The sequence below is a fragment of the Triticum aestivum genome, chromosome 4A (assembly GCF_018294505.1).
Source record: "Triticum aestivum cultivar Chinese Spring chromosome 4A, IWGSC CS RefSeq v2.1, whole genome shotgun sequence".
Lineage (NCBI taxonomy): Eukaryota > Viridiplantae > Streptophyta > Magnoliopsida > Poales > Poaceae > Triticum > Triticum aestivum.
Window position 1 is genome coordinate 701,768,229 of NC_057803.1, and position 72,089 is coordinate 701,840,317.

The following is a 72,089-nucleotide window of genomic DNA, read 5'->3' on the forward strand; positions in this document are numbered from 1 at the left end:
AGGATGGTTGATGATGATGAGCTTGTGGGAGACTCTCTTCTTTGATTTGCACGAAGATATATATTTCCCGCAAGGCAGCTTGTTTCTTATGAGCGGGGAAATATTTAGCAGAGAAGTAATAAATCATATCCTGGGGACCACGCACACAACCAGGAGCAAGAGAATTATACCAAGTCTTAGCATCACTCTTTAATGAGAACAAAAATATCTTAAGGATATAATAATAACGAGACTTCTCATCATTAGTAAACAGGGTAGCTATATCATTCAACTTGGTAAGATGTGCCACAACAGTTTCAGATTCAAGGTCATAAAAAGGATCAGATTCAACTAAAGTAATAATCTCAGGATCAACAAAGAATTCATAATCCTTATTAGTAACACAGATAGGTGAAGTAGCAAAAGCGGGGTCAGGTTTCATTCTAGCATTAAGATACTGCTGCTTCCATTTAGCTAATAATTTCTTAAGATCATATCTATCATTGCAAGCAAAGATTTCCCTAGCAGCTTCTTCATTCATAACATAACCCTCAGGAACAACATGAAATACATAATCATTGGGAGAACTTTCATCATCACTCTCATCAATAATAGCATCTTCAATAATTTCATTCCCCCTAACTCTAGGAAGTTTTTCATCAAGAAATTCACCTAATGGCAAAGCAGTATCACGCACAGAAGTAGTTTCATCATGCATAGCAGAAGTGGCATCATCAATAACATGCGACATATCAGAATTCATAGCAGTAGCAGGTTTGGGTGTCGCAAGCTTACTCATAACGGAAGGAGAATCTAGTGCAGAGCTAGATGACAGTTCCTTACCTCCCCTCGTAGTTGAGGGCAAAATCTTGGTTTTAGCGTCTTTTAAGTTCTTCATAGTGATCAACAAATATAAATCCCAAGTGACTCAGAGAAATAGAGCTATGCTCCCTGGCAACGGCGCCAGAAGTTAGTCTTGATAACCCACAAGTGTAGGGGATCGCAACAGCTTTCGAGGGTAAAATATTCGACCCAAATTTATTGATTCGACACAAGTGCAGCCAAAGAATATTCTTGAGTATTAGCAGTTGAGTTGTCAATTCAACCACACATGGATAACTTAGTATCTGCAGCAAAGTATTTAGTACCAAAGTAGTATGATAATAAAGGTAACGGTGGCAAAAGTAAAGATAATAGTTTTTGGGTATTTGTAGTTGTTGTAACAGTAGCAACGGAAAAGTAAATAAGCGAAGAACAATATATGAAAAGCTCATAGGCAATGGATCAGTGATGGATAATTATGCCGGATGCGATTCCTCATGTAATAGCTATAACATAGGGTGACACAGAACTAGATCCAGTTCATCAATGTAATGTAGGCATGTATTCCGTAAAAAGTCATACCTGCTTATGAAAAAGAACTTGCATGACATATTTTGTCCTACCCTCACGTGGCAGCGGGGTCCTAGCGGAAACTAAGGGATATTAAGGTCTCCTTTTAATAGAGAACCGGAACAAAGCATTATCACATAGTGAATACATGAACTCCTCAAACTACGGTCATCACCGAGAAGTATCCCGATTATTGTCACTCCGGAGTTGTCGGATCATAACACATAATAGGTGACTATAGACTTGCAAGATAGGATCAAGAAAGCACATATATTCATGAAAACATAATAGGTTCAGATCTGAAATCATGGCACTCGGGCCCTGGTGACAAGCATTAAGCATAGCAAAGTCATAGCAACATCAATCTCAGAACATAGTGGATACTAGGGCTCAAACCCTAACAAAACTAACTTGATTACATGGTAAATCTCATCCAACCCATTACCGTCCAGCAAGCCTACGATGGAATTACTCACGCACGGCGGTGAGCATCATGAAATTGGTGATGGAGGATGGTTGAGGATGACGACGGCGACGAATCCCCCTCTCCGGAGCCCCGAACGGACCCCAGATCAGCCCTCTCTAGAGAGATTAGGGCTTGGCGGTGGCTCCGTGTCATAAAACGCGATGAAACTTTCTCTCTGATTTTTTCTCCCCGAATGTGAATATATGGAGTTGGAGTTGAGGTCGGTGGAGGTCCAGGGGGCCCACGAGATAGGGGGCGCGCCCTATAGGGGGGCGCCCCCTGTCTCGTGGACAGGGTGTGGGCCCCCTGGTGTATTTCTTTCGCCCAGAAATTCTTATTAATTCCAAAAAGTGCCTCCGTGGATTTTCAGGACATTCCGAGAACTTCTCTTTTCTACACATAAAACAACATCATGGCAGTTCTGCTGAAAACTGCATCAGTCCGGGTTAGTTTCATTCAAATCATGCAAGTTAGAGTCCAAAATAAGGGCAAAAGTGTTTGGAAAAGTAGATACGTTGGAGACGTATCAATGGCGCACGCGACGCGCCTTGCCCGGATCTCCTACTCGATCTGGTACCGACGCTCCGGCGTGAACTTAGCGTAGGTAGGAAGAGCGACGCGCCTTGCCGGACCATGGCGAAGCCGCAGAGCGTGGGAAGAGCGGAGCGGCAGAGAGGAGGTGGGTAGGCTCGGGCTGGTGGCGCGAAGGGGGTGGAGGTGGATGGGCTAGGGTTGGGGACGCCGACCAGCTTAAACAGCCGAATTTGGCCTCGAGCGGCGAGCCGGAGCGGTGCCACGGGGCATTCACACCCCACACTGGAGGTGACGTCCATTGGACCGTCAGGTTTGCGAGCAATTCCGTGTGGGACCTCGTCATCAGTCCGCTGTGGCGGACGCGTCTGGACGCCCTCATATCCACCTCATATTTGGGCTAAGGTGCCGGTCATCCCGGGCGTTTTAGACCCATTTGAGGTGCCCATCTGGGTCAACTTTTTCATCACCAGACCATCCACCCGGGCGTTTGAGTCGGTTTGGGGTGCCCAGCTGTAGATGCTCTAATAGATACTCGCTTCGTCCCATACTATAAGCACATTTGTCAACCTAAAACAGTTTGAAAAATGTTCTTATATATTATGGGTGTAGATAGACACAGAATAGATGAGATCAACGCAAAACTAAAATGAGATGAGTTTGAGCTCTTTACGTAGCTTATCAAGACAAGCTGATCTTTGACACCTCCATGGCTAACATAGTATAAAAGTTATGTATAACTAGTCATCTACCCGTGCACCTGCACGGCCTAGAAATTATAGGTATACATTTTATAAATAAATTTATATTTATATGTAAAATGGAAGTGTTGATATCATACAACTGGAAAGATGCTAATTTATTCAACCTCTTGCACAAATAGGAATAACATTCGTTCAGTTGATATTTATTAAGATGATAATATTCATATTTTCTTATGCATGAAAATTTACGTGCCAGTTTTATTTTACTCGGCACGGTCTTCTTTTTGTACGATGTGATTAAATTATTACTTTTTCAACTGGGCATTTCTTAGTTGGGGGCGTGAATATTTTTTAGTTTTTTCATATAACGAACTTTTAGTTTTACATACGTGCTTTTTCTTTTAAATGAGAAGGCACATTTCTTTTTCAATGTGGCACGTGCTTTTTCTAGGAACTTAGACATGGGCGTCGAGTATATTTTTTTAGACGTGCGAGTTTTATTTATGTACATGGTAAGAAGTTTTATTCCTGACGTACATGGTGATTCTTTTAATAAGACAGGATTCTCTTTTGTTTGTACGGATGGATTTCATCCCTTACGTGCATGGTGTTTCCCTGCATGGCCTTGTAGTAGATCTTAACCATAAAAGTGTGGTCTTTTCTTAGATCAAGGTCTGAAGATTTTTTTAAGTTGCATGTACGTGTCTTTTTTTTGCATGGAGATCTCGCGTGCTTTTTTTCCCGGGAAGTTGGATGTGGGTGTGGTTGACTATTTTTTTTGCTTTTTTTTTCCTGGGAGCTTAGATGTGGGCGTGGAGGATTCTTTTTTTGGACATTGTGGATCGTATACCAATGGGACTCTAACCACAATCACTCTAACCACAATCACTTATTTAATCTCAATCGTCGATTTAGAATCTAAAGGTTAAATTTATATGTTTTCTGAAAATTAACGTGAAGGCTTCGTTGGTGCTTCCAATTAGTAAATATATAAGATAAGATGATCTTGTTATATATACGAAAAGGAGCCAGACATCATGTGAGTATATTTAATACACCTACATTGTAGGTTGTGTATGTATATTTCCTCTCCCTTTTTATCAGAGATCAAACATGAAAAGTGAATTAAATGTAGAGAAAATTAGGCGTCAATACGGTTTGTGGTTAGGCCATGTGCTAAATATCATGTTGTGGTCTATCAAATATAGAAAATTACGTTGCAGAATGTACATCGTCTAATTTGAATTGAAACTAGCTCGAGATCGACTCAAAATGGGTTATGGTCATCCTGCAAAACCACTTGTTAAATGTTGTTCTGGGAAAACATTGCAAACAAACAAGAATGTTCATTGTTTCTATTTTTGATTTATTTTTGATTTATTTGGTAATGGCTAAAACACTGCTTTTTTCTTAATATATAATTTCTACAATCAATTTTCTTGATCACGGTGCCAGACAACATGTCAGACCCGACAAAAAGTGAAATAGAATGGTAAAATTTGCATGTGTCTATAAGAAACCAGGCTGCCACCTCTTCCCGGTGTATTTTATTAATTTTGCCAACTACCTTCACAGGCATGCAACATCACTTTGCCTCTCCTATATATTTCACCTCATTTTCGCGTGAACACGCAGGCAGAGCCATCATCTCATTAACTCACGCTTTACACTTTCGCACAACTCTGTCTTGGTTATTTTCGTATAATCGGTACATTTCAATACACATAGGTAAGGGAAACAATCGACACAAAACCCTGACTATCAATAAACACATATGACTAGGACTAGGAGGCGTAGGGAAAGAAACAAATACATGTGTGATCCCCTTGAGAACCAAGAGCACTCTTGTTGGCATGAGCGAGAAACACACTCCTGCGTTTATGGTTGGATTGCGAACCTCGTCGGCTATGCTTAGAGCTGGATGAGCCGAGCGGGCTTTTGGGCTCAGAGCAAGCAAGAATTAGCTTGGTGTGGGCTTGACTCTTCGTGAGAGATATGAAGGCCGAGCCGAGTCATCTTGTTTGACTTGTTCCTGCCACGTTCCAAGCGCAGTTCAACCCGAGTTAGCTAATCAGCTTTTAGCCCGAGTGCAGCCGAACATGCAAAGGCCCAAAAACTTGTAGCTTATGTCTTCAAAACCTTGTAGGCTACATTATTATACACTTCTGCTTTGCATTGTTATGCATCACAAATGGCGTGTTGTGTCGTGTTTTGGTAAAAGCCTGATTACAATGGATTTGTGGTTGGTTCATTTGCTGGTTTGTGCAATTTGGATCTGGCGTAGCAATGAGTTGTTGTCATCTCAGTGTGAAGAATGTGCAAGCAAGTTGCTTCTTAATATCTTAATGTTTAGTTCATGTATGTGAGCTCTGATGAGTGATCCTGTACTTGGATGGTCTCCTTATACTTCTTGTTCAATACAAGGATGGATCGATAAGTACAGTTCTATTTGTTACTGTTCTGAAATTATATTTCTTTTATTAAGAAAGCTCCTTGATGAGTCGCGACATGAACGGATCATTGTATTTTTCATATAACCAAACTCATGTTTTTGTACTTGTTTACAATTTCTATCGCCCGGAGGCAATGAAATAGCCAGAGGCACAAAGTTTGATGTCCCCGTCAGTGTACGACATCATCACAAACCCAATGGACAAACCCTCCTGTTTGCCCAGGCAACCTGCCATGGCACCCTGGTCTATCCCTTAAGTAAAGAGAATAGCAGGATGATTAGAACACTTACTATAAGAGGACAAGAGCTATGTACATGGCCATGGCTGAAATGGATTAGGTGGCTAAACAAACGGGAGGATACCAAGTAGCTCATTCACTCTATTATATTGGTCTTATTAGCCAGTGTTGCCTATGTATTTTGCCTCTTATTGATGTGTGTATGTTGTCTTGCCTGTGTATATAGTGTTGGAAATATGCCCTAGAGGCAATAATAAAAGTATTATTATTATATTTCCTTGTTCATGATAATTGTCTTTTATTCATGCTATAACTGTATTATCCGGAAATCGTAATACACGTGTGAATACATAGACCACAATATGTCCCTAGTGAGCCTCTAGTTGACTAGCTCGTTGTGATCAACAGATAGTCATGGTTTCCTGGCTATGGACATTGGATGTCGTTGATAACGGGATCACATCATTAGGAGAATGATGTGATGGACAAGACCCAATCCTAAGACTAGCACAAAAGATCGTGTAGTTCATTTGCTAGAGCTTTGCCAATGTCAAGTATCTCTTCCTTCGACCATGAGAGCGTGTAACTCCTGGATACCGTAGGAGTGCTTTGGGTGTATCAAACGTCACAACGTAACTGGGTGACTATAAAGGTGCACTACAGGTATCTCCGAAAGTATCTATTGTTTTATGCGGATCGAGACTGGGATTTGTCACTCCGTGTAAACGGAGAGGTATCTCTGGGCCCACTCGGTAGGACATCATCATATGCGCAATGTGACCAAGGAGTTGATCACGGGATGATGTGTTACGGAACGAGTAAAGTGACTTGCCGGTAACGAGATTGAACAAGGTATTGGATACCGACGATCGAATCTCGGGCAAGTAACATACCGATAGACAAAGGGAATTGAATACGGGATTGATTAAGTCCTTGACATCGTGGTTCATCCGATGAGATCATCGTGGAACATGTGGGAGCCATCATGGGTATCCAGATCCCGCTGTTGGTTATTGACCGGAGAACGTCTCGGTCATGTCTACATGTCTCCCGAACCCGTAGGGTCTACACACTTAAGGTTCGATGACGCTAGGGTTATAAAGGAAGTTTGTATGTGGTTACCGAATGTTGTTCGGAGTCCCGGATGAGATCCCGGACGTCACGAGGAGTTCCGGAATGGTCCGGAGGTAAAGATTTATATATGGGAAGTCCTATTTTGGCCACCGGAAAATGTTCGGGATTTTTCGGTATTGTACCGGGAAGGTTCTAGAAGGTTCCGGAGTGGGGCCCACCTGCATGGGGGACCCACATGGACGTGGGTAGTGGGGGCAAGGCCCCACACCCCTGGTCAAGGCGCACCAAGATCCCCCCTTAGAAGGAATAAGATCATATCCCGAAGGGATAAGATCAAGATCCCTAAAAAGGGGGGATAACAATCGGTGGGGAAGGAAATAATGAGATTTCTTTCCTCCCACCTTGGCCAACGCCCCAATGGACTTGGAGGGCAAGAAACCAGCCCCTCCACCCCTATATATAGTGGGGAGGCGCATGGGAGCTATACACGAAGTTCTGGCACAGCCCTACCTCTCTCCCTACTCCTCCTCTCCCATGGTGCTTGGCGAAGCCCTGCTGGATTGCCACGCTCCTCCACCACCACCACGCCGTTGTGCTGCTGTTGGATGGAGTCTTCCTCAACCTCTCCCTCTCTCCTTGCTGGATCAAGGCGTGGGAGACGTCACCGGGCTGTACGTGTGTTGAACGCGGAGGTGCCGTCCGTTCGGCACTAGGATCATCGGTGATTTGAATCACGACGAGTACGACTCCATCAACCCCGTTCACTTGAACGCTTCCGCTTAGCGATCTACAAGGGTATGTAGATGCACTCTCTTTCTACTCGTTGCTGGTCTCTCCATAGATAGATCTTGGTGACACGTAGGAAAATTTTGAATTTCTGCTACGTTCCCCAACAGTGGCATCATGAGCTAGGTCTATTGCGTAGATTCTTTGCACGAGTAGAACACAAAGTAGTTGTGGGCGTTGATGTTGTTCAATATGCTTACCGTTACTAGTCCAATCTTGTTTCGACGGTATTGTGGGATGAAGCGGCCCGGACCGACCTTACACGTACTCTTACGTGAGACAGGTTCCACCGATTGACATGCACTTGGTGCATAAGGTGGCTAGCGGGTGCCAGTCTCTCCCACTTTAGTCGGAACGGATTCGATGAAAAGGGTCCTTATGAAGGGTAAATAGCAATTGGCATATCACGTTGTGGTCTTGCGTAGGTAAGAAACGTTCTTGCTAGAAACCCATAGCAGCCACGTAAAACATGCAACAACAATTAGAGGACGTCTAACTTGTTTTTGCAGGGTATGCTATGTGATGTGATATGGCCAAGAAGAATGTGATGAATGATATGTGATGTATGAGATTGATCATGTTCTTGTAATAGGATTCACGACTTGCATGTCGATGAGTATGACAACCGGCAGGAGCCATAGGAGTTGTCTTTATTTATTGTATGACCTGCGTGTCATTGAAGAACGCCATGTAAACTACTTTACTTTATTGCTAAACGCGTTAGTCATAGAAGTAGAAGTAGTCGTTGGCGTGACAACTTCATGAAGACACGATGATGGAGATCATGATGATGGAGATCATGGTGTCGTGCCGGTGACGATGATGATCATGGAGCCCCGAAGATGAAGATCAAAAGGAGCAAAATGATATTGGCCATATCATGTCACTATTTGATTGCATGTGATGTTTATCATGTTTATGCATCTTGTTTGCTTAGGACGACGGTAGTAAATAAGATGATCCCTTACAAAATTTCAAGAAGTGTTCTCCCCTAACTGTGCACCGTTGCTACAGTTCGTCGCTTCTAAGCACCACGTGATGATCGGGTGTGATGGATTCTTACGTTCACATACAACGGGTGTAAGACAGTTTTACACAGCGAAAACACTTAGGGTTAACTTGACGAGCCTAGCATGTGCAGACATGGCCTCGGAACACGGAGACCGAAAGGTCGAGCATGAGTCGTATGGTAGATACGATCAACATGAAGATGTTCACCGATGATGACTAGTCCGTCTCACGTGATGATCGGACACGGCCTAGTTGACTCGGATCATGTGATCACTTAGATGACCAGAGGGATGTCTATCTAAGTGGGAGTTCATAAGATGAACTTAATTATCCTGAACATAGTCAAAAGACCTTTTGCAAATTATGTCGTAAGCTCGCGCTTTAGTTCCACTGTTTAGATATGTTCCTAGAGAAAATATAGTTGAAAGTTGATAGTAGCGATTATGCGATCAGTAGAAAGCTTATGTCCTTAATGCACCGCTCAGTGTGCTGAACCCCAACGTCGTTTGTCGATGTTGCGAACATCGGACATACACGTTTTGATAACTACGTGATAGTTCAATTAAATGGTTTAAGTAGAGGCACCAAAGACGTTTTCGAAACGTCGCGGAACATATGAGATGTTTCGAGGGCTGAAATTGGGATTTCAGGCTCGTGCCCACGTCAAGAGGTATAAGACCTCCGACGATTTTCTTAGCCTGCAAACTAAGGGAGAAAAGCTCAATCGTTGAGCTTGTGCTCAGATTGTCTGAGCACAACAATCACTTGAATCGAGTGGGAGTTGATCCTCCAGATGAGATAGTGATGTTTCCCCAAAGTCATTGCCACCAAGCTGCTAGAGCTTCGTGATTAACTATAACATATCAGGGATAGATATGATGATCCTTGAAATATTCATGATGTTTGACACCGCGAAAGTAGAAATCAAGAAGGAGCATCAATTGTTGATGGTTGGTGAAACCACTAGTTTCAAGAAGGGCAAGGGAACAAAGGGATACTTCATGAAACGGCAATTCAGCTGCTGCTCTAGTGAAGAAACCCAAGGTTGAACCCAAACCCGAGACTAAGTGCTTCTGTAATAAGGGGAACAACCACTGGAGCAGCATTACCCTAGATACTTGGTAGATGAGAAGGCTGGCAAGGTCGATAGAAGTATATTGGATATACATTATGTTAATGTGTACTTTACTAGTACTCCTAGTAGCACCAGGGTATTGGATACCGGTTCGGTTGCTAAGTGTTAGTAACTCGAAATAAAAGCTACGGAATAAACGGAGACTAGCTAAAGGTGAGCTGACGATATATGTTGGAAGTGTTTCCAAGGTTGATATGATCAAGCATCGCACGCTCCCTCTACCACCGAGATTGGTGTTTGCGTTGAGCATAGACATGATTGGATTATGTCTATCGCAATACGGTTATTCATTTAAGGAGAATAATGGTTACTCTATTTTTGAATAATACCTTCAATGGTCTTGCACCTAAAGGAATGGTTTATTGAATCTCGGTCGTAGTGATACACATTTTCATGCCAAAAGATATAAGATAGTAATGATAGTACCACTTACTTGTGGCACTGCCATGTAAGTCATAATGGTATAAAACGCATGAAGAAGCTCCATGTTGATGGATCTTTGGACTCACTCGTTTTTGAAAAGTTTGAGACATGCGAACCATGTCTATTGGTGTATATGCATGAAGAAACTCCATGCAAATGGATCGTTCGGACTCACTTGATTTTGAATCACTTGAGATATGCAAATCATACCACATGGGCAAGATGACTGAAAAGCCTCATTTTCAGTAAGATGGAACAAGATAGCAACTTGTTGGAAGTAACACATTTTGATGTGTGCAGTCGAATGAGTGCTGAGGCATGCAGTGAATATCATTATGTTCTTACTTCACAGATGATTCGAGTAAATGTTGAGTATATTTACTTGATGAAACACAAGTCTGAATTATTGAATGGTTCAAGTAATTTCAGAGTGAAGTAGCAGATCATTGTGACAAGAGGATAAAATGTCTATGATATGATCATAGAGATGAATATCTGAGTTACGAGTTTTGGCACACAATTAAGACATTGTGGAAATTGTTTCGCAATTAATACCGCCTGGAACACCATAATGTGATGGTGTGTCCGAACATCATAGTTGCACCCTATTGGATATGGTGCGTACCATGATGTCTCTTATCGAATTACCACTATCGTTCATGGGTTAGGCATTAGAGACAACCACATTCACTTTAAATAGGGCACCACGTAATTCCGATGAGATGACACCGTATGAATTATGGTTTAGAGAAACCTAAGTTGTCGTTTCTTAAAAGTTTGGGGCTGCGACGCTTATATGAAAAAGTTTCAGGTTGATAAGCTCGAACCCAAAGCGGATAAAATGCATCTTCATAGGAAACCCAAAACAGTTGGGTATACCTCCTAATTCAGATCCGAAAGCAATATGGATTGTTTCTAGAATCGGGTCCTTTCTCGAGGAAAAGTTTCTCTCGAAAGAATTGAGTGGGAGGATGGTGGAGACTTGATGAGGTTATTGAACCGTCTCTTCAACTAGTGTGTGACAGGGCACAGGGAGTTGTTCCTGTGGCACCTACACCAATTGAAGTGGAAGCTTATGATATTGATCATGAAACTTCGGATCAAGTCACTCCCAAACCTCGTAGGATGACAAGGATGCGTACTACTTCAGAGTGGTACGTAATCCTGTCTTGAAGGTCATGTTGCTAGACAACAATGAACCTACGAGCTATGGAGAAGCGATGGTGGGCCCGGATTCCGATAAATGGCTTGAGGCCATAAAATCCGAGAGAGGATCCATGTATGAAAACAAAGTGTAGACTTTGGCAGAACGGCTCGATGGTCGTAAGGCTAATGAGTACAGATGGATTTCAAAAGGAAGACGGACAATGATGGTAAATGTCACCATTAAGAAAGCTCGACTTGTCGTTAAGATGTTTTCCGACAAGTTCAAGGAGTTGACTACGATGAGATTTTCTCACTCGTAGCGATGCTAAGAGTCTGTTGGAATTATATTAGCGATTACTGCATTATTTATGAAATCTTGCAGATAGGATGTCAAAACATTGTTTCCTCGACGATTTTAATGAGGAAAGGTTGTATGTGATACAACCGGAAGGTTTTGTCAATCCCGAAAGATGCTAATAAGTATGCAAAGCTCCAGCAATCCTTCTAAGGACTGGAGTGAGCATCTCGGAGTTGGAATGTATGCTTTGATGATGATCAAAAATTTTGGGTTTGTACAAAGTTTATGAGAAACTTGTATTTCCAAAGAAGTGAGTGGGAGCACTATAGAATTTCTGATGAGTATATGTTGTTGACATATTGTTGATCAGAAATGACGTAGAATTTCTGGAAAGCATATAGGGTTATTTTGAAAGTGTTTTTCAATGGAAAGCCTGGATTAAGCTACTTGAACATTGAGCATCAAGATCTATAAGGATAGATCAAAATGCTTAATAATACTTTCAAATGAGCACATACCTTGACATGATCTTGAAGGTGTTCAAGATGGACCAGTCAAAGAAGGAGTTCTTGCCTGAGTTGTAAGGTACGAAGTTAAGACTTAAAGCTCGACCACGGCAGAATAGAGAGAAAGGACGAAGGTCGTCCCCTATGCTTAAGACGTAGGCTCTTCAGTATGCTATGCTGTGTACCGCACCTGAAGTGTGCCTTGCCATGAGTCAGTCAAGGGGTACAAGAGTGATCCAAGAATGGCTCACAGGACAGCGGTCAAAGTTATCCTTAGTAACTAGTGGACTAAGGAATTTTCTCGATTATGGAGGTGGTAAAAGAGTTCGTCGTAAAGGTTACGACGATGCAAGCTTGACACCTATCCGGATAGCTCTGAGTAGAGAGACCGGATACATATAATGGAGCAATAATTTAGAATAGCTCCAAGTAGAACAGTTGTTTGGAATAGCTCCAAATAGAGCGTGGTAGCTGCATCTAGGAGATGACATAGAGATTTGTAAAGCACACACGGATCTGAAAGGTTCAGACCCGTTGACTAAAACCTCTCTCACAAGCAACATGATCAAACATAAAACTCATTGAGTGTTAATCACATAGTGATGTGAACTAGACTACTGACTCTAGTAAACTCTTGGGTATTAGTCACATGGCGATGTGACCTGTGAGTGTTAATCACATGGCGATGTGAACTAGATTATTGACTCTAGTGCAAGTGGGAGACTGTTGGAAATATGCCCTAGAGGCAATAATAAAAGTATTATTATTATATTTCCTTGTTCATGATAATTGTCTTTTATTCATGCTATAACTGTATTATCCGGAAATCGTAATACACGTGTGAATACATAGACCACAATATGTCCCTAGTGAGCCTCTAGTTGACTAGCTCGTTGTGATCAACAGATAGTCATGGTTTCCTGGCTATGGACATTGGATGTCGTTGATAACGGGATCACATCATTAGGAGAATGATGTGATGGACAAGACCCAATCCTAAGACTAGCACAAAAGATCGTGTAGTTCATTTGCTAGAGCTTTGCCAATGTCAAGTATCTCTTCCTTCGACCATGAGAGCGTGTAACTCCTGGATACCGTAGGAGTGCTTTGGGTGTATCAAACGTCACAACGTAACTGGGTGACTATAAAGGTGCACTACAGGTATCTCCGAAAGTATCTATTGTTTTATGCGGATCGAGACTGGGATTTGTCACTCCGTGTAAACGGAGAGGTATCTCTGGGCCCACTCGGTAGGACATCATCATATGCGCAATGTGACCAAGGAGTTGATCACGGGATGATGTGTTACGGAACGAGTAAAGTGACTTGCCGGTAACGAGATTGAACAAGGTATTGGATACCGACGATCGAATCTCGGGCAAGTAACATACCGATAGACAAAGGGAATTGAATACGGGATTGATTAAGTCCTTGACATCGTGGTTCATCCGATGAGATCATCGTGGAACATGTGGGAGCCATCATGGGTATCCAGATCCCGCTGTTGGTTATTGACCGGAGAACGTCTCGGTCATGTCTACATGTCTCCCGAACCCGTAGGGTCTACACACTTAAGGTTCGATGACGCTAGGGTTATAAAGGAAGTTTGTATGTGGTTACCGAATGTTGTTCGGAGTCCCGGATGAGATCCCGGACGTCACGAGGAGTTCCGGAATGGTCCGGAGGTAAAGATTTATATATGGGAAGTCCTATTTTGGCCACCGGAAAATGTTCGGGATTTTTCGGTATTGTACCGGGAAGGTTCTAGAAGGTTCCGGAGTGGGGCCCACCTGCATGGGGGGACCCACATGGACGTGGGTAGTGGGGGCAAGGCCCCACACCCCTGGTCAAGGCGCACCAAGATCCCCCCTTAGAAGGAATAAGATCATATCCCGAAGGGATAAGATCAAGATCCCTAAAAAGGGGGATAACAATCGGTGGGGAAGGAAATAATGAGATTTCTTTCCTCCCACCTTGGCCAACGCCCCAATGGACTTGGAGGGCAAGAAACCAGCCCCTCCACCCCTATATATAGTGGGGAGGCGCATGGGAGCTATACACGAAGTTCTGGCACAGCCCTACCTCTCTCCCTACTCCTCCTCTCCCATGGTGCTTGGCGAAGCCCTGCTGGATTGCCACGCTCCTCCACCACCACCACGCCGTTGTGCTGCTGTTGGATGGAGTCTTCCTCAACCTCTCCCTCTCCCCTTGCTGGATCAAGGCGTGGGAGACGTCACCGGGCTGTACGTGTGTTGAACGCGGAGGTGCCGTCCGTTCGGCACTAGGATCATCGGTGATTTGAATCACGACGAGTACGACTCCATCAACCCCGTTCACTTGAACGCTTCCGCTTAGCGATCTACAAGGGTATGTAGATGCACTGTCTTTCTACTCGTTGCTGGTCTCTCCATAGATAGATCTTGGTGACACGTAGGAAAATTTTGAATTTCTGCTACGTTCCCCAACATATAGAGGCCGGTGTGAAGTCATTATGTTTTTATCTCTTTGATGCGAAGTAAGTCAAGAAAAGCGTCCTTTATTGAATAAAATTCCATCGGTCTATGGTCCATATTGGGTCGTGTGTTAGAGAATGCGGTGATTGGTCAGTACAAGATGATGAATAGGTTTGTGCAGGATGTGATGACCGTGCTCCAATTCTGTACTTAGACAGATGAAGATGATGTCAACCTTAAGGATTCGAATTGTTATGTGTACCATTGGTTTTAAATGTGATTATATTGGACCAGAGCTTTTGGAACAGAAACATGCTGAAACAAAGGAGGATTATTTGTAGTTCGATAGCAAGTTTTGCAAGTTGTTAATCATAGACTTAATTAATTTGAGTGTTTCGGTACAATAGAAGTGTAGAACGAAAAAATCTACTAATTGTAATCTGCATTTACCTGCCTCATTTTGACTATCCTCCTTGTCCATTAGAGATGAAAAAGAAACTTTCGAGTTAGAATTGAGTATTAACCTCAAGTGAAATGCCACAGATTATACAAGGATAGATTAAAGTGATTTCATCGGTCATTTCTCTTGTCGACATCACCGAAAGATCAAGACTCAGGAAAACAGAAAGAGAGGTAAAGTCTTTAGTTGAGCTCCGTGATTTTGTCGGCCATTACTCTGTGCAAGTTATGGCCCATAGAGACTTACTTAATTTACCTAGAGAGACATAGTTGCAACTAGCCTCCTGTGCACTACAAACTGACAAAAAGATGTTCTAGTTAGTACCATGTAATTATCTTAGAAAGGACAAAGGCTATGGTTTGTTATTCTTTTTGTTTTTGTCTTCCTACAGAGAAAAAGATCACTCATTTCTCTTGGTGAAAATTGGGGGTTGCCCTTTCTAAAGGAAAGTAGAAAACGCAAGGATTGCTGAAAATCATTTCTTCAATCATTTTTCATGATATCAATGCCACACGTGGTAGGGCATATGGAACTGAAATATAATTAATGGTTTTGCATGTGTTTCTTACATAAAGGAACACCGCCACCTATATCAAGTGGATCTTATTAATTTTCCACCGCCTACCTTCACATGTTTAGACAACACTTTCTATCCTATATAAGTATATATTTAACCCCATCCTTGTGTGAAATGCATGAAACCCCATACACGTTTTACACTTCCACGTAACTTGGTATTTTGACACCTTTTTATGTAATAAATAGATTCAGATAAACACGAGATATGGTGGTATACATGAAACCAAGATGATACTGGTAAACTAGTATGATTAGGAGGCAGAGGGAAAGAAACAATTCAGAAATGATTGTCTTAACTTGTAGCAAGACCAACCAGTGTAGCCCTGGTCATGCTTGACCCATCCATGCTTGTGCCATAGGAACAAAACTGGATCCTGACCCTTCACAATCGTTGTATGAGGGCATCTCCAGCCGCGCCCCCAAGAAGGCCTCCCCAGGCGTTTTTTTCGCGCCGGCGCCGAAAAAACGGGCCAGTCGCGTCCCCAGGAGCCCGATTTTCGCTGGCTTGGACCGAAAACAGCGCCGGCGGACCCAGCCCGAACCCGGCGCGCTGGGGGGCGCTCGGGGGCGCCGGGCGAACTTTTTTGGCGCGAAGAAACCGCGGGCCCGACGCGTCAGCGACACGGATTACTTCTCGGCCCTTCGTCGTCCTCATCGCCTCGTTTCCCGCGGCGAATCAATGCCAAAGCTGCCGCGCCGGTCAGCCTGCGCCATTGATGCCTCACGGGCGGCGCAGTGAAGGCCGGACGACGCGCGTCCCCCGCCCTCGCCTCGCCCGCCACGCGTACGCACGGTGCCACGCGTGTGGGCGGTGCCTCGGCCTATATATGCCGCGCCCCGGCGCACTCGTCGTCTCACACTTCCCCGCCGTCGTCGTTCCTCCTTTCGCCCTCTCCTCTCCTCCTTTCGCCGTCTCCAGTTCAGAAACAATGGCCGAGCGCTTCCCAGGCGACGGCGCGGCGGCGAACGGCTTCGGCCGCCGCCATCTCCATGAAGATGAGGCTCGCCTCCTTTACGAGGCCGAGTACCCGGTCCCGCCGGACATGCGGGTGCCCGGGGCGTGGAGGATCAGCGCGGGCGGCGTACCGGTGCCCCCGATACCCACCGGCGCGGCGCGGCGTGCGGAGATCGCACGCATCCGCTCGAACCTGCCGCGTGCGGCGAGGGAGGGGCCACGGTACGTCCCCGACAGCCCGCTGTGGGAGCCGTACTTCCGCCGCCGTCACGCCCAGCAGCTCGAGGCCACCAACGGCGTCGTGCCCTCCGGCAGGCAAAACTCCGCCGGCCGGCGCCGATGGTGGGGCGTGCCAGGGCGCACGCTGGAGGCCGTCCTCGAGTACATCGAGGGCGGCAACACTCCGCGCCTCGACTACCCCGCTCCCCCTTCCTTTTCACGCCGCCGGGGAAGCTCCTGGACCCCGAGGCGCATGGAGACCGGGGAGGTCCTCCTCTTCGTCCGGCGGCTCGCCCTGCCTCCGCCCCGTCAAGCCGGAGCCCCAGGACACGCTGGTGGCCGCGCGCACCCGCAGCTCCGGCGTCCATATCGGCGCCAACGCCTCGCCACCCACCGGCCGTTTCGTCCTCGTCGAGCCAAAGCCGGAGCCCGTCCTCCCCGCGGAGTACGAGGAGATAGCCCGGCGCGGCTTCTCCGACGAGGACGCCATGCAGTGGGCGCGGGTCGACTACCTCCGCAACGAGATGGTCCGGCAGTGCCGGGCCCTGGAGGAGATCGCCGCCCGCAAGCGTGGGCGTGAGGACGAGCACGGCGTCGTGATCCTCGACAGCGACGACGACGACGACGCCCCCAGACCTTCCAACCCGCCGCCGCGCCAACCGGGGGAGGGGTGTAGCAGGGACGCCGGAGGTTTAGGCGGGGGCAGGGGCGACGACGACAACAACGACGACGACGACGACGGCGGCGGCGACTACACGCGGTTCTACAGCCTCCTCGGCATGTAGAACCGCGTGGGCGGGCGGCGAGGCGGGCGGCGAGGAAGACGGCGGGAGTAGCCCGCGGTTTTTTTTTTTGTAAAATATGTTTAAGTTTGAACGAACTCGTCGTGTTTGCGTTTAAATTTGAGTCGTTTTGCGCCGTGTTTGCCATTTTTACTCGAACCGTGGGCGCCGCGACTGGGAGGCATCACGCCCCCAGTGCGCGGTTTAGCGCCGGTGCGCCCCCAGGGGGCGATTTTTTCCCCTTCTGGGGGGCCAACGGCTGGAGATGTCCTGAAGCTACATCTGTACCAAGTTCCCCGGATACAGCTTGTAATTTGCGAGTGACTATCCCGCGGTTACAAATAACCTAAGCTAAGTTGGCTAGCACTCTATTTGTTTTTTAGGGAAACAGCAGGATTCTGCTGCTTATTTTTATTAATTTTTAAATAATAATACAAAGAGGTTCCAAAAAGAAAGGAAAAGGAATAAAACAAAAGAGCTATACAGATGGGAAAACAAAGAAAACGGCCGAAAAGGGAAATAAGCATACAACATATACAACAAGATCAAGTGCTACGAATAGCATAATCTCAAGGTATTGACCCAGTCAACCAGCCCACTGTACTCCCGCCTCTTTGCCCTGTAGGTAAGCCATTTCATTTTTGCCTCGAATTTGTGCCTGCACGTGTGTAAGCTTGGTATGATATTTTGGAAGATGAAATCATTTCTCGTTGTCCGGCTAGTACTCTTCAACCGGGTGGTTTTATTTGATTACTCTTTCCACCGAAGATTACTACCATTCATTCCTATAAGCATATAGATTAAGCAATAACTAGTCCTCAACCCGTGCACCTGCACGGGTGCTAGGAACTACTTGTTTCAGCTTCATCGTGTATATTTTGAACATTCTTCTTGATTTTTGAGTATAACGTATAAATAGAATTGATTTTCAGACGGAGAGCAACAGATGTTAATATGAGTCAATGTTATCTCCACCTTCATTTAATGCAGATGTTATTATTTATAAAAGTAATTAACAAAATGAAATAAAACATAGTTTCAATAAATTCAACAATAATGGCCATATTCATGTCCCACCAACCTAAATATGATGTTGTAGGATTAAAGCATTGTTTGTTATGTATTATGTTTCAGAAACAATTTTTGCCACAGTTAGTAAGAACTGCAATTGCAGAGAGACCTATGTGGCGCAAATTTTAATGCCCTATCCCAATAACTAAAGAAATAACAAACTTTCAAAACAATTTAATTCCTTAACTGGCACATAATTATTCGGATCACCTTGTTCTATGGCATGTCTCAACAGTGTTCCAATTATTGTTCATATGTACTATTGTATCAAGTACACACACTCTCTCTCACTCCATAGTCTTAGAAATATCCGCGGTAGCAAATGCAACCAAGATATTGAAATGAATCCCATATCATTTGTTAGTGCCTTTGTACATTGGCTCTACAGGGTAGTAGCCTCATACATTGTAAAGTGTTGTTAGATTATCATAATACATAAGCTTGACAGAAAAAGAAGTATATGATCAACATGCCGTCTTGCTTGTATGGTTGTCGCAGTAACGTTTGTAATGGCATCTTCGCTTCTTCTCCTTCCTCTCGCGCCGGTGTCAGTGCCCTCGGCCACCATCAGACCGAATCCCAAGATAGCAAGTTCATGGCCAAACAGCTCCGGGCTAACATGGTGCTCCAGCCAGCACATAGGTAGCATTGCAGCTGATAATTTCAGTGCCTTCATCCTCGACATCTCGGTTCGCAAGTCCCTACTCAACATCACAAGTACAATGTGAACCCTGACCATTGAGAATCAAGCGCACACCACTCAAGACGTGCATGTTCCTTCCCAACGACTTTGACACCATCGAATAGGTCGGCTACTCCACCAAGACTGTCTTTTTTTTAAACGAGGCAAAAGACTTGCCATTTTCATTGATTAAGAAGAAGAGAATTGCCTGGTTAATTGATGGAAAACCAGGCTAAAACCGATACAACACAACCCACATGACATGGGCACCACCGGCCAACCTGGCCACCGACATGGAACAGAATCCACGACGGCAATGCCAACAGATGGCCACACTTGCAAGCAACCGACAACTCTGACTTCGACGACGAGAAACAGAAGGGAAATATGCAGGACTTGCGCCGACCGTGCCCTCCGCAAACGACCGCCGAGTGTCTGTCATCGTCACCACCTGGACTCGCTCCAACGCAGCTTCGACTTCAAAACAACCAAGCAACCACGGAAGAGCACCTCGGACACGCCGGGAAGAACCGACTACCGAAGACCATGCCACGACCCAAGCTCCTCTCGACGCCATCATCGTTGCCAAACAGAAACCAGCGCCCCGCCTCAGCAAACCACACGGCGAAGATGCCGCCATCGACGGCGAAGATGCCATCATCCACCAGTCTCTCGGTCGTAGCCGGCTTCGAGACAATGCACCCAAGGAGGACAAAGACGCTAAGACGCTTCCATCGCCCGACCCGGCGGATCTGAGGTTTCCCTCCGGAGTCAAAGCCATGGGTTGAAGGAGGAGCACCTCCACCAAGACTGTCATGCGCATGATCCTTTGGTATAACTCTGAGTATACAGAGAAGACTTCTACTGCACTGGCAACACGTTCAGCCTTCCTCTACCCCCATGACTGAAATTACATTTTCGAAATAAGGAAGACTCTCCTTTTTCTTGGACGTGAGGCTTGAAGTCTTTTCTTGTACGTGCGTGGATGTTTTTTTGGAGTGACATATGAGACGTGAGCACTGATGACTTTTTATTTCTACATGATTTTTTTTCTTTGTTGGCCCATGTACGTGTGATTCCTTTTTTTAATTAGGCAACGTCCTTTAAAGTAAGAAGGCACACGGTGCTCATCTTTTTTCAGATATTGGACGTGTGTGTTCGGGACATTTTTTGGTACGTATCATTTTTTTTAGAACCAATCTGTACATGTTAGCTAGGTGTACGTGTCAGCTTAATCCTATCCATGTACGTGGTATTTCTTTTTTTTAAATTATGTAACATCTTTTAATAGATCTTGACCATCAAATTTATAATTCGATGGCTAGATTAATTTTGTTGATGTGGATTAATGCGAAGCCTCTTATGGTGCCTCCAATTAATAAATATAAGATATAAGATATAAGATATAAGAAGCTGCTGTTATTTTTAGAAAGAATGAAAATCAAGCACCTGGATATATATCAAACATGCATATTTGTTCGGTAGTTAGGACCCTAAACTTTCTTTCTAACCTCTAGTGTAATCCCGTGTATGCCTCGTAAACCGAGGCATGTGAATATGTAAGTACAAGTTTCCCGACTCTAAAGTGTTATAAACACCAAACTATCATGTCTACCTGTTGCCCCACTCTATTCTGTGGTGTCTGGGTTCAGTTAGCAGCAGTTCAGCACTCACTGCTAGCTGTCTGATGACAACCAAAAAGTCAACCAGGAATGCCCAAACTCACCCAGTGCAAGCAGAGGGGATGAGTGCGCCAGCAAGCAGAGCAAAAGGACCAGCGGAAGGCGGCAGAGCTCCATGGCCGATGCTGGCATGGACAGGCAACAACAAAGCCAGCTAGCAGCAAAAGGAGCACGATGAGGGGATCTGGCAGTATAGTTAGCTCGGTTGGTCTGTGGTCCACGATGGTGATTGGATTGGGTTGGTGGTGAGCGTGATGAGTGTGCTCCAATATTTTATACTCCCTCCATCCCGAAATACTTGTCGGAGGAATGGATGTATCTAGAAGTATTTTAGTTCTAGATACATCCATTTTTATGCATTTTTCCGACGAGTTTTCCGGACAGAGGGAGTACATGGATATGGTGTAAGATGCCTCTGTTAAAGGATTTAAGCAAAATCACGTGTTGAGTGTTGTACCGGGGAAAACAGAGGAGGATTATTTGTTGTTTCTATTTGTTTTGTTTTATTTTTTATTTCCTTTTGGTTTTGCGGGTCCTGAAAACTGTTTGTTTCCGTTAGTGGAACCGGGCGTTCCCCTTGCAAAAGAAAAAGTAAATATTACTGAAAATAATGTGCCAAGTTAGTTTTCTTGATCACAAAGCCAGACAACATATCTTGGACTTCAATAGAATGGTAGAATATGCATGTGTTTATATAGAAGCCATGCCGCCATCTCTACCCAGTGCATTTTATTAATTTCCTCAACTACCTACACGTGACATGCCTAAGTAACAAGTAACCAGGAAAGCCCATCATCTCCCATTCATTCATCCATGCATTTTACATTTCCACATAACTCTCTTTTCACCATTTTCATTCAATAAGTAGATTTCAGTACAGATAAACATAGGACCTAATGGTGGACACATGATCAAGATGATGTTGGCAAACACGTATGACTGGGAGGCATCGGGAAAGAAACAAATGGTTGAATCAGTCCTTCCGCACCTAATAGTGATCTTGGTGCAACGCCCAAGGAGCACACTCTTCCATTGACAGTTGGACTGCAAACCGTGTAGGTTATGCTTAGGGATGAATGAGCCAAGTGGGCTTAGGGGCTTGGCCCAAGCTAGAAATAACCCCGCGCTAGCTTGGCTTGAATTGAGAGTTTCGCAGGCCGAGCCGAGTCGACATGTCTGACTAATTCCTGCCACTGGCCGAGCCCAACTCGACCCGAGATAGCTAGTTGTCTTTTAGCCCGAGCATAGCCCAACATGCCAAGTCCCAAAAACATGTAAGCTATGTCCTCAACACCTTGTAGCCTATGTTGTTATACAATGTGTTCACATCCATTGATCGATGTCACTTACTGTATGTTCACCCTTCATGGGTGAGGGCCAATTTTTTTTATTTCACATCGTACGTGCTGTTAAAATAGCAGTGTGTGTGTGGGGGGGGGGGGGGGGGGGGGGGTAGCTTGAGCACTGTTTGTTTCGGTTAGTGGAATTGGGGGTTGCTAAAGACAATGTAAAGATTGCTAAAATAAATTTTCCCGCCAGTTCTCCTAATCACGACGCCGGACATCATAAATCGGACCCCATGAAAAGTGAAACAAAATGGTAAAATCTACATGTGTTATATAGAATCCAAGCCGCCACCCCTACCACGCGGATTGTAAACCGGTAGGAAAGCCCATCATCTCTTATTTATTTATGGTTTACACTTCTACACAATTCTCTCTTGACCATTTTCATATAATAAGTAGATTTCAGTACACGTAACCATGGGAGATAATGGTGAACACAAAATCAAAACGATGCCAGTAAACAGGTATGGCTAGGAGGCATAGGGAGAGAAACAAATACGCTGAGTTCCTCGACACCTAGCATGAGCAATCATGTTACCACACCCTAAGAGTGCACTCTTTTGCATTGATGATTGAATTGCAAGCAGCGTACAAAACAATATGAGAGGATCGAGCAGTTGAGTGTTGTGGTCCATGATGACGCGTCAATACTCGATAGTGATTGAATTGGTAGAGAACGTGATGAGCATGCCCTGATATAGACCGGGATGCGATTGGAGATATCTCCATCAATGATTAGGGTAATTACGCAAGCTCGTGTATAATATTGTATAGGAAGGAGCTCTTGAAGCATAAACATGTGGCGAAACATAGCAATATTATTTATATTTAGCTTTGAACAACAAGATGTGCAATTTTTGCAAGTTTATAATTAGATAGAAGAGTCCCGCTTTGATACACCCCCCTCACAAAACATATTATGTTTCGGGAGAGGACCCGATACTGGGCCGGCTCACTAACTGGAACGGAGCAGGCGCAACGACTGGGCTGGCCCACTAACAGGAACCGAGAAGGTGGAACAGAAAAGTCACAAAATTTTTGGGCCGGCCCACTAACAGGAGCCGGCCAGCAAGCATAGCAGCACGACCAGCGGCAGGCGGGAGAGTTCCATGGCCGATGCTGGCATGGACAGGCAGCAGCAAAGCCAGCTAGCAACAAATTTTGAAGGAGGATGAGGGGATCGAGCAGTTTAATTAGCCCGGTTGGTCTATGGTCCACGATGGTGATTGGATTGGATTGGATTGGTGGTGAGCATGATGAGTGTGCTCCAATTTTTTGTACTTGGATATGGTTGAAGATGTCTCTGTGAAGGATTTGAGTCATCAACCAAAATTACGTGTTGAGTGTTGTACTTGGAAAACATGGCAAAACAGAGGACGATTATTTGTCATTTCTATTTTTTAATTTTGCCTTTTCTTTTTTGCTTGTGGTAGCTAAAACACTGTTTCTTTTTTTTAGTGGGGATTCCCTAGCTGATTTCCGAAAATAATTTCTCCAGTCAGCCCTCTTGATCAAAATGGTAGGCATCATATCTCATATCCCATGAAAACTGAAATCGACTGGTAGAATATGTATCCGTTTATATCGAAACCTCTATCTGGTACATTTTATTTATTTCCCCACCCACCTTCACATGTCTAAACAACACTTACCCACTCATATATATTTGACCCTAGTTTCGCTTGAATGCGTAAGAAAGCTAGCCCATCATTTCTCATTGAGCCATGCTTTTTTACAAGTCCATATAACTCTCTCTTGACCATTTCCATACAGTAAGTAGATTTCAGCTCACATAAACATGGGAGATAATGGTAGACAGAAAATCAAGACAATATTAGTAAACACGCACGACTGGGAGACATAGAGAAAGAAACAAATACATTGACAAAATCTATGGCACCCCAGAGTGGTCATGTTACCATGCCCGAGGATTAGACTCTTTAATTGATGGTTAGACTCCAAACCTTGTAGCCTATGCTAAGGGTTGGTCGAATCAAGTTAGCTTTTGGGCTTGGCTCAAGCTAGAAACAACCCAGTGCAGTCTTGACTAGACCAGAGAGGTGAGCAGGTTTGTCCAAGCCATCGTGTTTCACTCGTTCCTACCACGGGCCATGTCTAGCTCGACCCGAGCTCGCTAGTCATCTTTTAGCCCGAGCGCAGCCCCGCAAGCCAAGTCCCACAAACTAGAAGGCTATGTCCTCAACACCTTGTAGGCTACGTTGTTGTGTACTCTGTTCACATTCCTTGGTTGATATCACTTATTGTATTTTCATGGGCGAGGGCCAGGTTTCTATTTTGTTGTTTCGCCATCGCAAAGGGCTTGTCGGGTGGTGTTTGGGGAAAATCTTGATTACAACGAATTCGGGGATGGATCACACGAAAAGAAGTGTTCGTGCGTGCACGCGCAAGGCCGATCTACTGGGTGGACAGAGTGGGCCACGACCCACCCTTGGAATTTTTGTTTGGTCTGTATACCATGGGAGAACAGAAGATAGGGCAGAGAGAAAAATTAGAAGAAAACCCCAGAAAGCACTACAACTCGTCCCCGAGTCCCCACTGACCAACCAGTCAACCACTGCCTTGCATCCGCAATTCCCCACAGCCCTCTCCCGATTTTACTCGCTGCAGCAGCATGCCTCGCTGGTGACCCGTTGTTGTTGTACACCATGAGCCATGGCCTGAGTGGCAGACGCCAGATGCACGAAAGCGACCCTAGCTAGTTGGGCTTGCCTAGCCTGCCTGGCCAACAGTGGTACCACCGCGCCTGCGCGCTCAGACGCCCACTATGCACTCGTCCGGCGGCAGAAGCGTGCAGCCAGCCCGTTGTTTCGTTGTCTTTGGGCAACTCCAACGGGCCAACGGATTTCACCGCCTACGTCCGTTTTTGTCCGAGCGGCGCGTCAATGCAAACAGACCGATGTCTGGTTCGCTGTCCGCTTTGACTCATTTCTAGACCAAACTTGGCCTGAGTTTGCGTCCGCGCGGACAGACCACACTTACATGCGTTGTCCTCTCCTGGCCGCCTGTCGGTGGCACACATGACAGTACACCCACCCACCCCATTGATTACGACCTCCCTGGCCTCTTCGCACTTCCAGTTTCGAGGAATGAGATATCACTACCAAAAGTGCAAGTTGGAAAGGTTACTTAATTTGAGATTTTGAAGTGTAAAAAATATCGCTACCAAAATGATGTGTGCACCGTAATCAATTCACAAAGGAGAAAGTCCATGGATTGTTGTTCTTTATTTGTTTTCTTTTCTATACAAGATACCATGTTTGTTTATGTTAATGGAAGAAAATTTGATGTTGCCCATGCTAAAGAAACCGTAAGGGTGGCTGAAAATGATTTCTTCTTTTTATTGATCTGAATGCTGGACATCATAACTGCTTGTGTTTTTACAGAAATTATGCCAGGCATCTCTATCAAGTACATCTTACCAATTTCCCCACCTACCTTCACATGTCTAGACAACATTTTCCATCCTATATATTTGACCCCATCCCTGTGTGAACATGCATGAGACCACATCCACGTTTTAGACTTCCAGATAATTCGGACTTCTGAAAATATTTCGTGTAATGAAGAGATTTCACATAGAGTATGACTGAGAGGCATAAGGAAAGAAACAAATAGAAGAGATCCCAAGATCACATGTACGAAGACCAGATCAAGTTTCCACGGTTGTGATTGTCTCATCCATTCTTGTACCTTGGGAACAAACTTGGCTCCTTCTTCTTCATGATCCTTATATGAAGCTACGCCTGTACCATATCCTGCCCTCCGATATAGCTTGCAACTTGCAAGCAAATTCTCAGAGGTTATAAACAGCCTGCATGAACTAACTATGATAGAGCATATGAGATAGTTCTGAGGGATACGACGGGGAGGATGACACAATTTGAGCTGGTCGTGCGGGCTTCCAAGTGCAGGCGAAGCATGCGCGCCTCCACAGGAGCATACGAGCCACTATCGGTCCGCGATGTGTCCTGATGGAATGCGGTTCCGATCCGCGACTGGTCCTGCGGACACAGCACATAGTTGATGCCCCCCAGACGTGTTGTCTCTGAAGGGACAGACCACAAAAAGGGTAAACCCCCGCATGTAGCTTGATTTTCGTGAAATCTGCCCTTCACCGAGCCGAATTCAGCACGGCGACGACGAGCCGCATCTGCATCAGCCTTCATCGAGTGATCTGCATTGACCTTGTGCCACGACACCACGCTGAATGACTACATCGGTCCCAATAAAAAGAAATCTTTGGCTAGCACATCTACGAGAAACGGCATCAACATGCATCATCCAAATGCCAGGCTGGTGTAGAATGAGATGCGATTCTTCGTTGATTTCTCCGACACGATATGTCCTCGACACCTCGTTATCACAGGGACGCCTTCAAGCGACGCATCATCGTTGAAACGTCTCTGCAAGTCCACCGTCGACACTTCATCTTCAAGGTCTACATCAACATGGTCTCCATCGACAATTTCAGCAACACTGTTCGAATTCCGTCCATGATATCGATCACATCAAATCACGGTCGACACTTTATTGCCTAAAAGTTAAATTTCTTGATTTCTTCTGATGATAAATCAAAAGGAGCTCCTCCATTTAGCAGCAACAATGATAAACACAGAAAAAGTTCAAGCTTAGTACCCTGAGTTGTCAATGCGTAAATAACATTCACACCTCGAATACTCCCGATGTGAAACCTCCGTCCAGAAATAATATGAGGCGAGACTGTATTCTTGAGGCCTTTTTTTTTGCGAATACTGTATTCTTGAGGCCTTAGGAAGATAAATACATGTATGCATAGAAGGGCTGCGAAATATTCCTTCATGCAACTTGAATGAGAGCTCAGTCTATAGAAGAATAGCAAAATCAGTGAAGATGTAAAAAGGATTACAGTACAATGGAGAGCTCGGGTATTATTATATGTCCCCTTTCATTTTTCTTTTTCTAATGGAGTATGTTATCTTGTGTGTATTGCCATATTTATACGCTGTCCTTCTAATCGCTTTCTGGGCCCCCCTTGCCATAGCTGTTATCCAAAATGAGTGACTGAGTCAATCTGCATTCAGGTCTTGAAAGGGAGTTCAGGCCTTATGTGACTGCAGATCGTGCAAAATTTGCAGAGCCAGTAAGCTTTGCCGTGTGCACACAGATTCAGGTATCTCTAAAATTTCAAGTTTATATTCGCCACTCTGAAGTGTTAACACTACAATATCATCTCTGATTGTTCAGTTAGCAGCAGTTCAGCACTCACTGCTAGCTGTTTGAAGAAACCAAAAAGTCAACCAGGAACTGCCAAACTCACCCAGTACTTCATATGCACAATCTACAAGCAAGCAATTTGGATCAGAAACGGGTGGCAGAAACTCACCGTAGAGGTCAACGAAGGACTGGACACGCCAAGGCCTGAAGTAGCCGGAGGCCTGAAGCCCAGTGTCCTCAGCGACGTACGACATGACGAGCTCGATGGATGGGCCCTGGTAACTTGCTGCCGCACCCTGTCCATCCCTGGCAGCGCTGGTAGGGCCGTCGTCGACGAGACGGCCAGTAAGCAGAGCAGCAGGACCAGCGGCAGGTGCGAGTTGCTGCGGTAACGGCTTCGATGGCAAGTTGCTGCGGTGACGACGGTGCGAGTCATCTTGGTCGGCTCTGCCTATACCTGGAGGTGCGGAGATGCGTGGCATTACGGATGAAAGTCCTGTCCAGTTGTGGCCGGGCCGGCGGCGATGGCACCCGTGGGTGTCGTTTCCCTCCTTGGAGGCGTCGCCGAGTGTGTCGCCATCTCCCTCGCTCGCTTGGTGTTGGTAATTGTCTTCGGGCGAAAGCCTTGATCTGGTGCTGGGTCGGCACGATGGCGGCGTCTTCAATGTCGTCCCTCTGTTGGGTGCATCGTGCTAGGAGACATGGTCTGGTTGTCCCTTGTGGCGCTCCCCCGGTGTTCGCCGCTGCCCATAATCGCTCACTTCGGCGCTATGCACAATCCTCACGGTGATTTCAAGACGGCGTCTTCCTCGGGTCAGATCGGGTCCTGCCATCCTCTTGCCATCTCCTAGGCATCAAGAGAGGATGGTGCGTCGATAAGAGATGCTTGGTGGAAGTTGCTGCTCTTCGGTGGTGACCGTTGTCGGTCGAGACGCGGCAATGTTTTCGGTGTTGGGCAGGCTCTTTTGCTTTGTAGTTGTGTGGTCGTTGGTGGTTGTCTTTGGACTAGCTGGATACGGAGTTGGTGCTACGCTTATTGTTCGCAGCAAGTGTTATTTGTCTTGTAATTGTTTTCTCTTCTTCTATAAAGTTATGATACGCATTTTGCGTACTCTCGAAAAAAGGACCAGCGGCAGGCGGGAGAGCTGCATGGCCGATGCTGGCATGGACAGGCAGCAGCAAAGTGAGCGAAGCACGACGAAGGGATCGAGCAGTTTAATCAGCTCCGTTGTGATTGGATTGGGTTGGTGGTGAACGTCATGAGTGTGCTCCAATTTTTTATACTTGGATATGGTTGAAGATATGCCTCTATCAAGGGATTTGGGTCATCAAGCAAAATCACGTGTTGAGTGTTAGTACTGGGGAAAACAGAGGAGAATTATTTGTTGTTTCTATTTGTTTTGATTTATTTTTTATTTCCTTTTGGTTTTGCGTTACATGTACACTGGTTGTTTCTGTTAGTGGAACTGGGGGTTGCCCTTGCTACACAAAATGTAAATATTTCTAAAACTAATGTGTCAGAGTTAGTTTTCTTGATCAGGACCAGCTATCATATAGGCAGTGATAGGCGCCGGCGCACCGGCCCAACTTTCGGCCGGTCGCCTGGCAACCATCTGATCTGGCAACACAATGAAGCAGATTCGCCTGTGTCTAGCCAAAAAAAAAACACTAGCTTGAAGCACTGTTGGATCCGCCGCCAAGTCCGTCCCTGCAGCTCGCCGGCGTCCGCCACGTCCGTCGCTGCAGCTCGCCGGCGTCCCCCATGTTCTGTCGCCGCAGCTCGCTACCCCTGACCACAACTCGCCGCCCCTCGCCGCTGCTCGACGTCGCCATCGTCACATGCCCTTCCAATCTCACCGTCATTCCCAAAGCCGGTTCCAGCAGCTCGCACACCCCATTCGAAGCACGGCGTCACCGGCCGGCTCACCATGGTTTTCGATTTGCAGCACTATATTTTAGCAAAAAAAAAATACAATCTCAGCAACTACGAAAAACAAAAATAGTAAATTGAAGCAAAATTTTAGCTAGTTCCAGCAAAAAAAATTGCCGGTTCCAGCAAAACCATGGGCCTTCGTCGCCGGAACGTAGAAAAAATTTTGGCTGGTCGTAGCAAAAATAAAAGACAGTTCCAGCAATTTACTAGGTTCCAGCAAATAAGGCTCCAGTTCCAGCAAAAAAAATCAGTTGGAAAAAAGAGCTCCAGTGGTTGTAGCAAAAATAATACAAGGTTCCAGCAAAAAAACACCGGTTCCAGCAAAAATCAAATTCAGTAGAGAAGAGCTCCAGGGGTTGATGTAGCAAAAAATATAGCTAGTTCCAGCAAAAAAATGCCAGTTCCAACAAAAACACCTTGCAGGTAAATGACGGCTGACAGTTCCAGCACCGGTGAACCCGCGGGTGGAGCTTTGCACCGTTGGATGCAGCTTGCCAAACGTTGGTTGCAGCTCCACCACCGATGGCTGCAGCTCCCATAGCAACCGGTTGTAGCTCGCGCCCGTCGGCACGGCACCGTCGGATGCAACTCAAACAAGCATCGGTTGCAGCTCCGCCTACCCAAGGTTGTAGCTTCCCGTCGCCGTGGTTGCAGCTCTGCTCCAGCGCCGGTGGTCGTCGTTGCCGGCACCGGCAGTGGTCGCGTAGCACTCCGGTGTCAGCTGAAGAAGTGGATGGGAGAGAAAAATGGTGGGGCGTGCTGAGGAAAGGAATGGCTGAGCTGAGCACCCTGCGTGAAAGAGATAAGGATGGATGTGGGGAAAAGTGGTGCGTGGGACCCATGGCTACAGGAGGGGCGTTGGATTTGTTTTTATCTCACTAGGCGTGCGTGACCGGTCGAATATTCGGCTGGCGCGCCGCCTGGAAACATTTACCCTATCATATCTCAGACTTAATGAAAAGTGAAATAGAATGGTAGAATATGCATGTGCTCATATAGAAGCGGGGCGGCCATCTATACCCGGTGTGTTTTATTAATTTTCCCATCTACCTTCACGTGACATGCCTAAACAACACGTACCGGCTTCTATATATTTCACCTCATTTTCGCATGAACGCGTAGGAAAGCTCACCATCTCCCATTCATTCATCGGCGCATTTTACATTTCCACAAAACTCTCTCTTCACCATTTTCGTACAATAAGTAGATTTCAGTACACCTAGATAATGAAGATGATGTTAGCAAACATGTATAACTGCAAGACATTGGAAAAGAAACGAATACTTGAATCAATCCTTACACACCCAATAGCGATCATGTTGCCACGCCCAAAGAGCACACTCTTCCACTGATAGTTGGACTGCAAACCTAGTAGGTTATGCTTAGGGATGGGGGAGCTGAGTGTGCTTACAGGCTTGGCCCAAGATAGAACTAACCCATCGCGGGCTTGGCTCGACCTCACAGTTCAGCAGGCCGAGCCGAATCGGCATGTTTGACTTGTTCCTGCCACTGACCAAGCCCAACTCGACCGGAGATACCTTGTTTTCTTTTAGCCCAAGCATAGCCCAATATGCCAAGGCCAAAAAACTTGTAAGCTATGTCTTCAACACCTTGTAGGCTTAGTTGTTGTAGACCTTGTAGGCATCATAAAGGTTTGGTCGTGTCCTGTTTAATTGGGGTTGATGATTATTAGTTGTTATTATTATTATTATTTTTGCTTTTTTTGTTTTATGGTAGCTCGAACACTATTTGTTTTGGTTAGTGGAATTGGGGGTTGCCCTTGTAAAGAGAATGTAAAGATTGTTAAAATGATTTTTCCAGTTAGTTATCCAGATCATGATGTTGGACTTCATAACTAAGGAGTTTTGTTATTACAGTACCACAAATCAGTTTGGGTTGTTCACTTATGTTGCTTGGAGGGCCGAGATGACCCAATACCACAACAAATTTTCGGTAGTACATTTTCGGTACTCTAATGTTTATCAATCATGCATGCACGTTCATTCCCCGTCATGGCACAGTCTGCGCCGGCCCGTACTTTTTGCAGATGACCAAAAAAGACGATGAAACGAAACTGAGAGCATCTCCAGCCGCGCCCCCAACACGGCCCTCTAGGCGATTTTTTAGCACCGGCGTCAAAAAAAGTTCAGTCGCGTCCCCAGGAGCCCGTTTTTCGCCGGCTTGGGCCGAAATTAGCGCCGGCGGACCCAGGCCGAACCCGGCGCGCTGGGGGGCGCCCAAGGGCGCCGGGGCAAGCGGTTTTGGCGTGAAAGAGCCACGGGCCCGCTGAGTCAGCGACGCGCGCCTCCTTGTCGTCGGAACGCCTCGGTTTCCCACGTGGAATCAATGGCATGGCTGCAGCCGGTCAGCCTTACCATTGATTCCTCATCACGGGCGGCGCGGCGACGCCTCCCCTCCCGCCACACGTACACACGGCGCGGGGCTATATAAACCGGTGGCCTCCCTCGCCTCTGGCCACACCAGCCCACAGCCGCCCACCGACCGCCGCTGAGCTCTGCCTCTTTCCTCGTGCGCAGCCGCCCCACCGACGCTTCTTCCCTCCCATCTCTCCCAAGGCGCCTGATGGTTGCGGGATTCCCCGGCGACGCGGTGGCGGCCAACGGCTTCGGCCGCCGCTCGCTCCACGAGTGGGAGGCCTGACTGCTCTTCGAGGCGAACATCCCTGCGCCACTAGACATGCGCACCGGGCCGACCGGGTGGAAGCTCAGCAAAGGGGGCATCCCCATTCCCCCGCTGCCCGATATCGAAGCGCGCCCCGCCATCTTCGCCCCCAAGGTCGACCGCGTGCGAGCGTCCCTGATGGAGGAGCAGCGCGCCCTCCCCCAGCATGCCGCGGACAACCATGCGTCGTGGGTGGCGTACTTCCAGCACTGCCAGGCGCAGAGGCTGGCGTCCACCAACGGGGCGCCGGTGGTGGGCAGCATCAAGAACAGCGAGGGGCGCCACGTATGATGGGGCGCCCCCCGGCCGCACGCTCCATGACGTGCTGGAGCACCTCGAGGGCGGCAATGACCCGCCGCTGGCATACCCTGCCGCAGCGGCCGCCCCGGTCCCTCACCGGCACGCCGGGAACTGGATGCCCAGGAGGTTCGGCTCCTCCTCGACTTCCTCCTCTCACTCCTCCTCTCGACTTCCTCCTCTCACTCCTCCTTCCGCTCCTCTACCCATTCCTCCGGCTCGCCGACGGTCTTCGGCGTCAAGGCCGAGCCCGGAGCGGAGACCCCGCTCGGCCGGCACACTCGCAACGCCGACATCGTCATCAATGAGGGCGGCCGGCGCGCCTCCTTCTCGGCTCCTCCGCGCTACGTCAAACCGAAGACGGAGCCGGGGCTCGCTGCCGTGAAAACGGAGTCGGGGCTCCCCGCCGTGAAGAAGGAGCCCTACGCCGGGGAGCTCAACGACGCGACGGCCTTGAAATGGGCGCACGATGACTGGGTGCACATGGAGATGGAGCGCCAGTGCCGCGGCCTAGAGCAGTTCGAATCTCGGCGCCGGGGCCGCAACGAGGGGGGCGCCGTCGTCCTCGACGACAGCGGCGACGACGACGTGCCGCCGCCGCCACCGGTCCGCCAGGGCGACACCGGCCAGGGGTCCAGCAGGAGCGGCCGCGTCAAGGAGGAGAAGGCCGACTACGACGGCGGCGACTTCGCCGCGCTCAGCGACTTCTTCGCCCCTTAGTTGTAGTTGCGGCCTTTTTTAAAATAACTTTACTATGTAAAATGTCGAAAATGTCGAATATATGCCCGATTTGCCGAATTTTAGCCAAATAATTTGTCCAATTTGCCGAACTTTGTCGAATACTTCTTTTTTAAAACATAAACGGCGTCCGGGAGGCGGCCCTGGGGTCAGCGGCTGGGAACCTACTCGCCCCCACGCTGATTTTAGCGCCAGCTCACCACCAGGCGCCGATTTTACGAGCCCTGAGGGGCCAACGGCTGGAGATGCTCTGAGGGTCTTGGTTCGTGCTCCCAGCTGAAGTGTACCGCATGTGCACAGCTACGTAGGAAAGCTACTGGCCGCCGCCGTCCGGCGACACAAGCACATCACCCGTAACGTAAGTAACAACCAGATCGCCGCTTGCTATTGTAACACACGTACGGGAGACGCCTGTTGATGGCTACAGGCACGTATCGTCCCCGGTGTATTGTATTATTACTTCAACCCACTGTGTGATTAATTACAAAGCTCCACGAGGACCACGAGGGCGATGGGCATGCGATACAATGTGCCTTCCTCCACGAGGACCTTTTTTTTCACGGGTGCACGAGGACCGTTGTTGCCGCGACGCCTCACCCGCCCGGGCACTCCGGCAGCCCTAGCAGGGAGCAGTGGCGACGTGGGTCACAGACGCACTTCCTTGCGCCGAGGCTCACTGAGTGCACCGAGGTGTCCACCGTGCCGTTCGCCGTCTGTGGCCGTCGCACGCGTGCACCGCCTTGCTTGCCATCTAACCCTCCGTTGCCCCTTTTGAAAGGAAAATCAAAGAAGGTGGCGGGCGTTCTTGCGTCGGCGTCACGTTGTGAGTAGCGGACGAACGGTGCCGCGTAAGATGTGATGGAATAATTTAATTAGATCGTTAATTGCGATTAAAACTAACAACGAATAAATCTATCTGTAATAGGAAATTACCAATATGCCGTATTGCTAAATAATTTGACCGATCCATATTGGCCATTAGATCAACTAAATACTACACATCACTATTTTGGTAGGAAATAATCATATATTTACATGCATATTAGGCCTACCTCAATGTTTGTTGGTGTTGGGAGGGAATCCTGCTACACGAGGAGATGCATCTCCAGTGATCGGTTTGTTATCTTTCCAACTTCGCAACATTAATTACAAGGAACTAATAAACCCTGTATGTTGATTAATCAAGGGTAGTCGCAACTACAAAGCATCTCAGCAGCCAGTGCTAGTCTCTGCGAAAGGGAAAGGCTTATTTGAGAATCGATCTGATATGTGGACAAAGAGACTTCGTAATCAAGGCATTTGCCAAGCTAAAAAATCACAACTGCACTTGAACTTCTACGAAGAGGGGCTTTGTTTTGCACTGCAGTGCAACAATCATTATGTGCACACAACACAAGAAGCACAAGCCATGGAGGCAAAAAGAAACGAGAGAGGCATCACCCTCGCCCGCCACACGACGCCCGACTCCTACCACCTCCCCAAGGACATCTTCACCAAGGCAATTGGGCGTGTTCGTCTACAACTAGTCCACGACAACATCACCCCGACCCTCAAGGGTGTCACTGGTTGTCCGCAACACGACCATCACAAAAAGCAAAAAAGACGAAGACCATTACCTTGACACCAGCACAAAGATACATGAATCGCCTGCTCAGATTTGACACCGAAAGTCAACCAGGAATGACTTGAAGACAACCAAAAAGTCAACCAGGAATCGCCCGCTCAGACCATTACCCCACTAGCTGTTTGAAGACAACCAGGAATCGCCAAACTCACCCAGTACTGCTTCATTTGCACAATCTACAGGCAAGCAATTTGGTTCAGAAACGGGAGGCGGAGACTCACCGTAGAGGTTAACGAAATGCTATAGGGCCTGAAGTAGCTGGAGGCCTGGAGCGCCAACGTACGACATGACGAGCCCGACGGATGGGACTCGCCGGAGCCCGACGGATGGGACTCGCCGGTTCGCCCCGTCAACTTGCTGGCGCACCCTGTCAATGCGGGGCAGCGTGGTCGTCGACGAGCCGGCCAGCAAGCACAACAGCAGGACCAGCGGCAGGCTGTAGAGCTCCATGGCCGTGGCTGGCATGGCCCGGGAGGAGGCAAGCTAGGAAGCAGCAAACTTATAGAAGCACGATATCAGGGAATCGAGCACTTTAATTAGGCCCGCTGGTCTCTGGTTCATTATGGTGATTGGGTTGGGTTGGGTTGGGTTGGTGGAGAAGGTGATGGGCGTGCTCCCATTTTTTATACTCGGATGTGGTTGGGTATGTCTCTGTCAAAGGATTTGGGCCACTAAGCAAATTCACGTGTTAAATCGAAAACATGGCAGAACAGAGGACGACTATTTCTTGGTTCTATTTGTTTTCATTTATATATACTAGTCGTCAACCCGTGCCTCTGCACGGGCTAGCTGTTTTGAGAAATATGTAGATATTAAGAATATGACTTAGTTTTCACAACTAAGTTTGGAACTATTTTCTCAAAAAGCTGAATATTGGGAAATCTATCTAAGTACATATTTGAATATTAATAACACATCTAGTAGTGTATGTAGACACACTTAAAATCTCTTATATAATGGAAAATTTTGCAGGTAGGTAAGCAACAAAGAAATGTTTGCTGAAAAAACAATTCGGGATAATATGATTTTTTGTTGCTATATTCTTGAAATTTTATTTTCAACGTATGGGCATTTGAGCTTGACATATATTAGAATTACACTTTCGAGACCCCCTCACTCGCAAAAGAATGTGTGTAGATATTTCTCTATTTAATATGTATTAGGCCGAAATAAAGATATAGTGATATATTCTACTTCATGTATGTACAACTTTGTCTACGTTGTTTCAATGCATGAAAATTTATGCATATTTTTGTACATGAATTTTCATTATTGCATTAATGGCCTTTTCAGCTGTGATAACTGTGGGTGGAGATTTCTGTATGTGTGATTCAAATTTATTTTTCGAACATGAATGTGCTTCTTTTAGCGTGAGGCTTGAGGATTCCTAATTTGTGCACTTCTTTTTCATTATATCAAGTCGTTGCGTACATGGTTTTTCTTTTCATGCTAATTTGGATGTGGAATCCTCTTTCAGCTTGGTAACTGAGAATGTATCAGTCTAACATCAAATCTAATGGTAGCTTATGTCTATGAATTAAAAATTGTTTACCACTAAAAAGTAAAATTTAATGGAGTTGGTTGATGCACCAATTTAAAATAATCGACGATCTGTTTTCCCGACCCATAGCACAAAAAATAATAATAATTGAACCACCACAAAAAATAATGATATCCGTTCAACTATATTTCCTAGCGGTTTTAAGTTCATATAATAGTTTTGGACGCGTAACAGTTTAAACATATTTTTATTCTTGTGTCACAATTAGAGGATTTCATATATTAAATAAATAACCTTGGCAATGATTATATGATGGAGAGATTTATGTACCTATTTCTGGTTCATTTCATTTTAATAGTATCGAAATTATTTTTCAACCATGCACATGTTTTTTTTGGACACAGGCCGCCTTCTTATCGTGAGGCTTCTGGACTCCTTTTGTACTAGTTTTTTTTTTTGTCTTTTTCCGGATACACACGTGGTTCTTGTATAAGAGGAAATAGGGGTGCCTGCTTCGAAAATCCTCTTCTGAGCCCAAGCTCAGCTGCTCTCGAAATCCAGATCGTTTGTTCGCATGTGGATCCGTGCGAGCCAGTGTATTTCTCAGCCGTATATGACTTTTCTGCGATTGAGCCGGTGACGCATTCATTGCGTCGGAGTGCCGAGCTGCCGTTGAGGGACAAACATGATAGAGATGGCTCGGCAGCTTTTCTGAGCCATCACGAGCCTTGCTGGCATTTGTCCATGCCGCGGCCAGCCCACCGGACATAAAATGTCAACCCACACTCCCCACCAGTCCACCCCACTCATTCATAGCTGGAAACCGGAAACCACCCCTCATCTTGCTGAGCCATCCCCCATCTCAATCTCCGGCTGCGTCGCCATGTCCGCCTCCTCTTCGAACTCACTCCCAATCCGGGGGGACTGGCTGCTCAGCCCGGTCAGAAGCCTGATCAGCGCCGGGCACTTGCATCTGCACTACCTGCTGTTCTCAGCTTCAGGTTTCCCCTGCAGGCCCAACAAGTAGGAAAGACACTATGTATCAACACATACATCAAGCGAAACCTCTCCATGGAAAAATATGTTTCCTGTATATGTTTCATGACTCACTAAGCAACCACAGACGATTTCTTGCATGCTCTTTATCCTCTCAGCATTCAGAAACTCTTTCCATATCTAATCCCAAAACCGACCTCTCACGAATACAGACAGTAGAAATCGTAAGCCTCGCCCAAGGAACGAAACTCAGTCCTAGTTCTGGGTGAATTACGCTTTTCTCAGGTTGCTCTGCATATTTGCGCATAGAGAGCTCCAGTGCAGACATCCGAGATGGGCATGGGGCTCAGAAGGGCTCGGTCAGGCGGTGCACTTCCAAGGCGTAACCTGCATTTTAATAAATATGCACATTCCTCAGTCCTTAAGTCCTGCTCGCCGACCATTTTTCAAATTCGCGAGAAAACTATTTGTGCATCATTTCATTCATCAGTTGTGATGTTTGCCGAAACCAAAAATGCCCACCGTACAGATCAGCAAGCCTACACATACGCATATACCGGGACAAACAGATAAAGAAAATTCTGAATTTTTGCATCTTACCGCTTAGTCCAGCCTGGCGCCTCTGGATTTATTCTGTCAGTGGACTGTGCTGACCTTGTCGGCGAGGGGGGGATGTCGGCGACGCACCCCTTCTCGTGCACCTGTATTTCCATCTTCTCCAACGTACTCGGCCATGGCTGACCCATCGCCCGCATGGCCGGCTTCAACTCTCCGCCCACCATTCTGTACTAGTAAACCCAGGGCATCTGGATCCAGCTGCTCTAGATTGTCAGCGAACTCCTATCGGATGGGGGAACTGCGAGAACCGTTGTCGTTGCCGGTGGAGACAACGAAATGCTTGTAAGCTCGGTTACTCGAAATGGCAGAAGTTATCCCTAGCAAAACAGAATGCGCAGATCTACTTGGGACTAACCTGTCGACTGCATCAAGCAGGAACTCCATGCCCGCAGTGTCCATACGTCTGGTCTCCGGCGATGGCGCACGGCCGTCCTGGCGCAGGTCCTATGTCCTCTGTTTCTCCCCTCTCTCAACTGAAGCGGCGGCGGCGAGGGTTTTCAGAATGAACAAGGCAATCCGAGACCATGAGAAATCCTTTATTTCCTTTTTTTTACCGGACAGGTGCACGGGGTGTTGCCCTACTGACCGACAGACGGCTCAGTCGTCAATTTTTATTCTCGACCCATTATCTTTTTTTTTAGAATCTTCTTGACCATTATCTGATCCATGGCCCAGCCACCAAAGGTAACGTGCTGAGACACAGCCCACCTTGCGCCTTTCTCCCGTCCGTCCGGGCCCTCGTCTTCGGTCCCACACCATGTCCCCTGTTTCGTATGGTATTTGGACGTATCCCGGAATTAGCGCGGCTCACACCTGCCAAGCTAGCTGGATTTGTTCGCATCCCAAAACAGAATTGAACGAGCGAGATATCGGGTCCAGTTGTGACCGAGCTCCAAAACGTTGCTTCCTGCGAGCTTGCCTTGTTGTGTGATGAGTAGCAAAATATTTGTACGTACCCTTTTTTCTCTTTTTGTAAAGGGTGAAGGCACATGATTTATTGGAAACGTGGGTGAGGCTGGCCTCTTTTTCATAGCGTGAGGACTCTTCTTCCTACATGGTTTATTTTTTATAATAAGGCAATAACTCTCCTTTTGCACGTGTTGGGTAGGGTCTCCTTATTATACATGTGGGTCCAATTATTTACGTACGTGGTGTTTTTCTAAACACAGGTCTTGTAATAGATCTTGACCTCTAAATTTCTAATCTAATGGCTGAATTAATCTTGATGATGTGGATTAACATGGAGGCTCGAATGGTGCCTGCAATTAGTAAATATAAGATAAGATTTAAGATATAAGATTCTTTTTCATTTTGTTTTCTGGTGGCCAAAACACTGCGTGTTTCTGTCAGTGGAATTGGGAGTTGCCCTTGCTAAAGAGAATGTAAAGATTGCTGACAGTAATTACTCCAATCAGTTCTCCTGATCACCATGCTGGGCATGACTACTCAGAAGGTCAGACCCATGAAAGGTGAACCAGAACGGTAAAATCTGCATCTGTTTACATATAGAAACCAGGCCGCCACCTCTACACGGCGCATTTTATTTATTCCCACACCTACCTTCACACGTCTAAACAGCTCTTTCCCCCTCCTATATATTTGACCCCATTTCCCCTGAAGGCTAGGAAAACCCGTCATCTCTCATTCATCCATGCTTTACACGTACACAACTATTCTTGACCGTTTTAATATATTAGGTTGATTTCAACACACATACACAGGAGATAATGCCAATATGATGCCAGTAAACATGTATGACTAGGAGGCACCGGGAAGGAAACAAATACGGGAAGAACTCCGTTGGCAACAAGCATGAGCCGTGGTATTTCCACGTCCGCCAAAGGGTGCAGTCTAGTATTGAATTGGACCTCCAAGCAGTGAACTTAAAAACAACACGAGGGGATCAAGCAGAGTGTGGCCCATAATGATCTGTCGGTACACGATGGTGATTGGGTTGGTAGAGTTATTTTTAGAGTTATTTTTTTGACAGAATTGCTTATTTTGAGTGTGTGAAGTGCAACAAATATCACTACCAAATATCATCTCTCATTCATCCATGCTCTACACGTACACAACTATTCTTTTTCATTTTGTGTTCTGGCAGCCAAATCACGGTCTGTTTCTGTTAGTGGAAATGTCTTTCCCTCCCGTGCTGAAAATTTTCCGTGAGCAAAATCTTCAGGAATTTTGAATTTGCCCGAGGCTTCTGCCTTTATGCAGCGCGGGAGAGAGTAACGAAGCTGCGCGCGTTCGCTCGCTGGAAAATGCGCGGGGACGATGGAGAGGTAGCGATCAGGGGAGAATAAGTCAGAGAGGATATTGTGGGATTTGTGTTGGGCTTAATAAGGAAGAAAACTGCCAGCGATAGAGAGGATCGTGATTTGCCTAATTTTCTCTCTAGTCTCACGTGTTTGCACCAGGGGCTTTTACGTCCAAAACCAACGAAATTTCCCCTCCCAGCCCATGCGTTAATATTCGTGCAAGAAAACTATACACCCTATATCAAGGAACGGAGGGAGTAGTATATAAGGATTGCTGAAAATAATTTCTCCAGTCAGTGTCCTCATCACGATGCCTGGCATCGTAACTTGGACTCCAAGAAAAGCAAAACAAAATGGTAAAATCTGCACGTGTTTAGTGCATCTACAGCCGGGCGCCCCAAACCGGCCTCAAACGCCCGGGCCGCTCGCCCGGTCTAACCGGTCAGGAGTTTTTGAACCACATGAACGACGCAACGGACCTCAAACGCTCGGGCTGACCGGCACCCCTTATATCTAGCCCAGATACGGGACGGTTATGGGATGGCCCGGGCACACCCAGGCGCGTCGCCTGACAAGGCTGGCCCACAACCGACTGCACGGATGTCCCACAAAAAACCCCATCCGGCTCATCACTCTGAAACCCTAGCTCTCTCTCTCTCTCTCTCTCTCTCTCTCTCTCTCTCTCTCTCTCTCTCTCTCTCTCTCTCTCTCTCCGTCCTTTCCTCTCCCCGCAGCAGCTTGATCCGGACTATGAGCTTGCCCTCCGCATTGCCTTGGAGCGGTCCAAGGTGGAGACCGGGGGCAGCTCCGGATCTGCAGCCGCAGCTTCCTCGTCGGCGAGCGGGAATGGGAAAGGGAGAGGAGGGAGGCGGTGCAGTTCGTGCATCGCCACCACGGGATGCAGGCAGAGCCCGACGAGGACGCACGACTCCTCGAATGGGTCTACCGCTGGTCGCTTATGACCTTGGAGACGGCCGCACGGCAACTCCAGCGAAAGAACGCCAAGGCGCTCCAGATTTCCATTGAGCAATCCGATCGCGAGGGGCAGAGGCGGCTCGGCTCGCGAAGCTAAAACCACAGCAGGACATGGAGGTCCGGCAGCAAAAAAGGCTCGTCATCCTCTCCGACTCCGACGACTCTGACGATCCGCCACCAACCATCGACGCCTTCAGCTGCGCCGGTGACCGGAAGGGCAAAGGGCTGACGAGGAAGTGGTGAATCTCCGACGTATCCTAGTATTTTGTAATGTAATTTAAGTTTATGTGAATTGTGTGGACTTCGGTGATCTTCTGGACATCCGTCGGTGATATTCTAGCGATGAGAATGTGCATTGCCCTGTTTGATTCTATGTTTGTGTGATGATCTACGTTCTTTTTTTCTTTGTTACTTGCTAGTATGGATATGAGGAACCGGATATGAGATACACGGGTGTGGAGGACATGATTAGAGGGTTGCCCGGTCAGTGCCCGTGGATGCCTCCGGTCGCGTCCATTGACGTTTGAGGGGCCGGATTCGCAAAGTACGGTTGTGGATGCTCTTATATAGAAACAAAGCCGCCACCGAACCTTCGCGTGTCTAAACAGCCCATTCCCCCTCTCCTTTATATCTGACCCCATTTCCCCAGAGTGCATAGGAAAACCCATGTGTTACACGTACACATAACTATCTCTTGACCATTTTCATATATTAGGTAGATTTCTATACAGATAAACACGGGCCTGAAGTAGCTGGAGGCCTGAAGCGCCAACGTACGACATGACGAGCCCCGTCGACTTGCTGGCACACCTTGTCAATGCAGTGCAGCGCGGTCGTCGACGAGCCGTCCAGCAAGCACAACAGCAGGACCAGCGGCAGGCTGTACAGCTTCATGGCCGTGGCTGGCATGGCCCAGGAGCAAGCAAGCCAGCAAGCAGCAAACTTAGAAGCACAATATCAGGGAATCGAGCAGTTTAATTAGGTCCGCTGGTCTCTGGTCCATTATGGTGACTGGGTTGGGTTGGGTTGGGTTGGTGGAGAAGGTGATGGGCGTGCTCCCATTTTTTATACTCGGATGTGGTTGGGGATACCTCTGTCAAAGGATTTGGGCCACTAAGCAAATTCACGTGTTAAATCGAAAACATGGCAGAACAGAGGACGTATATTTGTTGGTTCTATTTGTTTTTATTTATATATATTCTTTTTCATTTTGTTTTCTGGTAGCCAAAACACTGCTTGTTTCTGTCAGTGGAATTGGGAGTTGCCCTTGCTAAAGAGAATGTAAAGATTGCTGCTGAAAATAGTTACTCCAATCAGTTCTCCTGATCACGATGCCTGGCATGATTACTCAGACGGTCCCATGAAAGGTGAACCAGAACGGTAAAATCTGCATCTGTTTATATAGAAACCAGGCCGCTACCTCTACACGGCACATTTTATATATTTCCCCACCTACCTTCACACGTCTAAACAGCTCTTTCCCTCTCCTATATACTTGGCCCCATTTCCCCTGAACGCTAGGAAAACCAGTCATCTCTCATTCATCCATGCTTTACACGTACACAACTATTCTTGACCGTTTTCATATATTAGGTTCATTTCAACACACATAAACACGGGAGATAATGGCAATATGATGCCAGTAACATGTATGACTAGGAGGCATAGGGAAGGAAACAAATACGGGGAGAACTCCGTTGGCTACAACCAAAGACCACAGTCTTGCATTGACGTTGGACCTCAAGCAGTGAACTTAAAAACAATAAGAGGGGATCAAGCAGAGCGTTGTCCATGACGATGATGTGTAGGTACACAATGGTTATTGGGTTGGCAGAGAACATGGTGAGGATCATCCAGTTTTTATACTCGGGTTACTGAAGATGTCTCTGTCAAGGACATGGGCCGCTAAGCAAGATCACATGTAAAATTTTGTAACGGAAAGGAGATTATGATCTCCCAAAAAATGGAAGGAGCTTTTGAAAAAAAATGTAGAAAACATAGGAACATTATTTGCATTCAGTTACGAGCAACAAACCAAGCATTTTTTGCAAGTTGATTGTTCGACAAAATTTCTTATTTTAAGCGTGTCAAGTCTAACAGCGCACATCTAAGTGCAATCTACTAGTGGAAAGGCAAGGAGTCTACGCACCTAGGTGTCCCAAACAGTTGTCATATACCAGATTAAGCCTCCTTGCTCAGATATAAGAAAATACGTCCCAATTACTACTCTTTACTTGCCTAAGAAAGGAGAAACCCCATGGATTACGCAAAGGATTGCTGTTTCTATATATTTTGTTGTATTTGACAATACTTGTTTCTGCTAACTGAAATTATAGGCTGTTTTGCTAACGAAAATCTAGTTGTTGTTGAAAACAATTCTTCTGCAGGTTTGCTTGATCACGGGGACAGACATTACAAGTCAGACCCGTGAAAAGTAAAATATAGTTTAAAAAGCTGTATATCTTCAAACAGAGGGCCACCTCTATAAGGTGCATTTTATTTTTCCCACCTACCTTCACATGTCTAAATATCACTTTCCCTCTCCTTTATATTTGACCCCATTGCCGCATGAACATGCAGGAAAGCCCATCATCTCTCATTAATCCACACTTCACACTTCCAGATAATTCTCTGTTGACTATTTTTCATCTGACATGTTTCAGTACACATGAACACTGGAGATGATGGTGGACACAAATCAAGACAATGTCAATGAAAATGTATGACTGGGAGGCATCGAGAAAGAAACAAATACTTGAATGGTTCCTTTAACATGTAGCAATATGATCACACAATCTTCCATGGTGCAGGACCTCACTACCCATCTTGTCGCTTCCAAACATGACTTGTGGTATTGTACTGGCTGGAAGGAAGATATTACAGCCTGTAGTGATAGGAGTCACATTTCAATAAGTCTGCATCTGTTTCCTTGAAATCACATTTTTGCCGATTTCTCATGATATGTAATTCAGAACTAGATTTGTAATGAAACATTCTCAAAAAAATCCAAAGCCCTGTTTGGATTATCGTTTTGCTTTGAGCTACGCCTGTAAAAAATACAGATCTTGGCCCATCGTTTTATTTCCAACCTAAAATTGCTAAGCGGCCGGTAACATACACCTATAAGATTTATATCCCCATACAAAATACATCTATCCCAAGCGCATCCTAAAACAACTTTGATGTTACAAAAAGTAAGTTGATTAATTAATTGTTTTGTTAAAAGAAAGATTTTAGTACATAATTCTTTGTATATCATTAAAATTAATTATACACAATTTTTAGATACGTAATACTACTTTTGAAGCAACTTAGTATCAACAAGTTAGTTGTCCAAACATGCTTATTCTATACTAAATCAATAAATTGATCATTGGTTATGATTTTTCGGGTTGAAAAGCAAGTTTTAAGCCTATAGTTATTATAATTAAAATTTCTCTCTTTATCTTCCATGCAAACATTGTTACTTTAAATTTTAGGCATGAAATGATTCTTTCAAAAGCAACTCAGTGTGACGGAAAGCAATTTTATTGTATAAACATGTTTTTGTATAGTTGTTTGTGTATCATAATAATTGTGCTTGTCGAATTGGTCTGTTTTTTTGTTTATAAAACCTGCTATCGAGGAACACGATAGTTAACACGAGCTATGTATATCATATACGCTGTTCAATTTTGGACAAAGTTGTTTTAGAAGTTTCTACAAACTTACAAATATTTGAGGGGCTAGAAAAGAAAAAAAACACACCAATTAATCAATTTTCTGCATAGCATAGGTGCACAGATTCTTTTTTGTCCTTAGCGTCGTAAAAACAAGAGGAAGTGGTAGATCACTAGGCCGAGAAATTGGTAGACTACTAGGTCCGCCGCCACCACCGCCATCGCCACCATCGATGGCCCCAACTCTGGAGGAATGGAATCACAAGACCCTTCCGCCACCCTGACGGCCACCGCTGCGGCACAAAGCCCCCAGAATTGAACTACGCGCCGGCGCCTGCACCAAGGAAGAGATTTAGGAATAAAAACTTGTTTCAGGCCGCGACACGTCAACCAAGGCTAGCAGCAAGGGCGGTGGCAAGGCCGCAGTGGCCCTGGTGACGGTAGTCCACCCTCCCGTTGCTATGCCTGCAGCAAGCCAGCGAGGAAGCCGACGGCGCCCATAAAGGCGCTCGCCAAGCTGTCGAAGAAGTCTGTGAAATGATTTGGTTTAAACAGCAAAACCACATGTTTAAACAACACTTTCCCTTTCCTATATATTTGACCTCATTTTGGCATAAACTCGTAGGGCATCATCTTTCATTCATCCATGCTTTACACTTCCTCTTAACTCTCTGGCGTCCATTTTCATATATTAAGTACTATGTTGCAATACACAAAAACATGGGGGATAGTGGCAGATATAAAATCAAGACGATCTCAATAAACATGTATGACTCGGACGCTTCGATATCGAATCCAGCCTTGTGCTTTCCACCTAACCATGATTTACATTAAAGAGCACATCCCTCAGTGTAGAAAAAAAGAGATGGGATGGGGCCATCGTCATAATCCCACTCCATAGAAAACAATGATTATTGGAGCAACCAGAATGTGACCGAGAGTAATTGTTTCGCAGATAATTATATTATTGCACCTAGTTTTACCGATATCTTGACGGTAAGTGTCATGTGAAATTGTGTTCTGCTAGTATGTTCAACAAAGCAGCTGTACATCGTGATAAAATTATTTTTTGGAATGCAGACTTCTACAGTAGAGGACATTGAAGCCATTTGCCATGACATCTTCTTTTGATAATTAAAGGAAGTGGTTTCTAGATTTGCGTGCAGTGGAAAGTCGATGTATCAGTAGTCCTGTGAAATACACTCATGTTATTGGCATTTTGGGGATTTATATAAGTAGTAATAGTACTCTGTTAGTACTTGAGTTTCAGTGTTCAATATTGAAAAATAGTTTGTGTTTCATTGCTAAAATATTCAGTACTTTGTTAGTACAAATAGCATGCTTGGATGATTCAGTGCTAAACATTGCAGTAGCACTTGAGTTTCAGTTCTACAATTTTGAGTACTCTATTAGAAGAATGCTTGGCTGATTAGGGGATGAAAATTGGAATAGCACTTCAGTTTCGCTGATAAAACTACAGACTATGCTATATTTGAATTGTGCTTGGCACAGCTGTACGTGCAAGGTTTGCTATGTGTTCTGAGTCCTAGTATTTTAGCAAGCAATGGCTCTATTTGATTCAGCAACGCGTCCACTGCAGCTGCAATTTTTGGGGTGAGAAACAGGCACAACTATAGACCACTAGCAAAGCTTGGGGCACTTCAGACTTCAGAAGACTAGACAGAGGATGGGATGTGCTCCTCCAACTGCGGCATCTCGACGGCGATATGGCAGCGACGTGGCTCGACGGTAACGCAGAGGCTGCAGCGCGACGGTGACGCACCGACGGCGGCGGCAGCTTGACGGCGATGCAACGGCTGCTGCTCGATAGCAACGAGGCCAGTGCGCTGCAATTTTTGGCGCGACATGTTTCAGCGTATAGAGAAACAAGGAAGTTCTTCAAACACTTCAGAGATTGTTGATGAATAACAGAGGTCCGTTGGATGGGCTGGGCAGTGACCGAATGGCTGATTTTTTCCCGTGGTTCTGCCGTGCGTGAAGGCACGTCAGATGATCTGCGTCCGGTGAAAATTGGGGGTTGCCCTTGCTAAAGAAAACACAAGGATTGCTAAAAATGATTTCTTCAATCAGTTTTCTTGATATCAGTGCCACACATTGTAGCTCAGGGCATAGGGAACTGAAATATAATACAATGGTTCTGCACGTGTTTCTTACAGAGACAACACCACCACCTCTATCCAGTGCATCTTATTAACTTAATTACCACCACCTACCTTCACATGTTTAGACAACACTTCTCATCCTATATATTTAGACCCATCCTTTGTATGAACATGCATGAAACCCGTCCACGTTTTCACTTCCACATAACTCGGTCTTCTGAATTTTTTCGTGTAATAAACAGATTCACATAAACACGAGAGATGGTGGTAGACAAAAAACCAAGAAGATATCAGTAACATGTATGATTAGGAGGCTTAGGGAAAGAAACAAATTCGGAGATGATTGGCTTAACTTGTAGCAAGACCCTGCAGTGTGGCTACGGTCGTGCTTATCTCATCCATGCTTGTGCCGTAGGAACAAATTAGAATCAATGTTCTTCAGGATCATCGTGTAAAGCTACATCTGTACCATATCCACCGGATACAGCATGCAATTTGCAGGCGACTATCCAGAGGTTACAAATAACCTAAGCTAAGTCGGTACGTAGCACATAGCAGCCAGGTAGATTTATTTGGTTGCACTTTCCACCAAAGTCGCTACTATTTGATTCCAGTAAACATTTTTATGAAGCAATATATGGCGGAACATGCCCTGTGTAGCCAGGGCATCTTCAGCTGTCTCAATGGCAGCATACATGTCCCAGCGTCCATGATTACTGACAGAAAGGAACTAGTGATGCCGCTCGCCTGGTTCCCAATCTGGCGTTCATGCGCTGGTTCCGGCAGGACAAGAACGTCCCGATTCCTGAGCGTCATCTTTTCATCACTGACAAAGAGCATCCTCACGTGACAGCCATATGTCAGCCATACAAATTCCTTTTTTGAGACATTCTTGCTAAGCTTTATTTCAATCGTCGCAACATTTACAGGAATAAAATTCGTCCGTACAGATTCCTAACATGAAATCGCCAACGGACGACCATAGCGGGCTGCAGTGGCGGAGCCAGAAACTCAATATAGATCGGGGTCAAACCAGGGGCGGACCAAGGAGAAAAACCGACTGGGGGCACACAGCGATAGAAAACTCTCGAACATGTTTACACAAAGGCTTATAAACATGTAAATATGTTATATTTAGCAATTTTCTTGCAAGTCATAACATATTTCATCCAAGTTCGAAAAAAGATACATTATCCAATAGACAATAGTAACACAACACGTTAACATAAGGTGATCAGAGCCTACAAAAAGACTTCATATCCCAACAGTTCATGCTTTGCAAAAGAGAATATTCATTTCTAATATAAATGCCATTATCTGCGAAGAAAAAACACATATTAGTATTAGCCATTGAAATACAAATGGAGATGGTAAACACACAAAAGGTGTATGATATTGGATCATTACATTTCGTTCTTCCCACGACGGTCTTTCATCTTATGAAAACGATCAGCAATCACTTCATTAGTAATTTCGTCCAGCAGTCCCTTTTCCACAAAGCAAATTAGGCTATGGCTCAAATAATCATCACCAATTTTATTATGCAAAGCATTCTTCACAATCTTCATAGCTGAAAAACATCTCTCAACAGTGGCAGTGGCAATAGAAAGAGTCAAAGCTAGCTTCAAAAGCCGATATACCAAAGGATAGGAGAGGTGCTTCGTTGTATCCACCATCAGTTTAGCTAGATCACCTATTTTGTCCAAGCTAGAAAACCTTGTATCATGGAGTATATTATCTATGTAGAGACCAAGTTCATGCTCAAGAGTCACCATATCTTTGTGATTAAAGTCATCAGGATAATGCTTAGCTAATTCCAGCAACTTCGCCTTGTCAAAACGACAAAATAAATCACTTGGGCTCAAAGCAGACATGCATAGAAGCAACTCAGAATTTACCTCATTAAATCTGTCATTAAACTCTTCTCCTAACAGATCAAGAACAGCAAAGAAACAGTCAACGCGGTAATAATGTTCATTGTTAATACCGGTCTTTTGTCTTGGCTTTTTTGGGTTAACATAGGCATCTTCCATGTCCAATACTGGAATGTCATGTTTCTCACAGAAACAGTATACCTTCCTCATAAGAGAATCCCACCCTTCATTGGTTCTGAGCTTTTCTAACTCCCGTTTAGTTGATTCCACATCTGAAATAGCATTTACAATGTCTTTATCCTTTCTCTGTAAGGTTTTTGACAGTCCATTTGTTAAAGCTAATATCATCATCATCATATGTAAGAAAAATGCAGAATCAAAAGTCTGGAAATATTTGAGAAGACCTCTAGCTTGACGCCTCTTTCCAGTATCTGTACCATCTTTCTCAACATATTCTAGAACTTTAACCACCGACGAGAACATCTTTGACAAACCCAACAATGTTTTATAATGGGAGTTCCATCGAGTGTCACCTGGTCTCTGAAGTGATAGTTCTTGATTTAGTCCCGTTCCTGTAGAGATCTCTCCACAACCAATTGCTTTCCTCACTTCTTCTTGATGATGCTCACGAAGTTGGTCTTTTCTCTTGCAAGATGCTCCCACAACATTCAGCAAAACTGAAACCATATCAAAGAAATCTCCTACATCGAATATCTTTTTTGCAATAGCCAAAACAACCAGGTTGAGTTTATGAGCAAAACAATGTATATAATATGCTGATTTGTTCTCACTCATAATTTTAGCTTGCAAACCATTAAACTCACCAGACATATTACTTGCGCCGTCATAACCTTGGCCTCTAACTTGTTTAATATTCAAACCAAGTTGCGAAAATAATATATCTATGCAAGACTTGAGATAAGAAGCTGTTGTCTCCTCCACATGGACAACACCAACAAACTTTTCTTGGACCAGCGCACATTTATCAACGTATCGGAGCACAACTGCCATTTGTTCTTTGTCGGAAACATCTCGACACTCATCAACTAATAAGCTAAAAGCACCATTACCAAATTCTTCCATCACATAACTCAATATTTCTTTTGCGAAACACTCGGTAATATCTCTCTGAATTGTTGGAGACAACAACTGATTATTCTCTGGAGCATTCTTGAATGCCTTAGCAACGACATCATTCTACTTAATAGTGTAATCCATCAACTCACGGTAGTTTCCTTTATTTTCAGAATCTTTAGATTCATTGTGACCACGGAAAGGTTGCCCCTGATGCAACAAATATCCACAAACATCAATTGCAGCATTTAAGCGGATGAGATGCTCATTCTTTTCAATTTCGCTTTGTCTATGCATGGCTGCAGAGATTGATTGATCTTTTTTTAGTAGACCCTCACAATCCTTGAGTGCCCTGTTGTGAAAGCTATTACCATTGCCGACATGAGTCACAAATCGCTCTGGCTTGTTCCAACTGTTGAAGCCTTCCACTACAAATGCATCATTCCCATGGTGGCTATCTTTGATGTTGTCTCTAAACAAATAGCAACATAAGCAATAGGCCTTGTGCTCCTTCTCGCTGTACTCTAGCCAATATGCATAATCGTCGTACCAATCTGCATTGAACCTCCTCCTCTTCTTCTTCTTCCCAAACTCTCTGTATGGAAAGTCAATGTCAGGCTGATTAGGTCCCCAAATTAAATACTTTCTTCTTATCTCATCACGCTGGTTTGGGTGATAATCTGCCATTCGCTTCCTTTTAGATGGATCCCGAGGAAGCTTGTTCAAGTCAATTAGTGCAGGCACAGCAGAATTATGTCTTGGTACAGGTCTTGATGCATTTCCACTACCACTTGAACTGTTGGTGGTGACAGGAGGACCTTGGGTGGTGGTGTTGACATCTCTTGATTTCTTTATCAAATACTTCTCCATTATCTTCCTTCTTCCCTGTCAAATAGTTGAACTACTAATTGTAAAAATTCAGATACAAAGCATGCTAGTAGTAGCAGACTAGAACTAGAAGGTCAGCACACTAGCAGTAAGCATGTCAGTACTAGTAATAGAATGGTTTGCTTGATTGAATTGCACACAAAATTCCCAAATTGTACAAATTAACCTACCAGTGGAGTGTCACACTAATCCTATAATTATTTTGTTAGAACCAAGAGTACATGCGTGATAGCATACTAGTACTGTACTAGTGGGATTGCATATTTTCATTTGATTTTACATAAGACACACCAACGAATCAACTAAGGAATAGGGACCAGAGTGGTTCAGGAGAACAGAATCAAGTACTTGAGCATTGAGTCTTTACCTAGGGGAGATGAGGCGATGAATCAGGGGATGAGAAGAGTTGCAGTTCTGTAGAGGTTGCTGTTGCAGACCTATGTAGGCCAGCGGCCGCACCGAGGTTGCCGGCGGCCGGCGGCCGGGCGGCCGGTGAGTGGGCAGCCGCCGAGCTAAGATCGACCAACGACCAGAGAACCAGACCAATCTGAATCCTGGAGACCTCGAAGCACTGGCGGTGGGCGGTGGCTGACGGTTCGCTTCTTTATCTTAATCCTTTTTCTAGGTACTAGAATAATGCCCGTGCGCTGCAACGGGATATAACTATCCTAGTAAGTTAGCTTGTCATTTATCTGTCAATAATAATGTGATTGTGTAAATAAATGTTTATCAAATTCTGATCATGAATTACCTTATATTTTGACTGGAAGTTTGGTACTCCCTCTGTTCACTCTTATAAGACCTTGAAGACATTTTAGACAATGTGCAAAACAACTTATTTTGAGTTGTCTAAAATGACTTACAAAAGTGAACGGAGTGAGTAACGGAGGGAGTAAGTAAATTAAAGTGAAGTTGGTTCAGAAGGTAAGTAAATTAAGGTGATTGATTATCATATATATGAAAGGTTGGACGAAGGGATGGTGGAAAGAAAGATGAAATGAGAATCTTACGTTTCTTCTAAGTAGTAGAGATAATAATGCGATTGTGTAAATAAATATTCATCAAATTCTGATCATGAATTACCTTATATTTTGATTAGAAGTTTAAAGTAAATTAAAGTGGAATTGGTTTAGAAGATAAGTAAATTAAGGTGATTGATTATTATATATATGAAAGGTTAGACGAAGGGGTGGGGGAAGAAAGGTGAAATGATAACCTTACGCTCTTTTTAACTAGTACAACTAATAATGCGATTGTGTAAATAAATGGTCATCATATTCTGATCTCCAGGAGTCGAAGCGGCAAGCGGCGGGCGGTTTCTCCGATGCGTTCATCATTGTGTGTTGCAGGACATGCACACCAGGGCATTTTTTCTCGATTTGGTTTGCTTCTTTTATGGGCTTTCGTAGAATGGCCGAAGGGACTGGGGGCACTTGCCCTGGCCCGACCGGGGGCCTGCTAGTTGCCACCTGATGTATATAGGGGACGACGGGAAATTGAGTGGGGGCCTGGGCCCCCACTCGTAACAACGTGCGTCCGCCCCTGGGTCAAACATGTTATATGATGTTAGACAGGGCCAAAATATCTAAATCTTGCTAATTTTGTTTGACAAATAGAGGATCAAGAGCACATGTAGTTGTATTTCTGAGAGCATTGGGGGGCCAAGGGCCCTGCCAGCACCCCCTGCCTCTGCCACTGGCGGGCTGGCCTATTTAGTTCACTTGGTTGTGGTAACTCGTCGAGAGCAACTAATTGAGAAGCGTTCCTTCGGAGGCATTTCTAGGCAATCCCTAAACGGCGCCTTAAGCACCGGTTTCTTCATTGAATGCAAACGGGCGCACACCCATGCGCCGCAGTGGGCCTCGTTCCTATCTATATGTGAGTCGAAGGTTTCGTACAAACCACCTCCACGAGCTGTGCTAACTATGGTAGCCAGTCGACCGCACACACCAACGTGGTTAATTACAACCTTTTCGTTTCTTATTCACCTTTTATTATTTTCTCCTGTTCTTTTTCCGTTTCTTTTCTCCTGTTCATTTTCTTTTTTTTATATTAAATTTCACATTTTTTCAAAATTGATAAACTATTTCGAAAATTGATGAATTTTGTCAAATTTGATGAATGTTCTTTTAAAATTGATGATGTTTTTTTTCAAATTCGATGAACTTTTTCCATTTTTATGAAACATTTTTCTCAAATTTGATGAACTTTTATGAAAATTGAAGATTTTTTTCAATTCGATGAAACTTTTTTTCAAAATCGATGAACTTTTTCTGGAAATGGATGATTTGTTTTCTGAAAATCGATGAACTTCTTTTGAATATTGATGAACTTTTTCAAAATCGATGAACTTTTTTCGAAAATGGATGAACTTTGTTTGAAAATTGATGATTTTTTTTTGAATATTGATGAAATATTTTGGAAAATGGATGAACATTTTTTGAAAATCGATGAACTTTTCTTAAACTTGCGAACTTTTAAAATAAATCATTGAAAATTTTCCAGATCCGTGAACTTTTATTGAATTTGTTTTTTCGAAATTAATCAACATTTTCAATTTGTGAACTATTTTCAAACCCGTGTTTTTACTACAAGAACTTTTTAGATTTTAGCATTTTTTGGTTGAAAGTCAACTAGCAGACATCAATAGGGGTGAGTTGCTGACCGAGCGAATGAGTCAGGTGTGTGTTTGATCGAACGAGAAGATGGTGTTTTTTTAGTGAAAGAAAGCAGCTACTTTTTAGAGAGAACAACTCTTGTATGCTCGGCAGCGTAGATATTCCGGCCCACGAAATCAAGCTCGTCAGTGTCGGTTTCATTCGACGGTGCTTAAAGCGCCAGTTAGGAGCTCCCCATTTCTTATTTGGCGCTGCAGGCGTCGGTTATAGTTTTTTTCCTGTTTTCTAAACTCTAGATAAACTTCAAAAAAGGCGGGTGAGCTAGGATTCGAACCTGCGACGTGGATTATCAGTTACCCAGGCATAACTGCCTCGACCACTTCACCAGGTGTGATAGCATAGATGTTTCCATGATTTATTTATTCCTCTTTTTCCTTTTTTTTCGTTTTCTTTTGCTTTTTTCTCTATCCTTTTTTTATTTATTTTTTTTGAAATTTGTAATTGTTTTCTTCAAATAGATGTACTTCTTCTCTAAACCATGAACTGAATTTTTCGAAACCCATGAATTTTTTTAAAATTGATGAACCTTTTTCAAAATAGAGGAACTTATTTTTCAAATTTGGTGAACTTTTTACAATTTTCCGAAATTTTTCTTAAAATCGATGAACTTTTTTTAAAAAATTGATGAACTTTTTCTCAAAATCAATGAACTTATTTTCAAAATCGATAACTTTTTCAAAATCGATGAACTTTGTCAAAATCGATGACCTTTTCTAAATTTACAGGAACTTATTTTCGAAATCGATGAATTTTTTCAAAATTGATGAACTTTTTGTCAAATCGATGATTTTATTTTCAAAGTCGATTAACATTTTTGAAAATCGATGAACTTCTTTTGAATTCATGAACTGTTTTTTGAATACGTGAACTTATTCGATTTGGTGAACTAATTTTTGAATATGCAAACATTTTTGTGCATGCTTATGAACTCCATCTGAAATATGTCAACATATTTTCAAATAATTGGAAAATATAAATGCTAGAGTGTAATGTGCAATATTCTTTAAAGCTTTCATGATGTTAATATTTACTAGCAGTTAGCTGGTGCAGTGGCTAGCCTCTCCGTGTCGATGCACAAGGGCGCGAGATCAAATCCAAGTCAGGAGGTATTTTTGCCAATCATTTTTCGCGTTGCTTGTTGTGCGATCATGGGCCGGCCCATCCAGCCGATGCTGCGCCAGTTCTCTTGCACGGCGCTAAAAGCGCTCTATAGGAGGTCCCTCCTCCGGGGGCCTCCCAGTGATCACTTGCGGGTGGGCTCTTAGCCGCCGCCACATGTCATGCTCTGTGTGCTCCTTCCGGATTTAGTGTTTTATTTTATTTCTGCGCATGTTTTCGGTTTTTTAGATGATTTTTTTCGTTTTTTGGCTTTTCGGTTTTCACCGGTCTTTCTTAGCTTTTCAAGGGAAAAAATTAAAAAAAAATTTCTTAAATAATACTTTTTTTTTCTTTCGTGAGAGGCACGGCCGTGCCTCACGGAAATGAAAAATAACGCGTTTCTCTTTTTTTTTCCTTTCGTGAGAGGCATGGTTTTGCTTCCATGAGAGGCAAGGCCGTGCCTGTCGGATACCGAAAAAACATGTTTTCTCTGCTTTATCCTTCCGTGAGAGGCATGGTTTTGGTTCCACGAGACGCACGACCGTGCCTCTCGGAAATGGAGAAAAAACGCGTTTTCTCTCTTTTGCTTTTTTCTTCCGTGTGAGGCACGATTTTGCTTCCACGAGAGGCACGACCGTGCTTCTCAGAAACAAAAAAAATGTGTGTTCTCTTTTTTCCTTCTATGAGAGGCACGGTTTTGCTTCTGCGAGAGGCATGGTTTTGCTTTCGCGAGAGGCATGGTCGTGCCTATCGGAAACGGCTTTCGAAAAGGGGAAAAAGTGTGTTCCCAATTCTGTTTTTTGTCCATTTTTTCGTGAATTTTTTCGTCAAAACCTATAAATATGGGATATAGTATTGAATATCTCGACGCGAGGAATCCAAAGGTGAATACGGTTCGAGATTTGGATGCATGGTTTATGAGATAAAATGTTTTGTATAAACGGATATACGAAATAAAAAGGAAAACCACCCGGGGAGGTGGGATGCGAACACAAAGCTATTCCAGACGTTTGCTAATGGCAGGAGGGCGATGAACTTCAGTCCTCACATTAAAATCGGAGAGGACATGGGGGCAAACCAAGCGCACAAAGAACAGGCTTTTTCTACTGCTTTCGAAGCCTTGCTGGGCAATGATCAGGCAAGAGACTTCTCATTGGACCTTGATTTCCTTAGGATACAGCTGATCGGTCTGCAAGAGCTGGAGGAGATCTTCACAGAAGAGGAAGTGTGGCAGGTAATCAAGGAGCTCCACCCGGATCGAGCCCCGGGCCCGGACAGTTTCATTGGCGTTTTCTATCAGCGAGCATGGCCGATTATTAAGCACGACATCATGGCGGCCATCATGAAGCTTTATGTGTGTGATGGAAGGGGTTCTGCGAAACTAAACAGGGCCCTCATCATCCTGATCCCGAAGAAGTGCGATGCGGAAGAGATCAGTGACTATCGGCCGATCAGCTTGCCTCATAGTTTCTCCAAAAAAAAATCCAAGATGATGGCCTCGAGAGTGCGAAGAAGAATGAAAGAGCTAGTCAACGCAAACCAATCGTCTTTCATTCAAGGGAGGAACCTACGTGGCAACTTCCTCTTGGTAAGGCAGGTGGCGAGGAAGATCCACGCATGGACAGCCACGGTTGTGTTTCTGAAACTTGACATCGCACGCGCTTTTTGACACAATTTCTTGGCCATTTCTGTTCAAAGTCTTGAGGGCCATGGCTTTCGGCAACAACTTCCTGAGATAGGTAGCGATTCTACTCCAGACCAGGGTTTTGAAATTCGGCCGTAAAAAATGGATTTCGGCCGAATTTCGGCCATCTCGGCCTAGGGCGAAATCTATTTTCCGCCGAAATTGGTCAAATTTAAGAAATTTTGGTCAAATTTTAATCAAATTTCAGTCAAAATTTGGTCAAATTTCGGCCGAAATTTTTAAAAACGACCGAAATTCGGCCATCTCGGCCTAGGGCGAGAAAAATCACAAACCGAAAATCAAAACGCTGCTCCAGACAGCATCGGCTAGGGTCATTGTCAACGGAAACCAAGGATGGAGGTTTGATCACGCAAGAGGCTTGCGCCAAGGAGATCCCAGCTCCCCTCTGCTCTTCGTAATAGCAATGGAAGTTCTCTCGATCTTGATCTGCAAGGCGAATAGTGCTGGAGTCATGTCCTCCCTCAACGACGTCAAGGCCATTCAGAGGCTGTCTATATATGCAGATGATGTGGAACTGTTTGTGCGCCCTACGGAGCAGGACCTATCATGCGTTAGAGCAATTCTGCAAGTGTTTGGCCAAGTGTCCGGTTTCAGAGTGAATTACAGAAAAACCTCGGGCATTTGTGATTCAAGGACAACAAGAACACGGAGAAAGAGTTAAGCAGTTCCTAAATTGCCGATTGGGCGAGTTCCCTTGCAAGTATCTGGGCCTCCAACTCAGCATCCACCAGCTCACCCAAGGGGATTGCCAACCAATGATCCATCAGCCGAAGAGCTTCATTCCTGCATGGCAGCGAGGTTTGATCCAAAGGCCTGGCAGGCTTGTGCTAGTCAAGAGTGTGATCACGGCGAGACCAGACCACCACTTGTTGGCTATGAATGCGCCCCAATGGGTGTTCGACGAGATTGATAAGTAGATGCGCGCTTTCTTTTAGGCAGGGAAAGAAACCGCTAATGGAGGACAGTGTTTGGTGGCTTGGCATACCATATGCAGGCCAACTTGTTTTGGTGGACTAGGTGTCAAGAAATCGAAGCTGCAAGGTCTGGCAATGCGAGTAAGGTGAGAGTGGCTAAGAATAACGGACCCTACTCGGCCCTAGCAAGGACGTACTACATCTTATGGTGGATCGGGAACCAAAATCAGTCTTCAACAACATGGTGCTCATCAAAGTTGGTGTCGTCAACAAGGTTCTATTCTGGACCGAGAAATGGATACATGGCTTTAGGATAGAGGACATCGCCCCGCTAATTGCCGATATGGTAGAAAATCGCATTAAGAATAAGAGAACTGTGCAACAGGCTATGCTCGAGGGGTCTTGGATGAATGACATCTCAGGAGAGCTTACTTTCCTGGCGCATATTCAGCTCATCCACTTGTAGCAGTCCATTTTAACAGTGGATAGGGATGAGCGGGAGCTTGACGAGTTCAGTTGGCCATGCAATGCAGCAGATACCTACACCACGAAGTCCACCTACATGCGTCTGTGTTAGGGCTTGACGCGCTTGTCTACTGCCAATCGGATTTGGAAGAGCTGAGCACCCCTCAAGTGCAAAATCTTCGCATTGTTGGCCTCCCAGTACCGGTTATGAACTTCGGACTGGAGGGCTAGGCACGGATTGCAGGATGCCACCTCAGCTTGCTACACGTGCTCTCAGGAGGAGGACACCGTAGACCACATCATATCTATGTGCGTCTATGCGAGGCAAGTGTGGCACGGATGCTTTGAGTACTTACGAGTGAACATACACACACCGAGGCAAGATGACTCATTCACGAAGTGATGGGAGAGAACGCGCGCTGCTTTTTTAGGACAAGGAAAAGAGAGGCTTCGACACTTTCGTCATTGCGGCCGCCTGGCAGTTATGGAAGCAAAGGAATGCGAGAGTGTTCAATATGGATGATCAAGTTAGAACGGCAAGCAGTCTTGTGCACCAAATCTTCGAAGAGATCAAATCATGGAAATGGGCCGGAGTGGGAGTCAAGGGCTTAGCTAGATTTGTGATAGAGTAGGATTTTACTTTTTTCGGTGGAGTGGGTGTTCCCGTGGCGATGTTTGCATCCGCTACGATCTCTTGTAAACTATGTTTCTCTCTTCTATAAAAATAAGGTACGTCATTGGCGTACTCTCGAAAAGAAAACATCCTGTAAATTAGATAGTACTAGAGGTTCGGTCCTATCGGATGGTGCATGTACACATACAAAAGATTTAGCGAAGGCTTAGACCCTGGAGTAGATCGATTGATACTTTGAGCAAAGTTGTACACAGCAGGCTAAGCTAGGTAGCCGATCGATTCCATGTGGCCAGAGATACACGATTACTCAACAACATATCCGCATCTAGAGGATGTTCGCGTGCATGACAAGGCTATAGGCATGCATCGGCCGTTAATTAGCACAAGCTGATCACGTCGTTGTATAACTCCTTCGCTGTAGCTCAATTTTGTTCAGCTAGCTATATCTAGGATTATCCATGCAACAAGTGGTCAAAACCAAGAAACTAAGAAAAACTGCACTTGCCAAACATCTATGTTTTGCTAAAACTGAAACAACTGCATTTTTTAGGAACCGAAGTATTCATGGCCCACACATTGGAATACCGAGGTTTACAATTACCATGGTTTTGGAAAAAATGTGTTGCCAAACTAGGGCACATCACATCCCACATGCGTAGGTGAGAAAATCCACCAAAAGTCTGTAGGGGTGACAAGTGGCGCGCATTTGCTACAACACTTGTCACCACCAGCGAGAGTTTATTTGAAAATTGGAACCCCTTAACTACTGAGATCGATCTTATTAGCACTCACGATCTGGCCTACGCACTCGTCCTCGGTGCGCTTTCCCATCACTAGCAACAATAAGTTATCCTGCTTCCAACATCTCATGTATGCTTTTATTGAAGTCAATCTGCAGTTTGTAGTTGACTTTTATATACTTCACTCGTTTTATTTTAATTTTTTAAAATCATAAATGTTTGTAAATTTTCGAAATACATGATGATTAAACACATTACATTCCTGAATTTATTTATTTATTTGCAAATTTTAAAATGCTCTTTAATTTTAAAATGGTTCATGTGAAAATAATACAAATTTAAAAAATGCTAACAAACCTAAGAAAATGTCCCCATTTAAAAATATTCACAAATTTAATAGATATTATGAATTTGAAAAATATGTACTAGTAAAATGTTAAAAAAATTATAAAACAGTAGCAAGTTTTAGAAAAGAAAAATAACAAAGAAGGAGAAGGAATTTTATTTATTTTGACTAATTACACTATTTTTAATCGCTTGCATTTGTCTAGGTTTCAATTGGAAAACTATCTTTATTACATATCAGATGGCTTAGTAGTAGAGATTCAGTATGCAAATTAGCATTTTTTAGAACACAATATAGATGTAGACCCTCAAAAACACACATACATACCCTGCCCCTATCAGCATTTTTAAGAGCCTGGACTGGCAGAAAGAGGGTGGATTGAGGATTTCGAAGACAGTTCAATGGGTTGGGACTCACCAACACTTACGCACAAGCTGCCCCCTATTAAAGAAACTGTTGTTGATACAGAGCTTGGGAAATCAATTGAGGACTTCGAAAACATTTCAAGGTTACAAGGAGTGCAGATGCCTATTATCTAAACTGATTTTCGAATTTAGTGGTATTTTTCTATATTACTTACTTTACTTATAAATGATTTTTTATACAAAATATATTTATAATTTTTATATGCATTCTACTTGTTTATTTTCTGCTACAAGACCTTTTTCAGTTGTGTACAAGGCTATTGGAATACCAATTCTCGAGTGTTCATGGCGTAAATATGACGCGGTGGACCAAACTTTCACTAATTTGTATTTATTCAACAAGAATGTATTTTTCTATGTCCTTTTTCTTATTTTAAAGTGATTTACGGACTATTACATATGCGTCACTAATAAGTACTACTAGACCCTGTATGTTGTTGTGAAAATGTTTTGAAATATATTTTAGTGATATTTGTTTGTATGGAGCATGAATATTTGGAGTAATCATATCAGAACTAAAACCAAACATACATTTGATTTATTGTTTTCAGTTAGTCACTATAATAATATATTGAAACATTGCATGCATGTGGCATGTCGACAAGGCGTGCTTCATGTTGAAAGGAATAGGTTAGTGGGGCAATCTATTTAGATATATAAAATTATACACTGGGACAGCAGCTCAACAACATGCCCAAGGAAAATGACACATGACTAATCTGGCTCCGCAGGAGGGGGTGGAGGTGATAGCCGATACGCCAATGCATGAATCCACAGGTGAGCTTGTTGATGCCATCACACTCCTGCTGCCTGCTAAGCACCTTCCCTTGCTGAAAAAATCACATAAATTGTAAATGGTGTCTGGCGGTCACAACAAGTAGGAGTGCTCAATAACAAGCTTATTCCGAATCGTCCAAACAGTCCAAGCCATAACCCCAAATACCAAACCAATGCAAACGACGATCCCTACTAGAGCAGGACTGCAACAAATCAAAGAACTATGGGGAGTTGGAGGGGCACCACCCGCAGTAAACAACCTCCCGCAAGCAAGTCCAAACAGACTGAGCTGAAACGCATGAGAAGAAGATATGGTTGGGATTATCATCAACACCACACGGTGATGATGTTGACGAGGGTCTGTATAGTGACAGTTGCATTCAACTAGAAGAAAAAATGTGGTAATGGGTTAGCACAGTACAATTGGTATTTGAATTCATATGTTGTTACTTTTATTGCGTAGAGGTAAATTTCATGATTACTGATGGTAAATGACAAGGAGTTCCTCCATATAGCAGCACGAGTGATAAATCCAGAATTACAGATTTAGTACCATACATTGTCTTGTTAATGTGTATAGAGCACACACCTCGAATACTCATGAAACAAGTTCTCGCCCCACTTTATAGACAATTCACAAACCAGAGTACATGGAAGAACCTTACAGAGTAGTGAGGGGCCCTCTTCCCAAGAAGATCCCGGGATAACAAGACAAGACGAACACACGCGATTATGTTGCTGAAAGATAACACAAGTATACTTGAAATTTACGTCATGGTACACCCTAGGTCACCTAAGCTCCACAAAAAACGCCCTCAGGAGGGGAACGACACTATGTGGCGCCGCTGTCAAGTCCGAGATAGACATGAGTCCTCACCCGGAACACTGGCACAAAGAGGGACAACAATGACATCCTTAAGAGGAAAGTGGCACCCACGGGAGGTGCTATCGTCGGCGCCAAATTGCAGAGCTTTCGCTCGGCAGCTCACCCATACCACCATGAGGTACCAGGATAACCGGGATGATCACAAGCTTCCAGATTCAAATCTGGGCATCGCCAATGCTAACGAGAGATGGTGATCCCGAGCAACCCGCCGCTATCCCCTCGCTTCCTAGGCGACCAAGAGGCATAACCACCACCATCGCAATGGTGCCCGCCGAAGAGCCAACAATGTGGACAACCATCCCATGGCCATTACCCATCATCCATGTCCCGAGACACCGCCATCTATCTGCATACAATGCATGAACCATTGTAGGAAAGAGTGGAAGGCGCCTCCATTCACTCCTATCCCTGCTACAACCATCCGTCTGGGTCGTTGTCTCCACCATAAGAAGCACCCATGCTTGTGCCTCGATGGACCTGTGAGGGAAGGGGAGGGGAGACACAACCCAATGCCTGCCGAAGACCACCACTGAGCAAGCCCCGACCATACCCCTCTAGCCATGAGCTAGGAGAGCTCGCACGCCGCCATGCTTGTTGCCATGACTGACGATCCATCGACAGCACAACCGCGGTAGGGAGCTCAAATCAGACACAAACCAGACCGAACCACGTGCAAGGAGAGCACAACCCGAAGGCATGTACTAGCGCAGACAAGTCGGCCTTCCCTACCTTCCTACCAATGGACACCGTCTACAACCTCATAGCTGCCCCACACCACTCACACGGCCGACGAGCCCACCATATCTAGCCCGGAGCCTCCCCACACCTCCTGCCTGGAGCATTTCAGCCACCAGGAGTGGTTCCACCACCTCTAGCCACCTTGTCCTGCTCACTGCACCCACCAGTAGCCCGCAAGCTACCGGGTACGTCAGAGCAGGTGTGTCGTTACCCGAACAGTGAAGCCCACTAGATCCGCCCGCTGCAGCTCATGATCTAGATCCTAACCACTGCAGAGGAGGAGCCGCACCAACCATCCCCTGCCGGTCCCCAAGTTTTTGTGTGCACCAAAACGCCACTAGGGAGCACCCACATGAGCGCACCATGAGCGAGGAGACCTGACCCACCCGCTGACAACGAGGACTGGATCTGGTCGAACTATTGCAAGCCGCCATGGGTACCACCGCTGTGCACCCCACCATGTCGGTGCCCAATGCTCATGACCACGCCGCCAGTGCCCACCACCATGCCGATGTGCCCCATGCCAGCGCACCGTTTCCGTTCGGCGTTGGTATCCCATGTCTTCCATCACTGAGTAGGGGCAGAAGAAGCCCGGCCACCGCAACTGCAGCCGACCGGGCTTTACCTGACGTCGGCGAGGAGAAGGATGGCGGGAGAAGGGGGGCGAGTCCTGGCAGCTAGGGTTTGTCCTCCCGGACATGTTCCAGTAGGACACCTCGCATACTCCAGATGTGAAACCTCTGTCCTGAGCTGGTGAAGAAAATGAAACATATTGAAAAAGATGTATTTGTTCATAAAGAACAAGACCCCCACCTCTACAAGGTACATTTTATTTTCCCCACCTACCTTACATATCTCAAAAGTATTTTCCCTCTCCTATATATCTTGTTTCTCGCGAATGACCCTCTTCTATATATCTGATCCCATTTACAAGTGAACACGCAGGAAAGTCCATCATCTCTCATCCATCCACGCCTCACACTTCCCAAAAACTCTGCCTTGATTGTCTTTCATATAATAAAGTATGTTTCAGTACACATAAACAAGGAGATCATGGTGGGCACGAAACAAGACATTATCGATGAATATGTATGACTAGGAGGCATAGGGAAAGAATCAAATACTTGACTTGGATCTTCAACACGTTGGAAGAACCGTTCTGTTGCCATTACTGCTCTTGTCACGTCCACACTTGCTCTTTAGAAAACAAGCGTATGTTTCTCGCCTTCACAGCAGGTATACCTGTTTACCTGACTCCATTTTAAAGTGGGCTGAAACCAGCTCTCCCACTGAGAGCTCCGTTGCGAATGCCCCTTAAGAGACACCCGTTGACGCTTGCAATTCATGTGATCGATGCATCAAGAATATTCAGAATGTTCTCCGTTTAATCCCTTAGTGTTTCTGGAATAGCAAACTGGCATGGGCTTATACGAACAGTACACGAATAGTGCTTCTCAAAATCTTGTTGAACAAATGACCAGGTGGCCACTTAATATGTGCTTTACTGTCAGAAGAACAATTTGATTAATGATTGCAATCTTAGGAGCTAGGACTGTGCTTTATGATCGCAATCAATTTTATTTATGGATAATTTAATTTGATCTATGATTGCAATCTAAGGACCCAGAATTTTGAACTAAATAACATGAGGAATACTTGCTTGTTTTCATTGTGAAAGATGACACATGCACCATGTACGTACCTTTTTCTTTGCCGAACACGAAGTGCAACGAAGATGTACACACGCACGTACACCATCACATGCACACATGCAAACACCACCTGTTACTAAAGTGTGCAGTCATGGATCATGATTGATGAAATTACCATTAGCTTCTCGTGATTGATAAAGTGATGTTTTTTTAGAGGAAAACTTTCGATCTATTCATCTTCAAATCGTGACAGTATAACGAACAACAACAATAATAAAAATTACATCCAGATCTGTAGACCACCTAGCGACGACTACAAGCATTGAAGCGAACTGAAGGCGCACCGCCATCATCGCCCCTCCCTCACCGGAGCCGGACAAAACTTGTTGTAATAGGCAGTAAGGATGTCGTTCTAAGGCCCTATAAGACCGGCGTAGTAGAACAACCGTTGCCATTGAAGAGTAGCGTAGATTGGACGGATCCAACCTGAAGACACGTGAATGTACAAACTATGACTAGATCCAAGCAAATCCACCAAGAATAGATCCTCTGGGGACACACCTCCAGAGCCGGATGGGGGGGGGGGGATCAATGACCTCCACTAGCCTGTCATCAAATAATTTATTCTCATAGCAGTAGTACCACCACCACCACCACCACCACCACCAACAACAACAACAACAACATCAGCAGCAGCAGCAGCAGTAGTAGTAGTAGTAGTAGTAGTAGTAGTAGAACTACTGTCAAAGGATTTGGGCCATTAAGCACAATCACGTGTTTAATTGAAAACATCGCAAACAGAGGACTGTCAAAGGATTCGGGCCATTAAGCAGAAACACGTGTTTAATTGAAAACATCGCAAACAGAGGAAGCTTATTTTATTTTTTGCTTCCATTCCTTTTCAGTTTATTTTTATTTCCTTTTTGTTTTGTGGTCCCAAAAAAAATGTTTGTTTCTGTTAATTGAATTGGGGGTTGCCCCTTGCTAAAGAAAATGTAAAGATTACTGAAAATAATTTCTTGAGTTTGTTTTCTTGATCACAAAGGCAAACATCATATCTCATACCTATGAGAAGTGAAATAGAATGGCAGAATATCCTAATGAAAATTAAATAGAATGGTAGAAATGCATGTGTTTATACAGAAACCGGGCCGCCACCTCTAGTCGGAGCGTTTTATTAATTTCCCCACCTACCTTCACATACTAAACAACACTTAGCCGCTCCTATATATTTGACACAATTTTCGATGAACACATAGGACTTGGGTCATTAAGAAAAATCACGTGTTAAATGGAAAACATTGCAATAACTGAGGTATATTTGGTGGTTCTAATTGTTCTTATTTATTTTCCTTTTTCTTTTTGTTTTTGGCACGTAAAACACTCTTTGTTTCTATTGGTTGAATATGGAGTTATCCATTCTTGCTGAAGAGAATGTAGAGATTTTTGAAAGTAATATCTCCGATTAGTTTGATGGCGGACATTGTCAATCGTACCCCATGAGAACTGAAATAAAATGTAAAAATATGCATGTGTTTTTATAGAAACCAGGCGGCCACCCACACCCGAAATTTATTTCTCCACCTATCTTCACATGTCTAAATAACACTTACGCTATATACAGAAACCATGTCTCTATCATGAATTCAGATCATTAAGGAAGACTTTGTGTTAATTATTTTATATTGTGAAGGAGATTTTGGAGCAGAAACATGGTCAAAATAGAAGAGGTTTATTTTTTGCAGCAGCAATCTGTGGAAGTTTATAATTAGACATACTAACTTAATTTGATTGTTGCAAGTGTAAGAAAATATCACTACCCAAACGCTATGTCCATTTAGCAAATCAACTGCTACTAGGCTCCTGTATGCACTAGAGTACTATGTAATTATCCCAGAAAGGAGAAAAGCCATGGTTTGTTATTCTTTTGATTTTCTTTTTCTGTGAAAAAGTAAACACGGTTCAATTCTGTTAGTGGAAATTTGGAGTTGCCCTTGCTATAGAAAACACAAGGATCGCTGAAAATTCAATCATTTTCCTGATCTTAATACAAGACATCATAAATCAGGCCATATGGGATTGAAATAGAATTGTCAATCTACATGCACTCTTTAAACCCCTCCATCCTCTACCCACTGCATCTTATTAAATTGCCCGCCTACATTCACATGTCTAGACAACACTTTCCACCGTATATAATTGACCCCATCTTCACGTGAACTCGCGTAAAACCACATCCATGTTTAACACTTCCACATAACTCTATCATTTGGACATTTTCTTATAATAAAAGGCTTCGCGAAAACACGGAAGATGATGGTAGACATAGAATCCAGATGGTATCAGTAAACAGTATGATCAGGAGGCCTAGCGAAGAAAATAAATACAATTTCGGTGTCCAGAACATGTAGTAGGAGTCGCACCCACTGCTACAGTCTCCTAGTCCCATATATGCATGTGCCTTGGATAACAAAGTGGTATGCTTCATGATCATTATGTCAAGCTACATCTCTAGCATATCTGGCACAAGTTGCAACATGCGAGTGATTGCTCGGAGCCTATAAGCAACCTGCATGAACATATTACAAAGGAGCATATGAGATGGTTTTGTAGGAGGCAATGGGAATGTTTCTTTTTCCCGATACCAGTTTTTTTTCCTGTAGTGACCGAATGAACTGTTTTGTTTCACTACTCTTTTTTCCATTACCAAAGGCCGCATATTCGAGCTCTCCACATTGCACAATGATGCTTTTTTATTTTTCCAAGCTCGAATATCACTTAAGAACAATTTGAGCAAGCAGACACTAGTGCAGAACTGGCCTTTAGTGCTGGTTCGTGACGGCCTTTAGTGCCGGTTCGCCAACCGGCACTAAAGAGTGGGGAATAAAGCCCCCCCCCCTTTAGAACCGGTGCTAAAGAGCCACCACGTGGCACGAGCCAGGCCCGGGTGCGTGTAGGACATTAGTACCGGTTTGTAACACCAACCGGTACTAATGTTTGGTTGTTTTTTTATTTTTGCTTTAATTTTGTGTTTTTAATTTAATTTAGTGATTGTCTTACATTATAATGAGTTGTTAAATCATTAGGTGAAAGTACCGCAAATTAGCTAGTTTCGACTGGATGCATTGGATCTATAGCTACTAGCTAAGTGATCAAGTATATGCCATATCCATATTATACTTGATCACCTAACTAGGTGATCAAGTATAATATATATGGATATGGCATATATATACTTGATCGCTTATGTAGGATCCATCCAGCTGAAACTAATCTGCGGTTTCTTTCAATTAATGATATAACAACTCATCATCATCATATAAAAACTCTTGCATCATATCATCAACATGAGTATATATACTCTAGCTAGCTAGCTAAAAATCATCGTAGTCGTCATTATCACTATTTAATCATCATAGTCATTACCGCTATCTAATCAGCACCAACAGTAGCTTAAAGAAGAAACATTCACTTGTACCAGAAGCAAAAATATCATGAGTTCAACATGGTTGTCATGATATTATAAGCGTTCATACATAACATCACAAAAGCAAATCACTCTTTGAGATTAAGTTCAGAACAAAGAACACGGATATGAAAGGACAAGTACTAAGAGCATGAACTAGCTAAATCACTCCTGCTACTCTCTCTCAGGTAAAATAGCATAGAACATGTATAGCTCTCCTGATTCATCATACTGGAGCATGCAGATGAACCTGTCTCCTAATCGTGGGATGCGCTTCTCATTGCTGCCCCCTAGTACTTCTCTGCGATCGTTAACAATTTTCCTCCAATCTTTCACTATTAAGCATTCATCGCTTCTAGAAATCCTGAATGCACTCATGTGCAATACATGATATCTTGGCCGTAAGCTAACAATTGACATGCGACCTTTAGTCTCGATCCCCTGAGGCACAACTGTCATCGGGAGTCCCTGTTGAAGAACATCATATAGTACTTAATTAATATACTTAGCAATGAAAGTTTAGCAAAATAATTATGTATGCAAAAGATGCACTGAGGACAAATAGTAAAAATCTTACCATCATTCCTAAATAGATGTGACTGTAGTTCAATACGATCACTATTGGTCGCACGTTTTGAGTACTAACATTTCTAAGTGCAGAAAGAAAATTTGTCTTGACAGTATGAAGACCCTCAAGCCATGAAACATAATGACTTATCTCCTCGCAGTTTAGTTCAGCTCCGGGACAGTAGTAGGTCCTGTCTACCAAGCGCCGGACATGTTTGCTTGAATGGAAATAAGCTGTCAATAGAAATTAGTTGTCAATTATTTTTGAATAAGCAATATCAAAGACAAAAATATAGTTGAGAAGAACTCACATAATGGTAGAACTAGAGGCGTCTTCACATTGACCCATATGTCTCTATTACCTTCAATATCATCTTCCCGACGAATATCAAAGGTGATAACCATACCAGGCTCAAATGCATAAGCCTTGCATAGTGCTTGCCAAGTTTTGCATTCAAAATAGGTGTACGTGTTTGCATTGTATACTTTGACGTTGAAAGTATAACCATGCTCAGTTTTCAGGTAAGCTCTCTTTACCTCTATAGTTTCCATATCATCGAAACCTATCTTATCCAAGACAAAAATTCTTGCATGGCAGGGGATGCGCTAGTAGAATAGTGAAAATTAAAAATTATAAGTCAGGCAAATGAAGCATATATAAGTCATGCTTAATTACGAAAATAGACTTGTCATTGTGACTTACTGTATCGAATTCGAAGGTCTCATCCAGCTTGGTGCTGAATCGCCTATCATCAACAAGGAAATTTCTGTCGCACAGGCCGCGCTGGTCTTCACAGTATTCGCACATAATGAAATTTTTTCCGTCGTCAGACGACATTTCCTATGTTCATATAGCGAAACATTAAACACTTACTAATTCAATTAATTCAACTAATTCAACTAAGCATTTACTAAAAATAAACTAGTTCTATTAATTCAAATAATCTCATATACCTAAATTTTAATTAGTTCAAATAATCTCATATACCTAAATTTTCTTGCTAAAAATAAACTAGGTCTATTAATTCAACTAGTTCAACTAAGCATTTACTAAAAATAAACTAGTCATATTAATTCAACTAGTTCAAATAATCTCATGTACCTAAATTTTCTTACTAAAAATAAACTAGCTATATTAATTCAACTAGTTCAACTAAGCATTTACTAAAAATAAACTAGTTATATTAATTCAAATAATCTCATATACCTAAAATTTAATTAGTTCAAATAATCTCAGATACCTAATTTTTTTACTAAAAATAAACTAGTCCTATTAATTCAACTAGTTCAACTAAGCATTTACTAAAAATAAACTAGTTATATTAATTCAAATAATCTCATATACCTAAATTTTAATTAGTTCAGATAATCTCATATACTAAAATTTTCTTACTAAAAATAAACTAGTTCTATTAATTCAACTAGTTCAACTAAGCATTTACTAAAAATAAACTAGTTATATTAATTCAACTAGTTCAAATAATCTCATATATCTAAATTTTCTTACTAAAAATAAACTAGTTCTATTAATTCAACTAGTTCAAATAATCTCATATACTTAAATTTTTTTACTAAAAATAAACTAGTTCTATTAATTCAACTAGTTCAATAATCTTATATACCTAAATTTTCTTACTAAAAATAAACTAGTTCTAATTCATCTAACATTAACATTTCTAACATTCTAAAAATAAACTAGTTATATTAATTAATTCATCTAAACAATAGAAAACAGAAAATAAGTAAAAAAATATGTGTGTGTGTGTGTATGTGTGTACGTACATGTGTGTGTAGTGTGTGTGTGTGTGTGTGTGTGTGTGTGTGTATGCGTGTGTGTATGTGTGTGTGTATGTGTGTGTGGGGGTACGATCGAGCGGGCGTACGGGCGGCGGGGGCGGCGACGACGGGCGGCGGGGGCGGCGAGGGCGGCGGGGACGGCAACGACGGGCGACGGGGGCGGCGACGACGACGAGCGGCGGGGACGCGCGGTGACGACGGGCGGCGGGTGCGCGCGGCGATGACGGGGACAACGACGACGGGCGGCGGGGACAGCGACGACGTGCGGCGGGCGCAGCGGGGGTGACGGCACGGCGGCGTCGGCGCGATATCGATGTTGCGCGAAAAGTGGAACGAAGTGGTCGACGATAACTAATTTTTCGTAAGTGCAGTATATATAGGGGGAGCCTTTAGTACCGGTTAGAGCCTCCAACCGGTACTAAGGGCCAATTTTGGCCAGCCCAAGCGGCGGGAAACGAGGGCCTTTAGTACCGGTTGGTGGCTCCAACCGGTACTAAAGGGCAACGCATTAGTACCGGTTGGAGCCATCAACCGGTACTAATGGTCGTGCGCTGCCACCCGCAGTGTGCTATTTTTAGTCCCACCTCGCCAAGCGAAGGGCAGCCGCACTGGTTTATAAACCCAGCCGCGGCTGCCCTTTCGAACTCCTCTATATAGCAGGCTTCTGGGCCTAACTAGGGCGCGCTGCCCTGTGAGCCTGCTGGCCGTTCTGAGCCTGAATTTGCACCCCCTAGGTCTTGCAGGCCCACCGGGCAGCGCCCCAACAATTTTTTATATATTTTTTTTCTTTTCTGCATTATTTATTTTCTTCTACTTATTTTTTTAGTATTTTTTATATAGTTTTTTCTTTTCTGCTTCATTTTTTCTTCTATTTATTTCTGAGTAGTTTTTTTTGCTGTATTTAGTTTCTTTGTGAATATTTTTGCTTTATATATTTTTTTCTTTTCTGCATTATTTATTTTCTTCTATTTATTTTTGAGTAATTTTTTTATATAGTTTTTTCTTTTCTGCTTTATTTTTTTCCTTCTATTTATTTTGAGTAGTTTTTTTGCTGTATTTAGTTTCTTTGTGAATATTTTTGCTTTATATAGTTTTTTTCTTTTCTGCATTATTTATTTTCTTCTATTTATTTTTGAGTAATTTTTTTATATAGTTTTTTCTTTTCTGCTTTTTCAGAGTTCGTTTTGTTGTGATTTACTGTTTCACGGTCATTTAGCTTTCTAAACAAATTGGTAAATGATTGAAAAATAAAAGTGCCTGTGTAATTGATGAGTTCTCGTCGGAAACTTTGATACTCCGAAAGAGATTGTCCAGTTTGTACACGAAGTTCGTCCAGTTTTTGCCGTGACCCTCTCTACTCTTTCGCACATGCTATGCGGGTGAAATGATGATACCTTCAACATTTTCAGAGTTTGTTTTGTAGTGATTTTCATTTTCACGGTCATTTAGCTCTTATCTAAACAAATCGCTGACTGAAAAACAGCAAATGATGTCAGAACATGTTGGAAATTGATGACATCGCTTCGAATGCTGCATAATGCCAGCTCAAAAAAAAGTCTGGAGTTCAAATAAGTTAAAAAAATGAAGTGCGCGTGTAACTGATGAGTTCTCGTCCGAAACCCTGATACTCCCAAAGAGATTGTCCATTTTGTGCACGAAGTTCGTCCAGTTTTTGCCGTGACCCTCTCTACTCTTTCGCACATGCTATGCGGGTGAATGATGATACCTTCAACATTTTCAGAGTTTGTTTTGTAGTTATTTTCATTTTCATGGTCATTTAGCTCTGATCTAAATAAATCGGTGACTGAAAAACAGCAAATGATGTCAGAACGTGTTGGAAATTGATGACATCGCTTCGAATGCTGCATAATGCCGACTCAAAAAAAGTCTGGAGTTCAAATAAGTTAAAAAAATGAAGTGCCCATGTAACTGATGAGTTATCGTCCGAAACCGGTGAAGACTCATATTGAGTCCACAAATTATACACATAGAGTTCAATGAAGACCAAATGCTTGTGATAGTTTGAGAAGTAACATATTTAAATTGTGCATTTGAACACAGAAAAAATACATTGATCAGTACCGCCTTTCAGCCAAAACGCGCTACCGCTACATAGAAGTACATATAAAAAATACATTGATCATCAATGATCTTTTTGTATAGAATCTAAATTGTCAATAGGAATCTACCACCGATTTAAGAACCGGCGAAGACTCCTATTGCAGCCACAGATCCTACACATAGAGTTCAATAAAGACCAAATGCTTGTGATAGTTTGAGAAGTAACATATTTAAGATGGTCAAAATCTTGCTAGGGGAGCGAGGTGGGACTAAAAATAGCCCTGCCACAACCTCTTTAGTACCGGTTCGTGC

The 72,089-nt window shown here is 44.3% G+C and overlaps 2 protein-coding genes and 1 long non-coding RNA gene across 3 annotated transcripts; all 3 read right to left on the bottom strand.

Annotated features, from left to right (window-relative positions):
• Positions 1 to 28,978: 28,978 nt before the first annotated feature.
• On the bottom strand, positions 28,979 to 30,609 carry LOC123083220 (uncharacterized). Its single transcript, XM_044505313.1, has 2 exons — positions 29,935 to 30,609; positions 28,979 to 29,533 (listed from the first exon to the last, which is right to left on the bottom strand). The coding sequence occupies exons 1-2, from the start codon at positions 30,358 to 30,360 to the stop codon at positions 29,369 to 29,371; spliced, it is 591 nt and encodes a 196-aa protein (XP_044361248.1). The 5' UTR covers positions 30,361 to 30,609; the 3' UTR covers positions 28,979 to 29,368.
• A 3,029-nt stretch (positions 30,610 to 33,638) lies between these two features.
• LOC123083221 (uncharacterized) lies at positions 33,639 to 35,332 on the bottom strand. Its single transcript, XR_006439246.1, has 2 exons — positions 35,081 to 35,332; positions 33,639 to 34,464 (listed from the first exon to the last, which is right to left on the bottom strand). It is a non-coding gene; the product is annotated as an uncharacterized lncRNA (long non-coding RNA).
• Positions 35,333 to 48,305: 12,973 nt separating this feature from the next.
• On the bottom strand, positions 48,306 to 50,810 carry LOC123084329 (uncharacterized). The gene is made up of 6 exons (XM_044505991.1): positions 50,262 to 50,810; positions 50,086 to 50,153; positions 49,703 to 49,752; positions 49,329 to 49,543; positions 48,400 to 48,911; positions 48,306 to 48,309 (listed from the first exon to the last, which is right to left on the bottom strand). The coding sequence occupies exons 1-6, from the start codon at positions 50,808 to 50,810 to the stop codon at positions 48,306 to 48,308; spliced, it is 1,398 nt and encodes a 465-aa protein (XP_044361926.1).
• Between the last annotated feature and the right edge of the window lie 21,279 nt (positions 50,811 to 72,089).

Bases quoted from the DNA above. Each gene is read 5' to 3' on its own strand.
- LOC123083220 (XM_044505313.1), bottom strand. From the start codon at position 30,360: ATGGGTCCCACGCACCACTTTTCCCCACATCCATCCTTATCTCTTTCA. The intron at 29,534-29,934 runs GTGTTTTTGTTG...GCTAAAATATAG, and splicing joins AGCCGTCATTTACCTGCAAG to TGCTGCAAATCGAAAACCAT.
- LOC123084329 (XM_044505991.1), bottom strand. From the start codon at position 50,810: ATGGAGAAGTATTTGATAAAGAAATCAAGAGATGTCAACACCACCACC. The intron at 50,154-50,261 runs AAAGATCAATCA...TATTTGTTGCAT, and splicing joins ATTGTGAGGGTCTACTAAAA to CAGGGGCAACCTTTCCGTGG. The intron at 49,544-49,702 runs GTAATATGTCTG...ATATGGTTTCAG, and splicing joins CCAAGGTTATGACGGCGCAA to TTTTGCTGAATGTTGTGGGA.